The sequence below is a fragment of the Artemia sp. Qi Xiang Cuo genome, chromosome 10 (genome assembly GCF_049724085.1).
Source record: "Artemia sp. Qi Xiang Cuo chromosome 10, ASM4972408v1, whole genome shotgun sequence".
Lineage (NCBI taxonomy): Eukaryota > Metazoa > Arthropoda > Branchiopoda > Anostraca > Artemiidae > Artemia > Artemia sp. Qi Xiang Cuo.
In genome coordinates this window covers 11059283-11121157 of record NC_142803.1, presented here as the reverse complement: position 1 = coordinate 11121157, position 61875 = coordinate 11059283, and the positions used below count along the sequence as shown (strand labels likewise).

General features: G+C 34.3%; 2 protein-coding genes across 2 annotated transcripts; both read right to left on the bottom strand.

Moving 5' to 3' along the window:
• Positions 1-4318: 4318 nt before the first annotated feature.
• L (zinc finger protein Lobe) lies at positions 4319-24092 on the bottom strand. Its single transcript, XM_089095894.1, has 8 exons — positions 24034-24092; positions 22897-23116; positions 15481-15623; positions 12682-12798; positions 9227-9379; positions 8825-8828; positions 8574-8763; positions 4319-6664 (listed from the first exon to the last, which is right to left on the bottom strand). The coding sequence occupies exons 1-8, from the start codon at positions 24090-24092 to the stop codon at positions 4392-4394; spliced, it is 3159 nt and encodes a 1052-aa protein (XP_088952020.1). The 3' UTR covers positions 4319-4391.
• An 11387-nt stretch (positions 24093-35479) lies between these two features.
• Positions 35480-36507, bottom strand: LOC148947462 (uncharacterized). Its single transcript, XM_089095893.1, has 2 exons — positions 36491-36507; positions 35480-36440 (listed from the first exon to the last, which is right to left on the bottom strand). The coding sequence occupies exons 1-2, from the start codon at positions 36505-36507 to the stop codon at positions 35480-35482; spliced, it is 978 nt and encodes a 325-aa protein (XP_088952019.1).
• Positions 36508-61875: the final 25368 nt, after the last annotated feature.

Below are 61875 nucleotides of genomic sequence, written 5' to 3'. Positions count from 1 at the left end.
TTTAATCATTAAAACCTGAACTTTACAGCTATGTAATAGTAAAAGCATTTAGAATTCGGCAAAACTAAAAAAAGCTGATTTCTACACCCTTTTGTATTTGCTGGAATTAATAGCTTGGCGGTGATTATTGAAAAGCCTTGTTTTGACATTTTTCAGGAGAGTAGAAAGCAAAAAGATACATTTTCTCTTTTTGATTGGTAGTAACGAATAATTCTCTGCACAAAAAATTTGTTTTGTGTAGCGGTATTAAATTAGGCGAAAGGGAGTTTTATATTGGAACGTTCCAAATTTAAATAGCTGCATTTTACAAGAAGAAATACAGCGCACTTTCGTGATAGTTTCAGAAATAGCTTAAACTTATTAGTAGTAAAAATATGGAGACAGAGGTTACTTGATCCGTCTTCCAGGTTTTCTGCCTATTCTCTAGATTTCATAAACACAATCTTTAGTATTTTCATTGAAAAATACCCTTTTTTGTATTTTCACTGAAAAAAAAAAATTCTCTTCCTAGGTTTTGGGATGAATGTGGATTGGTTAATGTGAATTGTTGCTACTAGAACGTTTACTAAAGAACGAACGATGATCTACAGAAACAAGCAGTTGAAAAACGCATTTTAGAAGGGAAAACTGTCTATTGACAAAAAATTGCATCTAGAGCTGATTCAGGAATGGTAACTATTGCCGCAACAATAAACCTTATCATAACAGTTAGGGGTTATTATGGAAAAAATTTTATACGAAATTCATAAATGAGCTTGAGGCCCATCAAAATGATCAAAATTAAAAGTACGCCATTGGAATTACTATGATTATAAAATACTGAATTGTAGGTTTTCAGCCCTCATTTTGAAACCCAAGAGAATCAGTTTATATCCTGCGTATTGCTAATTTGTTTCATTTTTTGTTTTTCTTTTTTCCGTCACCCAATATTGTGAAAACCTGTTTAATGGTTCCTTTGAAGGCAAATGCTCACATCTATAGGGGTCGGCACACGTAGCTGATTTTGGGAACCGATTTCAGCATCAGTGGACAAACGATAGCGGTAAGACAACATTTTTGAAAGAAAAATTAATTGCACGAGATTTTCAAAACAAAAAATCATGGACACAAATAGGCAACTGGAGTTTTTTAATAGTTGCATGATTGATCTCAGCTTAGGTCTCAGTTTAGTTCTCAGCTCAGTTGCGGGTCTTTCACCACAGACATCTCTGGCTCACTATTTATTTGTAACCCTATTTTTTGTGATGATCATGATGAAAATCGGCGCTGATTTTGTAAATCGGCACCGAAAACTACAAAATTTTTCCAGTTCTAATCGACGCAGATTTCTTTTAAAATCGGCGCTGATTTGGAAATTAGTTCCCGAAATCAGCTACGCTTGCCCAGCCCTTATGTGCATTTTATAAATTCTTCTTGATAACGCCAAGGTGAAGTGCCGTATTGCACAAAAACGATCGGTACCATTTCTGGAGTGAAGATGTTTGGGAGCATTACAAGTTTATTGTTAAAATTTCATGGTTGAAAACCCTTAGGCAATGGCTTACAGTCCACACTCTTGAAAACTCATTTTCCCAGTCCCTGCAGTAAGTGAAATATTAAAATTGTGTTTAAAATAATTTTTATTAAAATTTAATTGAGAAATAATTGATTTTTAGGTTTATCTTAATATTAACGCTAATTACAGAAACCAATTTTGGGGAATTTTGAAATTCAGGTTGAGATCTCTTGAAAATGGTAACGGATCGAAATGAAAAACGCAGAATTGGAATTCCCAGGGTGAAAAATCCTCAACTACAGGTTCAGTCCCCATATTGAAAACACTTGTGGATAACAAGTCAGATATGAGCCCTTTAGATAGTTGCAGCAGCAGCTGCAGGCTAGTGAAGAGCAAGCCACGGTTCTTTGTAAATAAAATATTCAGCGAAACTGTCTCATGAGAAAAATGTCACAAATTCTTTTGGAAACTTTTTAAGCATAAATTTCTCCAGGTCCGTAAAACTTTGGTTTCTGTCCCATATATATAGAAAAATTCAAAATTAGTGTTTACTATTGCCTATTTTAAGATAAAAATTACATCGGACTAAAATCTTCCCCAGAGAGGAGATCCAAAAAAATTTTCAGCCCAATATTTTCCTCTGGTTGGGCGAAGATTTTAAGTGACTTTAGACTCTAATAAGGGTATATAGGTACCCCAGTCTGAAAAAGAAATAGTTTTAGATATTTCAGGTCTGCCCATTATCCCCCCTCAATATTTTAGTTTTACTTATTTGTAGGCTACAGGCGAAATCAAACTGAAATTTCAGCAGCTATCGTCAATCTTCTCCATTTATCCCTGTCAAACTTATCTCTTTTGTTCCTCTATATTTTGAAAATTCAAATTGCTTGAATTCGACCTACGCAAAGATACATTATCCAACTTGCCGTTCAACGGTGTTAACAAATACCATTGCGATCACAAGTTGCATTTACATCCCCTAAATAGACAACGAGTCTAAATTTCTTTTGCAAACTCTAGAGTAGAATTTTTTCTCTTATGGAGCTGAAACCTAGATAGGGTATAAATTCTAGTCTAAGGATCCACAAAATAAAAAAAGGAGGGAAATTCCATATTACACATATAGAAATAAATAAAGGTACGACAAGGCCAGCAATTCCTGAGCCCTCGTCGTTTTGCAACAAAAAGGTTTTTAAAAGAATTTGCAATGGTAACAGTTGTTACATCTGAAAAGAGCCGTGAATGAACTATTTATCTTTCAGCTAGCGAATTTATCCATTGTTAGAAAATTTTACCATCTTGAAAAGTTGTCGAGGAAGACCTAACAAAATTATCAAGAATCAATCAAGACCCTGCTGTAAGAATTTGGTTTTTTCCACTTGAATATTTAGACGACTCTTTCAGTTTTTGATGTTATGACAAATCAATACCCACTGTTTAAAATACATATCCTTTAGAATAAAGCGTGAATGTTAATTCAGATTTTATAGGGGTAATAGCCCCGTTTTTGTTTTCAGTAATATTCACTCCTTCAAACTTTCAGGAATTGATAATTCAGCTAATTCCAGAAAGTGTCGTTCACCTGTTTCTATTACTTACATTAAAATATAGAAGCAGGTTTCAATGGAAAGACATTGCTCCAATACGGGACACATACCCTACATACGGGGAGTGAAACACATTTTTTCTTTTTGCTGTTTCACATGTTATGCCTGTTTTTGCTATTAAATAAAAAAAACAAGTTTTTTTTAACTGAAAGTAAGGAGTGAAATTAAAACTTAAAACGAACAGAAATTATTCCATACATGAAAAGGGCTGTCCCCTCCACAATGCCTCACTCTTAACGCTAACGTGTTTTATTTTTTTAAAAAATATATTTGTGAGTAAGTCTAACTTTAGCGTAAAGAGCGAGGCGTTGAGGAGGGGACAGCCCCTTTCATATACGGAATAATTTCTGTTTTCTTAAGTTTAAATGTCACTCCTTACTTTCAGTTAAAAAAACTTGTTTTTTTTATGCAATTTTTGAACGTTTTTGAATTAATGTGTGTTTTGATTTTGGCTCTAACGGAATAATATAACCCTTGGAATTCTTATTTATATGACAAATTTGGGATAATTTTGTGGAAACTTTTTAGGGAGGTAGGATGTAAAACCTAACTTAGCGCCTTATTCGGACTAAACTGAAGTTGACCTTTTTTCTATAATCATCTAAGTTTCATAGAGTTCTACTTGTCAAGCTTTTTTGATATTTAAGAAAATCTAGCAAAAGTTAATTAAAAAAGTTTTCCAGGGGAAGATAAGAGCAGAGTTGAAAGTTAAAACGATCAAAAATTACTGATTTGTACCATATGGAACATACTATTATATACATAAAACTAGCTCAAAATAACTTACTTATAATATTTGCCCATATTTGTAAAATCTGAAAATGTAACGCTTTACTGGTAGGATAGAAAATTTACCTCCCTGCTAGGGAATTGATCGAACTACCAAAGAGCTTACCAAATATTCAGCGTTCGATTGAAGAAAAAAATGTGTCATTTTATTTTAATCCGCACATTACTGAATATCCTTGTGACTGAATAAGTTTATGAGTTAATCAATTCTCTGAAACTAAAGTTCAAAAAACTGAAAGCGTGTTTGACCAGAAGAGCTTATGAAAGACTCAGTTTCCACTTTTTGTTTAGAATAATACAACTAATTACTACTTTCATTGAGTGAACAAATCTCATAAATCTGAATTATTTTAATTTGACAGTCGATTCCACAATCCGATTTTCAACAAAAAAATTCTATTGTATGAATGGGAAAATATTTAAAATTAACAGTTTTAATTTAGAAATTTCGAGGTCAAAGTAATAATAAATAATTGCGAGTCACTGGTAAAATCATAAATTTAAACATCATCTACGTTTACTTCCTCATCACTGTCATCAGTTGATATATTCATTTCTTCAGTGGATTGACTAGTTCGTTCATGAAGTTTTTTGTGCTCCCTTAAGTGGCATTTGCGAGTAAAAGCACGCGAGCAAACCAAACAGGTGAAAGGTTTGATCCCTGTGTGTGATTTTTCATGTGCCTTCCGATTTTCCTTACGAGCAAAACGCTTATCACACATTCTGCAGCCATAAGGTCGCTCACCATTGTGAATTCTCATATGTGTCTGAAGGTTTCTCTGCTCACCGAAAAGTTTTGAGCAGACATCACAACGAAAGGAGATATCAGACTTATGGAGTTTGACATGACCCTGCAGATTTGAAAGACACGGAAAATCCATTCCACAGTGCTCACATTTGAACTCCTTCGATTCTGGCTCTTTCACCAGGGCCTCATGAACATTTTTAAAGTGCATTATCATTGATGAACCTTCAGAAAATGTTGCAGAGCATTCTGGACATTTTACAGGACTTGACACATTATCATGAATTAATCTATGATGACTCAGCATAGACAATGATGGAAAACACTGATAGCATTCTTCACATTTGAATTCTCTTGGGCTTTTTTGTTTATGAGATGTTGCGTGGTGCTCTAGCTCAGAAGAAAAAAAGAACTTAAGGCCACAGTCATTACAAGTATAAGGACGGCTAGATAAGTCATGTTCAATGGTATGTCTCTGCAAAGACATCCCTTGGGTGAAAACCGCACTACAGACACTGCAAGGATAGCTCGCTGAGCCGACATGTGAATGTTCTATTAAATGCAGCTGTAGCTGGACAACGTTTTCGAAACTCTGTTTACAAAGCTTACATTCTGGAGTTTTCCCCACAAGAAGATGAGAAAAATCATGCTCTCTTAGCTCTTGTTCGGTTGAAAATTTTGAGCTACAATGCGTGCAGCTTACAGGCTTGCTTTCACTTTGTGTATGAAACTGCATGTGGAGCTCAAGCTCCGGAACAGATCCAATATTTTGTCGGCAAATAATGCACAAAAATGGCATTTCCCCAGCATGCAAATTTGTGTGTCTTTTAAAATCATCCCTGTTTATAATCACAGCCTTACAGCTTGAACATTGCGGTTGGCCCTGATTCTTGTAGTGTTTCAGCTTATGTTCAGCCAACTCAAATGGAGACCCAAAATAGTCATCACATATATTGCACTTAATACGAGTCGTAGAATTATTCATTGCATGGTGCAATTTTATGTGGCTCTCCAATTCATTGTAACTTCTGAAAACTTCACCACAGACAGAGCAAGGTCTAATTTCTGAATGTGTTGATTGAATGTGGAGTAAAAGCATAGCCGTGGATGAAAATTGCTCATGGCAGGTTTCACACTTGAATTGAGCTTGGTATCCATAGCCAGGGTGGATACCATGTTCTGTTTGAATATGTCTTTCAAGTAGAAACTCTACTGAAAAGGTTTCAGCACAAATTTTGCATCGAAAACTCGGCATTGGGGAGTGAGATGTTTTGACATGAAGAGTAAATTCAGTTTCAGATTTGCATATTACTGGACAAACTGTGCATCTATAGACTTTACATTCGTCACTGTGTTTTACAGCGAAGTGCACTTGAATTACAACCTTCGAATCAAAAACCTCTTCGCAAAGAGAGCATTTGAATAAATGATGGGCATGTATATCTAGCAAGTGCTTTTGCAGTTCATCTGGCTTAGTAAATGTTTTTACACAAGCTTGGCAGCCGTATTCAACAGAAGTTGTTAAAATATGGGAAGCAGCATGAGCGTCAGCTTGACTGGAACTGAACCCTGTCATGTCTAATCCACACTCAGTACATGCTATCCTCTGCGGATACAAGCCTTGCGTCATCCTCAAAGCAGTTTCCCAATGACTTTTCAAATGGATGCTGTAGCTCTCAACGTCACAAAAAGACAGAGGACATTGTGGGCAAGTCAGTTGGGGCTCACCAAGTGAATCTTTGGTGATTTCGGATGGGATTCCGTTTAAAGCTGGGTATCTCACAAATGAGGGGTAGTAAAGCCGCAATGCATCAACAGCGTTGTGTGAAGAAAAAATATGTTGCTGTAGTGCAATAGGAGATGTGAATCTTGCGCTACAAAGGCTGCAGAATAAAAGGCGTTGGGCATATGAGAGCGTCATGTCCATTTGTCTCGGTGATGATGCTTGTTCTCCTCTGTCTTCTGCTTTTGACTGAGCACTATTACTACCAGGGGATGAAATTTGGCTTACGGTGCTGCAGGATGGACCTGAAAAAATAACAAAACATAAGATAAAGCAACAAAAACACCAAAAAGGCAAAAACAGTCTACAATAAATTGGATAAATAAAGCATATAATTGATAAGAGCCATCAAAGATAAAACACAATTATGGTAGGTAATGAGAGCAGAAAGAGAAATGATGAAAAGAATTTTTCCATTCTAGTTTTTATCTGTTATATTCTTTTTGAGCCTCGTCAGTATATGATGCCTCTGTATTGGGTAAATTGGTGATATAGTAGTTATAAGAAGTAACGTAATCAGGGTTAACTTCTGAGACAGGGGGGTAGTCTTTTGAACCAATGTGAGGGAGTCTTGTTAAAATTGCAAAACATGCACATTTTTAGCGCTGTATAATGAAGCAAAAAACACTAAACATGACTTTATATGGTTGAGAACCACCACCCTCTAAATAAAAAGTCATGAGTCTTTGAGTCATGAGTCTCAAAGTCATGAGTCTGAGTCTCAAAACGTCATGTAAGAGGGGGCATAAAGTTAAGCAGCCAGATGGATCATACAAAAAGTGCTGAATTAAAAGAGTCCAAAGAATTTTATGAATTTTAAACTATTATGTGCATATACAACTCTAAAAAATGCAAATATACCAAACACGAAAGATAATAGTAAAATAAACTTTTTGAACTATTGAATTTTCTAAAAACCAGAAACCTATCCACCATTTGAAGGCGGTGTTCATGAAATAAAAAAATAGGCATATTATTAGAGAATTAGTTATCAATAAAATAGGTAACTCATTTTTGAAGTCAATTTAATCAAATCTGGTTGGTTTTAGGCTTTTCTCATATTTTTTCATGTGGAGTTTTTCAAAGATTTGTATATAGTCTAGTACTATACCCAGGTATTAGGGATGGGAGTCTGGGAGTGGAAAGTTGAGAAATAGTCAAAATTATTATATAATCCAATTATATCATCATAAAAATTCGCATGATTCATATCTATTCTTATACTATGACTAATTTGGTTACATCAATAAAAGGGAGTCATCCCCCTTCAATCAAAAAAAAAAAAAAAAAAAAAAAAAAAAAAAAAAAGATTATCTAGTCCTACGTAGACAAAGGTATTTCATATTTATTTAGATTTGGGCTAAATATTTCAAAAGTATTCGTGGAAGACCACCTCAAACTGCAGCTTTTTTAATCTGTCATAATTTATTTTTATCATTGCTATTCAAAAAGTTATGATTTATTGCTTCATTTTAAGAAATTAACAGCAATTTAGTTTTTCAAATAGCATGTAGAAAAGACTAATGAACTATAGAAGGATGAAGTGAGTGCCCTTAAAGTGTAAATGAACATGTTCCAAGAGTATTTCTCAGTGCTTAGTTATATTACTTTTATTATTTTTGTCATGAAGAGCATCTTCTTCTTATTTGTAGCCATGACCTTTGTGGATTTAAAGCATTTAGTACCTATCTATCATGTGTAAAGCATTTTGTGTAACTATATGAGTTAGTGTTACGATATAATGTGCGTGATCATATTTGTTTTTGTTTTGCAATTGTTGTGTTTTTTCATTGTTATTGTTATCTACCATGTTTTGTTATGTGTGCTATTATCATGTGCTATTATTTTTCGTCATTTTTTTGTTATGTGTGCTATTGCACCATGTTTGCACCATGTTTTGTTGTGTGTGCTATTATCATGTGCTATTATTTTTCGTCATTTTTTTGCCATATCCCAAAGCGGATTTTGTTGCAATAAATATTTATTTATCTATACAGGAAAAGATTAAATTAATCGATCAAGCCTATTGGGCTTTATGGCCCAATAGGCTTATGGCCCAATAAAATCTCAGTTTGAAAAAAATGTTTCATGGTGCCTTTTGTACTGCTTCAGCTAAAAGTGACTCTCCCAAGCGAACAAACCCAAAAATATTACCATGTAAAGATTGTACATGACTGCCAAGTGCTTCTAAACTGCCGAAGCCATTTAGGCCACAATATTGGCATCTTAAAGAATGGGGGCTAGCTGGTAAGGAGGCCTGGTCTGCGCATTCATTTGTTGAATTTGCAGGACTTGCTGTTCTCTCTACTTTGATAAGTACTTCGACTTTCTCATTTATTGTCTCCTGAAAAGAAATAAAATTTAAGTGAAACAAAATAAATAAAAGAGAATATAAAAGGGATAACAAAACTATAACAAAAGACAATTAAAATATACATATAAAATATATATAGTTTTATGAAAAAGATATAGGTTTATAACTCTGATGTAATTATATTTCTTCAGGCGAATTTATGGATTTTCGCAAACTGCTATTTTTCAACTGCCAATTATTTAAGGCAGATAGTAAAGGTCTTGTGTTTTATTTTATTTTGCTCCAAAGAAAATTTTCACTGTTACATGGATTTGTTTTAATAGATAAAAGCTAAGGTAAAAAAAAAAAATTATTTTTCAAATTAATTTTAGGAAAAAAAAGAAAAGTCATTTAAAGTTGCTCCAATTGGATGGAAGTTTCTTCATATTGCAAGGAAATTTTAGAGATAATATATGGTATCTCTCTTCCTACCTGATTGTCATTGCTGGATTGCTAACGGCTTCCGATCTCCTTTTTATTGTCGTCTTCTAATGGACTTTCAGGAGGTGTTGCAGGAGAGCTTTCTGTTGCTGGCGAGTGAGAAATTCGAGAAGAAACCTGAGACATAGCAACAGAAGAAGTAGAAGATACAGAGCTGGATTCCCTCCTACAATGATAAGGTGTAAGCATTATTACTAAATTCAAGAAAGATAAGCCACAAGTAAAGGTCTTTTGTCGACGACAGAAAGAGAATAGTCCGTTGTTTTCGTTGTCGACATATAAATTATTAAGTCTGGCAGCAAATACAAAATGGAAAGTGAATTGATGACATTTGTTAGAAAAACGATGGTTTGTTTCTGTTCGAGAATGTTAAGGAGCATTAAAATTCAACTAATTAACTTATTAAAAGCTGACAATTGGTTAATTTAGTATTATATTTAAAGATGCCACAAAAAATATGCTCGAAGTGCTATTGCAAGTTTATACAAAAGGCGCAAATTAAGTGTTAAAGATCAAAACGTCGACAAGATGTTGCCTGTCTGTCAACTTTGTAAAACTACCCAAAAATTGCAAATTAAGTTGAATTAAAATAACTAAATGGTTATTGCCGGGCTATAATAACTAGCGAATTCTGAAATCTAGCTGTAGAGAATAAATTGAAAGACAACTTTTGGATACGGATTTGAAATGCTAGGTGGTGCTGATTGAGTTTTTTTTAGAAGCCATCTCGAGCATTCAGCAATATAGAGGGATATTAAATAAAATACTGAGGGTTAGGGGGAGGGGAGTGGGGGTACCGATTCACGAAAATTTAGGGAGAGGTTTATGTCTCAAAATCTACCCGAGGAGGAAATTTTGTCGCTCTTTTGATTTTTTTTAAGGACAATTCCATAAACAGTTACTTTTTCAATGAAAAAAATGCATCTTCCAAACCCTAGGAAGGGGACAAATACCCCTGTGCCCTTGCTGAGGTTCAGAGGTTGAAGGGTCATCCACATTTCACCACCTTGTGTACATTTCTTATCAAAACGTGTGCCAGTTTCACCACACATGGCACATTGCCCGTAATGCTTGGCAGAATTTCGCCACATTTGGTATACTTTTACCACGATTGTTACGTACCACTTGATGCACGTGATTTCTGAAAATCGAAGTCTCCTATTATAGGTAGCCTAGGGGCTCAATTTCAACTTTTGAGACACTTAATGACAAAAAATAACAGGTTCAACTGCAAAAATCCGTTGGTGTTAGAAAAACAAAATCAAGAGCTTTAAATCTTTGCCTATTTATCGTCTACAAATATATAATATATGTATAACCTGATCTGATTCCATCAGTCCTGGTTTATTTATCAAGAAACAGGAATAAAAATTGGATTCAATTTACTCAAAAATGGAGCGATATCAGGCAATATATTTCTTACCTTTTCTTTGAGCAGGGTTGCCACTTGGACATTATTCCTGGCAAAATGAAATTGCTAGATACGCTTAAGACATAGTTAAGTTTAGATCCATTTTTTTAAAATTACTTTTAAACTGGACTGTATAAGGTTGCACATAAACTAAGCATTGAAACAATGAAAAAATAAATGCAATAAGACGGGTTAGGGAAAAGTCGTAGTTCATTTTCAATATTAAAAAACTAAATAGAAACTTTGTTTTTTCTTTGCTTTAAGACAGTTTTTAGAAAAAACAAATTTTCGTTAACTCTAACATCAGGCTTTCGTAAAACAATTGGCTTAACACTTTCGCTGAATAAATAATCGTTCAGGGTAATTTAGTTTCAGATGACATTAAATTGATCAGTTGGAAACAGATACCCAGTCTTCAAGTTTTCTAGTTGGAAGCTGTGGAAGGTTTAAATCCCGTTCCATCACTTAAATGGTTTGCATTTTTTTTTCTTTTTTTCTTAATTTTAATCCAGCCCTTACATATTTCCCATTTTTAGGGATCAGGGATAACCGTTTACGCGCATGATGTTTGGACTGATTGACAGTATTCTATTGGTATGAGGTGTTTCGGTACTTTCCCATTATATGGGCCTTTCTAAAAAGTCAAGTTTGGTTAATGCTAATGAAATAAAATAAAATAGGATGAATATATAGTAGTTTATAAACAAATTTGGGCTATATATTTTCACATTAGGGGTGGGGGTGGGGGTGGGGGTGAAGCATAGCATATATTAAATACATAACCTAACCTCACCTAACCTAACCTAGGTTCCTTCCCCCCCTAAACCCCTCAAAAACACAGTTTATTATCGAGTACGTAATGGAAACCACACTATCATTGCCTACTCTATAGCAGTTAACACGTCAAAAACGGGTTTTATCATTGCCTACTCTACAGCGGTTAACCCTAGAGGCCCATATAATGGGAAAGTACCGGTGTTTTTAAATGACATAAACAGTCTTTTCCATTTCAAATCCAAAAGTAAAGCCCACTTTTACTGTTTGAATTTGTCCTATATCCAAACAAAGAAGATGTAAATAGTAGCTATTTAGAATGTATTAATCTCCAAATTGTGTTTTTGTTCTTTAACTCGAATCGGTTTTTATGTTACAATTTCTTTAATGTATTATAACAATCCAAAAATGAAAATTCGTTTTTAACTTAAGAGTACTTTGAAAATGTCAAAGAGTAATGTTTTTTGGAAACTGTATTGTTCGCGAAACTAGTACATCACTTTTTTCGAAGTTTTGATTAAAAATGGAAAAACCAAAAAAATGCCCCCCCCCCCTCTGCCTAAACTTTTAAAAACACATTCAGCGTTCTGCCCTCCACCCCTAGTTTTCCTGAATTGACGTCACTGTGCAGTTAGTAACACTGCAAGTAAATATGGCTAAAAACATGCCTACAATTACTGAATGATTAGAAAGCTATGTACAATTTATGCCGCGCCAGAAAGGATAAAGTTCATAATGAAAATTTCTGTTGATAAAGAAAAGATTTACAGCTGATATTTTGTTTTCACTAGTTGATTTGCAAGATTCTCACAAACATTTTGGCCAGGTTTATCATATTGATGGAAAAACTGCCCTTCTTAGTTTCCATTCTAAATTCAAAAAATACACATGAAAGTTGAACATTGCTCAACTCACAAGTTACATACGCGGTACGCTATTAGCCCTTTGAATGCGCAAAATTCTGTGTGACTATAATGTGGCTCAAGTATTATTGTTGAATTTTATGAAAAAATAATTTATAATATATTCATTCACTAAATAAGCGATCAAAATATTAAGATCTTCAAATAAAAAGCTTAAAGATTATATGAAGTAGTTATAATCAAACCTTCGCCCAAGAATCTACTCAAGGTTAATAGGAATCTAGATGAAATTGCCAACACAGAATCATAAAACAAGTCAAATATTTCCGAGATAATTGAAACCTAAACAGAGAAGCTGTTAATAAAACCATTATTATGAAAAAGACATAAAAGTTTTGAAATAAAATAGATTTTAATTACCTGTGGTTAAGCATGTGAGATGTGAGGGCTGCTCCTGTGTTATATCCTCGCTGACATAAGGAACACTGAAATGGTTTCCTTGAATCATGGGTTTTTATATGAATTTTAAGATGGTCACTGAAAGAAAAGATGATCGTAAATTTTTTATAGTTACAGAAAGCTATGATTAGAAGTAAAGAATTGTCAATCTAAAAATTTAAATTACTTTCCTACTGAAGATTAGCAGGGAGGTAAAATGGCGTCCACACTGTAGACCCATCTAGACTTGGTAACTGAATTTAGTTATGTTAACAGGCCTCTAGTTTCTATTTGCGAAGAAATTATATTAACACTGTATTATTCTAAATTATATTTGTTAAACTTTTTCTTCCGAGACTTATCTTTCAAAGCAACTTCCTCCATTAGTAAATAATCGTAAAAGTAGTCAGACAGATAATAAAAAGGAAGGAGAAAACAAAAAAGACATAATGGAAAAACTGATATTTAGATTACCTCTACCAATGAAAATCAACATGGAGATCAAGTGGCGTTAACACTGCAGGCTTATCTAGGCTTCGGAAACAAATCTGGCTTAAATTGACAATTATCTCACTTTTTTAATCCTAGTTATATTAATATCAAGGTTTTTATGCTAAATTTATTTAATATTAAAGGAGTTTTTAATATTGAAGTTATTTTCGCCCTATTTTAGAGGAGTAAGAGTAGTATTCCCTGCAGACTGAACTAGTGTGCCATATAACATAGCAACTATTGAATTATTATAGCCAAACTGTGCACTGCAATATCATTGTGCTCAAAAGAAATGAATTGCCTCCAGAGTTATTTGTTCCTACTGGCCCCTCCTTGATTGACCGTGATCAGGGAGTTTTGATATTCAGATACACTGCCACGTAAGCTATAAATGTGTGCTCAATTATCATCGCACCCTGAAATGGAAGGGCGCACAAAAACATTTAAAACATTATAGGAGATGAAAATAGGGGTTTTCAGCTCTTTGCTGTATCAATCTTCCTATCAAAAACCCAAACATTACCAAATATTTAAAGATTAACAATGTATAATTGAACCATGTGGCTTCATTAGGTGTTCACAATGCAAAAATATATCAGGTGGTTTTCAAGCGAAATGTACTTAAACCGTTTTTCGAACCATTTGATATGCGACCAGGGGTATAAAGGCTATTTCAATGCCATAAGGCTATCATTTAAACCTGGCCATAAAAACAGCTATCCTGAGCCACTTTCCAATTTGGGCCAGGCCTCACTTTCCAAATGCTCACCAGTTTGGCACCCTTCGGCTAGTCACAAACTGAAAGCCATTAGTCAGCAGAATATCACCCTTGTCTCCCTTCTGACCAGCTGATAAGGAGCCCCTAGAGGAATATTAGGTGCAAATTAAGTGAGTTTTTGAAAAACTAATAAATATTCTCTCTTGTTTTAGGCACAAAAATACTCTTCCTATCAGGGATTTCCAAAATTTTCCCGAATTTCTAGGCACTTCTTATTGAAATTATCAAATAAGATGTCTTCTATTTCCTCTCCAAAAGAAATTCCTGCATACGTTACTTGTTCCTAAATTTTTGTTTTGTTTATTTTATTTTATAGCTATTTTCTAAATATTCCTTTAGTTATTGAAGTTGAAAATATTGGCTGTCCTCAAAGACTGTCTCAAAGATTTTTTTGAGAGGTAGTGATTGCCTCAAAAATAGGTACCGTTGCATCTTTTTCTCTCAACGATGTTGGCGATCATCGAACTTAGTAAACTGGTCTATTGTAAATGTGAATGTGGTGCCTGAAGCAGAACACTTTCTTCAACTTTGTGATTATACTGTTGGGTTGCATAATTAATTTAAATTGATCAGCGAGCTGACCAATACAGTATTCAATTTTCGTGAAATTCATTATAATCAATGCTGATTAGATAGAACGAATCTTTTTTCTTTTTTGTTTAGTTAAATACCACACTTGTGATCTATTTGACGAGGTCTTTGGTGATTTATCTACGACGCCTGAGCAGGACTTGCCATACTAATATAAACAAACAAATCACAAAAATGTGCAGAATAAAAATATCTTAAAATTAAAGCATTTTTAAACTTAAAACTCCTACTATTCCCTGCTTGCAATATTTAATGAAAATAGCTAAAAAAAGAAAACATTATGACACATTTCAGCTCAAATCCGGGGATACACTTTTTACTTTACGGATCTTAATTTGGGCCACATTCTTCATCATTTCTTTTGCCTGACATGACGACTTCCTTAGTTAGGAAAAGCTGCTTTGATTCTCTTAACCGCTTATGCCCTTCAAGATCGTAAGTAATTTTTCTTCCAACTACCTGTAATTATAGGAATTGTCGAAAATTTTTGTAAAAACCAACAATTTTTGAAGCAAAACAAGTGCCGGTGCCGCACCCAAGATGTAAGAAATAAAATGAAGATATTGCGCAATGTATTACTTTTATTTGAAGCGATGCAAAAATTTCTCCTTTTTTAGATCTAAATTTTGATTATATTGTTTATCGATACTAGCATTACGAACAATAAAGAAATTGATATTGTCAAAAGGAAAGAACATCTAAAAAAAAAACAAAAAGTCTTAAAATGCATATTTTCTTATGGTTTTGTTCGATAAAACTTGTGTAACAAGTTTTTGAAGGTAAATTTGGTTTTACCAATTAATTGATTCATTTATTTTTACTCTAATATAAATAATAATTCAAGTAAAATTCTTCAGGGAAGTCCAGTTTTTTTTTCTTCACAAATTAAATAGCAAAGTGAACAGTTTTTATCTCTTTACCTTCTGCTAAATGCGGCTTCACACTGTTCACATTTGTATTTTCGATCGCCAGTATGCAGCTTAACATGTCGGTCACGGCTACGCTTGTGTTTGAACAACCGCTGACAGTACTCACATTTAAAAGGAAGCTGGTCACTATGCGTCTGAAAAATGTGTAATTAAGTTTTTGTATTCCAGTGTTTGTCACCTTGAATTGATGAATTAAGGCTAATACTTTGAATTCAGTGGCACAGATTAACGAGAATGAATGATGCAGTGGACAAAATATATTTTTCAGAATCTACGAGGGGCATTTTTATTTCAATGGAAATACCAAAAAAAGGTATTTTTTAATCTATTGAGGAGCAAAAAGGAGGAGGAGCAAATGCCCCTCCCCCCCCCATTGGAAAAATTGCTTTAATTATACATCATGATAACTTAAAAGTCTCATTTCACTTTAACTACCAAACACTCTGAGAGGTTCAATTCAAGGTCCAATTTTCAAGGTCCAATTCAGGCCAATTTCATTGAAGGCTTTTGACATGATAGGCATATGATTTCTGATGGGTCAGTTAATTCAAGAGATGATCATCTGCAGGGATATATTGAGTCTATAACGTCAAAACGCTGTATCTGACATTTCTACGGTTTTGAAAAAATGCCAAAATCCGTTGGCTAAGCTGTTCTCAAAGGAATGAACAATAGAGCAAGGTAGACCAGACTATTTAAGTGTGAATAAACATACATCGCCCCGGTGATTTTCTCTTTAAGAGAAATTTATTAAACGATTTGAGCAATTATTTCGAAAGTAACAAAATGTAAAATGTTCCGACCTGCGTCGGAACCACGTCGGAACAGTCGGATCTGTTCCAGATCCGACCTCACTGCGTTAAAGTGACGATATGGAAAAGTTGGGCCTTGTGTGACTTTTTGTTTCAATTATTTAAGTTGATTTTTTGTTCCAATTATTTGAGAATGACTCCTGAAACACAAGGGCCGTTTAATTACAATACTACGCGTTTTTAAAAGTCCTACAAAAAAAACTCTAGCGTAAAGTGTGAGGCATTGAGGATTGGGCAACCCCCCCCCCCTCATAGACGTCATAATTTCTTTTCGTTTTAACTTTTAATGTTGCTCCTTAATTTCGGTTGAAAAAATTATTTAATTTCTGATTGTTTTTTAAATAATACCGGGAAATCCAGTTCCCCCTACATGGAAAATTTCCTTCCCCCACAAAAATTCCTCCATGGAAAGATCCTCCCTATGATTATGTAATTTCTTTCTTTTTTGTCACTCATGGACGCCATTCTACAGGCTGTGACTGGTGAATTGCCGCTCGGCCACCATGATATTAGCTAATGCACAAGGGCTAAGTAATCTTATTTAACAAGCAAACATCAAAATTTGTCACCCAGTGTAATGTATGTTTTTCAGATTTGTACACTAATTCTGTAAATACTTTCTATTTAGTCAAGACTAAAGAATAACAAGTTTTGTAATAGGCACTGTCTATATTGGTCCTGAAGAGCCTTTAAAATGTTTGTTTTTGATAACAAAGCGTGCTTAAAAAGGGTATTTGCGTGATCAAACAAGTTAGAAACCACTGCAGCACTGCATTTCCAAGTTTAGCTTGAAATAAGGCCTTTTCCGCTTCTATAATGGAAAATTGTTATTAACAACCGTGTTTCCGTGAGCTAAGAGAAAATTGCCACTAAAAATTGTTGATGGAATTTTCTAAATATTCAGAATGTTGTTGGAGAATATTATTGATGAATTTTGAGCGCAAAATAATGAAATTGAAAAAGGAAAAAAATGTGGCGGTGGTCCAAACACCTCGCTACATTAAAGAAGAAATAGAAAGCGGAAATGTCTTCATTTAACAAATAACTGCTGGTGATATTTTTTTGTTAAACGATTTGACTTAAATTTTTATGCCTTTTTTGAAGCTTAATATACTGTTTTTAAGGTTTATCTACATGAAGTTGCTATTTTCAATTCCACACTCTTGATACGTTTGCATGAACTGCTACCAGCAACTTGTGTTGTCAACAATATCATTTCCGCGAGATAGCATAATCTGGCTAATAACAATATTGTTAGTAGCTATTGAGGCAACGGAGATACACCAACAATGTGTTTGGAGACGGTGCTTTATACTTTCAAGGGAGTTGGAGTCGGTAATAATTTTTTTTATGCTATTTTGAAGCGTTCCAATTCTAAATAACCCCGTGTTCAACACCCTTGGAGCATGTAGATTTAAAAGCTTTAAACTTTTCGTGGGTTGAACGCGGAGAGTCTGAGAAATGATTTTTGCTGAACCAGCTTAAAATACTCTTTAAACCCGGGGCCTGAAAACGGGTAGTAACCTTGGTGCCAGGGTAACTGAGAAAAACTAATTGAGCATCCATTTTGCTTGCTCACGTGAAAATACAAAAGTTTAAAATCTACTATATTGCGAAACCAATAACCAGTTCTATTTTAAACTTCAGCTGAAAATAATCTTAAAATAAACATAAAATGTTACTGGGACAGATAAATTATCAAAATGGCAAAGCTGGCTGCAAATATATTGGAACAAAACTACTTTGCAGCTACTACTTGCTGTATTAAGCCTCTTGTCCGTTTTATTATAAACTTTAGCCAACTTTGTGTATTGAAATTAACAGAAAAATTCACCTAAAAATGCTATTGTACAGGCAATGTATCCAACTGACAACCTTGGATGAATGTTATCGAGAGGCAAAACTACTTGACCGCCCAGAATAGATTTGCATGTTGATAAGCGCACAAATTTTTAAGATTTGTAGCTTTATTAAACCTATTATCCATTTTATTACAAACTTTCCAAATTCTTTGGCACTGAAAATGACGAAAAATACACTTGAAAAGTAATTTTAACAGGCATAGGCCCAGGTCAGGATTTACGCATAGGTCCTGTAGGCTTGAGCCTAGGGGCGCACAATGCAGAGGGGTGCAAAAAAAACAAACAATGAGCGATTTTTTTCTTAACAAAACTGGACTGATGTGATAATTGTCAGGTGTGTCCCAAGAATGACAGCTGAGAGCTCGGTATCACCTCTCTGTTCCATTCCTTTTCCTCATCACTCATCAGTTGCCTTTTGTTCAGGGCTTCCACTATCCTCGAAAATTCAGGAATTTCTCCTTAAATCGCTTGGGCCTAAGGGTGCAAAAAACACTTGGACCCAGGGGTGCCAAAGAGCAACCCTGGATGCAAACCTATCGAGAAAAAATTTCTTGCCTTCCCGAACACTAAAATTTATGATCTATTACTTGATAAAACATGTTCTCAACAATCTTATGAACTTTACAGCTTTTTAGCACTGAAAATGAACTAAAAATAGTCTAACACCTAGAATGATACTGCGACAGGAATTGTATCTAGTTTGCTACGACGGATGCTAACTAGCGTTGCCAACACGGTAAAATTGTATTTTTGGTATAATTTAGAGGTCCTGGCACAGTGCAGTACATTTGGAAATTTTTTGGTACAGTCAGATTTCGAGCTACATTAAGGTTTTGCTTGCTCTTTTTTGAATCAAACATATGTCCTAACTTTTAGTTTATTGAAAATGTTCATATTATTATGGCAAATTTTTAACCTGCTGTTCCGATGATACAAATTTCTTTTTTGCGGTACAATTTTAATCGGAAAACTGGTAGGGTTTATTTCAAAGCGTTGGCAACACTGATGCTAACCCATCGAGACAAAAACTACTTGGCCGCCCATAATGGATTCGCTTGCTCAGAGGCGCACAAAAATTTAAGATTTATTGCTTTATCAAAACCTATTGTCTGCTTTTCTTATAAACCCTTGCAAGTTTTTAGACAAAATGAAACTGTCCATCAAACCCATTTTATCTCTTCTCCTCGGTGTAGTTAAAATGCGAGAGATTTATACACCATTATAATCTTGATTATGTAATGTTATAATTTGCATATTTTAGATACATATGTCATGGATGGACAACTATCCAACTTTTTAAAGAAGAAAAACATTTAAGAATTTAAAAGTTTTTACGTGTATTTATTTTATTGCACTATTTTGATACCAGATATGATGCAGCTTTGTCAATTAAATTCAATGCAACATCACATTTGTATTTTTAACTGTTGATTTGACTTTGATAAACTAAAACGAAGAATATAAAATTCATTTGTTTGTTTCTTATAACTTGTATTAAATTAAAAAAAAAAATCTTCATGGCCATCCAATTTTTAATGTTACTTGAAAATCAACATATTTAACTAGAAATCAACATATGATAAGTATATAAAAATTTATGTCAGCAAACCTCTCAGTTTCTGTTGGGAAATTTAATTACTTTATTTCTGAGCACTTACAAATTTACAATTTATTATGCAATAAAGAAACCTTTATGGTAAATTGAAGAAGTTTTTGCATTTTCATAAGAAACTAGAAGAAAATCATTAGAAATTTCAAGGTAGTAAAGCAGTTTTTAGTTGAATTGCTTAAAAAATGTTCTTTAGAAACGTTTTGGCTGAGAAATCTCAGTATTTTCATTTTTAGCCATTTCAAAAATAATTTGATCTAAATAGCTTTATCTATGACTAGCAAATGCGTCTGTTAACTATAAAAAAAAATCAACTATACAAAATACGACTGTCGAAAAATTATATTTAAATAATGAATCTTTTTTTTCAGAAACACGCAGAATCACGCATTAAAGTTACAAAAAAGTATCGTACAGAAAGGCCTACTGCGAGTATTAGAACAAAATAACAAGACTAGAAGAAATCAAAAGAAATATAAAGCTGCTAACAATTGATTTTCAGTTTTTCTTGTTACAAAACATTTTTAAGAGAGGTTTCTGATGAGAAAATTTCATCATTTTGTTTTCGAGCACTTTAAAAATAACATATTATCTTAAAAATCTAATTCACAATAAACAATGTTTGTGGTAAATTAAAAGAAGTTTTTTATTTTTATGTCAGACTAAAAGAGAATCACTAGAAATATAAAACTGCTAAAGCAGTTTCCAGTTGAATTGTTAAAAAAAACATTCATTTTTTAGAGAGATTTTTGCTGAGAAGATCTAAAAACCAAAAATTTGAACAATTTCAAAAGTAACAGTTGATTTTTCTTACACAACCATTCTTCCGAAAGGTTCCTGCTGAGCAATCTTCTTGCTAAATTAAGAAGTTTTTATGTTTCTACGTTAGACTAGAAGAAAATTACTAGAAATATAAAGCTCCTGATCCGGTTTTAAGTCGAACTTTTCCACAAAAACCATTATTTAGAGAGGCATTTGCTAAGCAAATTTAAAAATTTTCTTTTTGAGTACTTTGAAATTTAATTTGATTTTAAAATTTTATTCATAGTAAACAAATGTTTAAGCTATGATTAAAAAGTATTCAATTTTTTTTTAGTTGGAAACACTAAAAATTCACGGGTAAAGCAAAAAAAAAATCACAAATTCTACAAGGGGTAGAACAGACCCACAAAAGTATGGGTGACAACAGGGACTTAGTAATTAATCTTTAAATTGTGTATCAGGTACAGTCCAAATGAAATCTGATCATTTTAACTGGTTAAGTGGAAATTTAAACACTCAAATATATATTGACAAATTTAGAAAAATCTTTAATTAAATATTAATGAAAAAGAACCACTCGCAGCTATGCTGTTTTGGTAGTGCCAAATTTAAACGTGGTTGAAATGTTAACAAAACAAAAACGTAAAAACATATGAAATCCAACAACTCAAGAAGGTATGAAAGGTATAAATGCTCTAGGTTTTTGGTTGTTTAGACTTTTTGTAAAACCCTTCAATGTTCCGCAAGCTTTCCACTGAGAAACTTACATCCTTTCTTTTCGAGTGCTCTCAAATTTATTTTTAGTGTTTTTTTTTAAGCTAAAAAATCAGGCATGTCCGCAGAAGAAGGGATCCCTGCTGCCCTTGAAATTAGAAGTTCCTATACAGTTCACTTGTTCATGTTTTCTTTATATATGCCCCCCCCCAAAAAAAAAAAAAAAATCCCCGTGTGCACCTGCTAAAACATATGAAAAGACTAGCATTTTAGATTTCTAATTAAGAGCTTAAGAAACAGATTCAGTATATATTACTCGTTACTGATTGGTCAACTATTCTTATTTGGCAAATCATAAAGGACTTTACATACTTAAGCACTACTTAAGCATACTTAAGTACCGTAGCGTAAATCCATAAGTAGCAATATTAAGAACCGTAAGATATCCAGAAAACATTTAACCAGAGAGTAAAAAAAGAAATAAATCTGTTAGTAAATATAAAAGAAAAATATCACTAGGAAGAGAAAAGAATATATCGAACATTAACGTAAGTCAATTGAAGCAGGCAAAGAGGGGAAAAAGAGAAAAGAAGAAAAAGAAATAAAAAACATGACAGTAAATTTGACCAAACTTTTTTTTTTAGCTATAAAAGAATTCAGATTTAGAAGGCAGCACTTTCCTTTATGTTTTTCTTTTATTACACTCGTCACTTCCATTGCAAACATGCAATCGAATGAAGGTAAACCCTTCCACGATTGCTCAGCAAACACACACACACATAAAAAAAAAAAAAAAAAAAAAAAAAAAAAAAAAAACAAGGTCCACAGAATAGACGAAGGTGGGCAAGATCGCAAGTAATAAGCACAAATTTCAAAAAAAAGAATGTGAATTAGATATTGGATTAATAACTGTTAGTTGAATTATTGAATTTTTCTTGTATTAATTCAAAATCTAGGTACTCCTGTATTAAACGTACTCTTTTATATTCTGCTAGTTTGGTTAATGCTAATGAAATAAAATAAAATAGGATGAATATATAATAGTTTAGAAATATGTGTATGCACATTAGGGGTGGAGGGGGGGGGGGGGGTTGTTCAGCATACCATACATTATTACGTAACCTAACCTAACCTAGGTGCCCCCCCTCAACCCCAAAAAACAACAGTTTAAATATCGTTTACGCAATGAAAACCACGCTATGGATTGCATTACTGTATATCGGTGTCGAGAATAAACCTGTCAAAAATGGATTTCTCGTGACTGGTTTCCATTGCAATATATAAAAGAGTACGTTTAATACAGGAGTACCGAAATCTAATTAAATCAAGACTTCTATGTGCATAATTTATTCTGATTTCAGATACCGGATTTTGATTACTGCTAACAACTCACTTTGGCATCAAGCCGATAGAGGCCAACGTAGTTTCGCACGTTCCTCCCGCAGCCCTATCTATTCAAAGCTTCACTCTTAATCCCCGTCCCAAGAACTTCCCATTTCCCTTAAATCCTTCTTAATGACCCCCTCCCCCATTCGGAGACAAGATTTGGAGTGTTTTAAATAATATTCAGATTTTGGCTTATTTCGGCCTATTGTAAACGGTTGAACGGTTGAAACGGCCTATTTAAATAATAAAAAAGAAGTCACACCTGTTCATGCTTTTTTAACAAAGACTGCCGGGCAAAATTCTTATCACAGAATGGACACGAATATGGAGCCACCTGGATATCCTCTCCATTGTTCAATTCTATCCCAATACTGGAAGGGGGTGGCAAAGAAGTGGCAATTTGAAGGTTTGGTCCTGATGCTGGAATCGAAGTATTCCACCCCGAGGAGATGTCAGTTAGCAGCATACCTGAAACATGATAACTAACGATAGGAAGGTAAAATGTTGGTAACTCTGGACTCATAGGATTTAAAGCAATGGAGTACCAATCATTACAAAACAATGCTTAATTCCAACCTCCTTAATATTTTTCTGTAAGATTAGCCCATAAAATGAGAATTACAAAACGCAAGAAAAAAAAAATGCCAAAATGAAGTGAAGGAAGTCAAAGAAGCGGGGAGTCCAACTTCAAGGACAACACACTTAACACCATACCCTGAAAAATAATAACTATTGATAGGAAGCTAAAGTATTGGCAATCCAAAGTGCCTGGGTTTTGCTGTAGAGACCATATTTTCTAAACCATGTTTCCGAAAAGTCTTATCGCCAACCCCTCATTGGTAGGGCTAGTAGCAAGATAAGAAAACTTATATGGATAGTGCATATAAATATTAATTATAATGAAAGTTTTGTATTTTGCTAATGACTGTTACATATTTCGAGAGGTGTCAATTGAGGAGGGGGTATTTTCCCCTCAAGATTCCCACCTTAAATAAAAAAAATGGGGGGGGGGGGTATAAACCATTGAAAAAGCATTTTGTGTTATTTTTGCTGAAATAATTAAATAACAGAAGTTTACCCCCCCTCCCAACACTTCTGTGAATTGACGGTATTGCGCTAGGTAAAACTGTACCCGGACAGTCATTAATAGATAGAGTTAATAAAATTTCGGTACAAAGCACCAATATTACAAGTTCTCAATTTTTTTTTTGGGGGGGGGGGATATCAACAATTGAAAAGGCCTTTTGTGGTATTTTTGCTGAAGTAATTAAATAACAGAAACTTACCCCTCCCCCAACACTTTTGTGAATTGACGGCACTGCACTAAGTAAAAGTGTACTCGGACAGTTATTAAGAGATGGAGTTAATAAAATTTTGGCACAAAACACCAAGTTCTCACCATACTCGGTTGGTCAATTTTGCATCAACTCTACCTATTTTCTTCATGATGTTACCCATTTCATAACAATTTCTATTGCGACCTTGATCTCAGTCAGTAAAGTGAGCCAGAGGAAGAATACGTCGGACCTCCCCCAATGGTTATGGCTAGAAATGGCTACGAAAACTGCTGTTTACTACATTGTGCATGCAGGATTTATGTCAGCCGACCACGAATGACAAATGGTCAGCAATCTGATGAGGTTCCCACACATGTTAAGTGGCATAAAATCCAAAAATAATTATAAACAAAAAATACCGAAACTAACGTCAAAGTCATTTTTCAAACAAATTAGTTGGTAGACATTCTAATTTAACTGATAGTTAGTTTCAACCTGAGAATCGTAATGTAAACGATGGAACAGTTAACAGACGTACTATAAATCATTGTCTTTAAAAGCGATTTAGAAATGGTATTAATTTCATAGATATTTCATGGTGTTACTTTCTGATGACTAATTGTACCCGGTAGCTAAAGGTGCTTTAAAGTTTCGTCATTAAAAAGGGAAAAATGAAAGGGGAAAGACAGAAAAAAAAGCAACGGTATTAAAGCGACAGAACTAAGTTGGATGAATCAAGAAACAGCAGGGTGAATGATCTTAGCTAAGGGTGCTCGTAGAGACTTTTTTTTACAAGGGATGGGGTATATCTCGGGGTGTTTTTAGAGGGAGGGGCTAAGGGTTGAATTTTTGTTTCTTTTTTTGGCCAAAAAGACTACATTGTGTTTTCACAATAATACGCGATTTTGACATTTTTGTAAAACTTTCTTCTTCTAAGAGGGAAGAAGAAGGGGTTAAAGCCTCTTTACCCTTCCATTCGTGCCCTTGATCTAGGCAAACTCTTTTAAACAGTTTTTTTTGTCCATATAACACCCATTCATTTCTAAACACTCATTGTGTAATATTCTTAATTTTGAAATCCTTTCTACCTAGAGGAACGTAAACGACCACACTGTAAACCAGTGTTGTCAGATGTCTGGTTTAAAATCGCGCCGCCATAAAATGAAAATGTGCCAAAAGTGACAATTTTGTAGTGAAAATGCGCTGAATGTAAGATCCACCCCCACACCCCAAGAAATGCACCAGTTCGAAAAATTCAATTCGCAACCACCTCAAAAAAGCGCCCAAATAGTGCAAATGCGCTTCATCTGGCAATTCTGCTGTCAACCGTCTTGAATCACCCTTCCCTCTCAAAAAGAAATTCACACCACTATAAAACTGACAATAAGTGAATTAGGCAGCGGTGTAGGGTGTGAAAATTGTCTAAGCTGTGAAAAATTTGACACAAGTGCATACTTTTCGGTCAAAATGACCATTTAGAGACCTTCCGCATTTTTAACCAAGACCTATTAAATAATGATAAAAAGTTATTTATAACCACATCATAGAATAATATGTAACACACATGGGGAAATTAAAAGGAATAAACCACTAACAAACACTACCAGATACCCCCCCCCCAAGAACAACAATTGTAGCTTGTGTAAAAGAAACTGTGTGAAAGAAACTTATGAAGCTCAAGTCGCTTCGCCATAGAAAACATCAAGCACGCACGCAAACCTGAGACCCTGTCTCCCCCCTTAATCTCATGATTTTGCGAAACTCTCCCAAATTTACTGTAACATGTGCGTAATTCCAAGGAGCTATCCACTTCAAAAATCCGTTGAAGCCACGTGACACACGTTCTGTGTGGCGAACATTTACCATACTTAGTGCAGAGGTGTGATGTGGGCGAAGTGTGCCACATGTGGCGTAACAAATGGTAGTTGGAAGTGTACACAAGGAGACAAGGTAGACAATTCCTCGCATAATTCACCAGTAGGTGTATTTGCTGTTCTGAAAAGAAATAAAAAACCGTGCTGTTTGAAAGGATCAGTGCTTAGTTGAATGAGCGCAATCCCTTTGGCTTATTTTTTACCTCTCCTTAAATTTTAAGGGATTTTAACGCTGAATCCATTTGTGTGATATAGTCCATATTTTTACTAATTAGTTGTTTTGGAAGCATTTGCAATACGGGGGAAAATGGCCCCAAATAAAGATCTTGCCACTCTAGAATGTATATCCGACCGAGACTTCCTGCTTTTTCATATCGAAGTCCTGATTACTGCGTAATTGACACGCACAACGAGTGTTTCAATTTTTCCTGAGTTTTTGGGAGATTTTCGATTTTTCCAAAAAAATTGGGTCTCTCCGAGATCTCCCAGAATATTGAAGTTTATAAATACGTGAAGGTTAACACGAAAAACAACCGTCAATTTCCAAACAACCAGAGATTTCGAATAATTTGATTTTCAAAATTTTTGGATAGCGAAGCGATTTTTACCCAAAAAATCGTTATGCCCAATAAATGCTTATTTCGCAAACCGCTGTGTCCATATCCAGGTAAATCTTTAGGATTATGTAGATCCTCATTTTCAACCCATGCGGGGTCCCAACCAACAACAGTATCTTGGTCCCATAAACAAGAGGTCACAGCCGGTCAGGAAAATTAAAAACTTATGTACGATAGATTCTATTATTTATTGATTAACAGATTTCGATCAATAGTGCTTATAACGATAAATACAAAACCGTAATTTTTTTCAAAAAAAGTCAAATCTTTACTATTTGTGCATACAAGAGGGAGTGAGCAAATTCATTTTATGCCTACCTTTTAGGGGAGGGGCTAGCACTAAAAGATGGAGAAATAATGTCATAGATTCCGCAACTTATTCTGGAATTCGACAAGCAATTCGACAGTTATTTCTAATACGGTTCAGGGGCGTAATTTGCTAGAGGGCAGGGAGGGTGCCCCCCCCAGCATTTTGCGTGTTCAAAAATCTTGTCAAAACTAAGATAGGCCTACATATTTCAAGCATCCATGGAAACAGATCAGTTTTCTTTAGTATATTTTTGTCTTTACGGTACTATATGGTTTATTTTTCATTTTTCACTGTCATTTTTCTTGTCTTAGGAAAATCGGCCCCATCTCCCCCCCCCCTCCCAGGCTTTTGACAACATTACACCACTGATACAGTTCGTAACATAATGCAAACAATTAACAATATGAGCTAACACTATGATATAACAGTATATTATAAGAGTGGCGTATTTATCTTATTTTACATAGTTATTTTAAATATGCCGCCTTTACTTTTTACAGTCCATTCATGGTGATTCTTTTACGAGTTCGTGTACTGTGTCCTGTGTTTATGCGAAAAATTAATTTTAGATGTAAAGTCATCGAAAAAGGAAAACACCCAAGTCTTTCAGAGATCACACTGACCAAGTCCACTTGTAAAATAATTTATGGTTTTAATGTCAACTAATGTAAAACCATAATAATTTATGGTTTTAACCTTTTATACTCACAAATATGCTCCCTGAAAACAAGAATTAATGCAACAAATAGGAAACTTTATTGTAGATTAATCTATTAATAAATTAAATAATTTACAAAATACCAGAAATTCCCAGCATTTAGTCAAAAAGATGATGATCTAGTAATCTTCTCAGTGGTGGATCCAGGGAGGCAAGGGGGCAACCCCGCCCCCCAGTGTAGTCTAAAGCAGTGTAAATTCCTTAATTAACTCAAGTTTGCGTTAATTAAACTTGCTCCTAGCGCAAGTTTCTCGGATCAACCTCTTTTGCCCCCCTCCCAAAAAATTTTTTTTATCGGATAAACCGATTTTGCACCCCCCTAAAAAAAAAATCCTGGATCCGTCCCTGAATCTTCCCTACTCTTCGTTTATGGAGTTGGCCAAGATTGTCTCTGGAAGCTTCATTTGACAAAGAGTTAGAATTTTGAAATAGAGTCAAACATAAGGATCAAGTGCTACATTGAACTGTTAGTTTTGACAAGTAGAGGGAACGCAATATTATGAGCAGCAGGGAAGGAGCCAAATCTGGACTCTACGCTGAAATTTGTTTTAAGCATGGGGGAGGATTCACCAGAATTTTTTAGAAGAGACGAATTGAAAGGAGAAAGAGGAAGATACGGGGAACATCGTAAGAGATCTCAACAGTTTGGAAGAGGGAGAAGGCCGGAAACCCCTCTGCGTTCGTGCCTGAGCTAGATCAAATTATTTCGTATCCATTAATTAATTGACGTGTTAAGGTCTCCCACCTAGGCCGTATGCAGGAGGGGGGTGACGGGGTCTAAACCCCTGGCCGAAATACTTTTCCGACTCGTAAAAACGGAACGAGTAAAAAAAATTTGTTACGTTTTTTAAAGCTTCTTGTAGTGCACCCCCTACCCTTGAACAAAAATCCTGAATGCACCCTTGCCTCCCATACTTCATATCTTCTGATTAAGTTATAGAATTTTGTATATGCATCGGCTATATAGGTCATACCTCCATCCAATTTTGATAGAAAATGATACACACTTAGGTTTATTGCTTTTTCGAAAATCAAGGGCTGGCCCCGGGCCCTGAAATCCAAATTTTTCTTCAGCTTCTGGGCTCTTTTATTCAAGCATTATATCAAATTTGTGTTTTATTATTCTCCCCCCTGAAAACTTTTCTGTTATTGGCACCTTTCAAAAGATTTCCTTATGCGTGTCTGCCAACAAGTGGAAACAACATGCTTTTTTACGTGTTTTTTCTCTTAATCAAAATAAAGCATGCGCAGAGAAAAAGACACTTCACCCCACACACTGGGGGTCGTGTAAGGGTGTTACCTGAAATGGAAGCCTTGAATTTTCAAAAATGAAATATTAATTATGACAGTGGAGTTCAATACTGCCTCTCCCACAAGAAGTGGAGGGAAGTATACCGGCTAAATATTTGTCACTGGAGAAATTGTTACTAAAGGGGAGCGTCTTTCACAACTAGGTATTCATGTATATCCGTAGAAATTTTGCAAACTAAGAAGACAAACATGCAAATATGGGATGTTTCCACACAAGGCTTTATCCAGGGGGTGGGATTTAGACCCCCCCCCCCGTTGTGCTTGTTTGACTCGTAAAAACGTAACAAAATGAATTTTCGATGTATTTTTAAGGTTTTTTTTGGTAAAACACCCCCCCCCCCTCCAAAAAAAACAAAAATCCTGGATACGAATCTGTTTCCACAAAATTTTTGTATTGTTCACACAGTTCGCATTTTTTTGCTATTTCCTCCCTTGAATTATTTTCTTGATACAAAATTGGGACTAGATGCCTCTGCAACCTGCAGAACTGCAGGATAAAAATTTTCTTACGAGGCTGTGATGTGAACATAAAATATTTACCTTTGTTAGGTCCCCCTCCCCTACCTAAAAATAAATGTTTCCAGTTTCTCTGAAACAGAAGTTCGGCCCCGCCTCTGTCACTATTTACTGATCAAAGGTTCTTCCCTACAAAACAACATACCTCAGTCAGGTTAAATCATTCAAAAATAAAACTCCAATCTTATAACTTTTACAATCAATCCTTAGAGAGGGCACTAGAACTTTTAATAAAAAACCCCTAACTCCTTAAAAAGAGTCAGATCAAAACAAAAAGTACACCATTAGAACTGCCTGGTCCAAAACCCCTGTACAGGAAACTTTCTGTCATTTGGCTTGAAAAGCAAGGGAAATATATTGGCTTGAAAATCAACTAAATTGACTTTAACCACGTTATTCTCCACAAACGGCATATTTTTTTTCTTCTTTTCCACAGATAGCTTGGCACTGGAACATCGTAGAGAGTTGTTCAATAGCTCATTTTAAAGGAAATTAATTGGATTAGAAATCTTTAGTAACTAAAGTAAATTATTTCTAAAAGAGAATAAATTTTTCCACCAAAAACTGCATTTTTGATGTCTTTTCATGCTGCAGTCGTTTCAAAGATATTTGATTTTTGTACATAAATCATAATTGTATACCAGCGGTAATATTTGGACCCACACCTCCGAAGAGACTGGTGGCTATCCGGGATGCAGCAGTAGCTAGCAACCTATTAAGAGACGATCACGTCCAATGTTAAGAAATATAAAAACCCATAGCTCCTAAAAAAGGAGTCAGATCAAAAAAAAAAAAAAATACACCATTAGAACCGCCTTATCCGAAACCCCTGTACAGTAAACTTTTTGTCCCTTGGCTTGAACAGCAAGGGAAATATATTGGCTTGAAAATCAAGAAAAGTGGCAGCTACTACAAAATTCTGCCTAAACGGGATATTTTTTTTTTCTTTCTTTTCCAGAGACAGCTTGGCACTGGAACATCGTAGAGAGTTGTTCAATAGCTCATTTTAAAGGAAATTAATTGGGTTACAAATCTATAGTAACTAAAATAAATTATTTCTAAAAGAGAATACAATTGTCCACGAAAAACTGCATTTTTGATGTCTTTTCACACTGTAATTAACTAGACCCTTCCTTCATATTAGTCTAATAGTGTGCTTTTTGTTCAATTGCTCTCTCAATTTGCTCTCTCAATTTTCTCAATTTTCTCAATTTGTGTGCTTTTTGTTCAATTGCTCTCTCAATTTGCTCTCTCAATTTTCGCATCTCGATACGCCTTGTCGGCTAAATACCTTTGATTTTCTCTTTTCAAGATGTTGTCTCTGTTTTTTTGTATAGTACTGTTTTTTTAAATTATTTACATTAAAAGACGATCCCTGAAATAACAAACCATTCCATACATTCGACTTAGTTAGCTACTTGATTGTTTGAGTTTCGTCTCTTACTATTTAAAAGAAGAAAAAAGCCGTAGGCTTTTTCCTTTTTGTATTTATAGTTAAAAAACGAACTCAAGCCCAAAGAAACTGAACCCTGTGGTTCATTCATCTGGGTTGCAGCGATAGCTAGCAACCTAGTAAGAGACGATGACGTCCAATGTTAAGAATTATAAAAACCCATAACTCCCAAAAATAAGACTTAGATCAAAACAAAAAGTAAACCATTAGAACCACCTTGTCCAAAACCCCTGCATATGAAACTTTCTGTTCCTTGGCTTGAACAGCAAGGAAAATATATTTGCTTGAAAATCAAGAAACGTGGCAGCTACTACAGCATTCTGCTTAAACAGGATATTTTTTTTCTTTTTTCTTTCTTTTCCACAGATAGCTTGGCACTGGAACATCGTAGAGGGTTGTTCAATAGCTCATTTCAAAGGAAATCAATTAAGTTATAAGCATTTTGTAACTAAAACAAATTATTTTTAAAACAGAATAAATTTTTCCACCAAAAAGCACGTTTTTTATGTCTTTTCATACTGTAGTCTGTTCAAAGATATTTGATTTTAAAGCAATCAAACAGTATTTGGTAAAGTTATATTACTCCTTGTAAGAAACCATAGCTAAACAACCTAGTAAGAGACGATCAATCTCGTCCAATGTTAAGAAATATAAAAACCCATAACTCCTGAAATTCTTGTATAGTAAGAGCAACTCGTCTCAATAGTAACCGAAACTTTTTACATTAAAAAACAATCATTGGATATTACATAAAGCATCGGCGAGTTTCAATATAAATTATATCCGGGTTGCAGCGGTAGCTAGCAACCTAGTAAGAGACGATCACGCCCCATAGTAAATACTAAAGTAACCCATAACTCCTGAAAACAGAGTCAGATCAAAACAAAAAGTACTCCATTAGAACCGCCTTGTCCAAAACCCTTATAAAGGAAACTTACCACCCTTTGGCTTGAATAACAAAGAAAATATATTAGCTTGAAAATCAAGAAAATTTACTTTAACCACGTTATTCTCCACAAACGGGATATTTTTTTCTTTATTCTTCTTCTTCTTTTCCACAGATAGCTTGGCACTGGAACATCGTAGAGAGTTGTTCAATTGCTCATTTTAAAGGAAATCTCTAGATCTAGTGCCATTTGTACTTATTTTTTTTATTAATTATTTTTTACGAAAATATATATTTATTTATGAGAGGCAGCCTGGCCGAGTGGTCCAAGGCACTGGTGTTAGCCACCAGTCTCTTTGGAGGCGTGGGTTCAAATCTTACCGCTGGTACACGATTATGTTTGAAAGACTGCAGTGTGAAAAGACATCAAAAATGCAGTTTTTGCTGGAAAAATTTAATCTCTTTTAGAAATAATTTATTTTAGTTAGTATAGATTTTTAACCCAATTAATTTCCTTTAAAATGTGCCATTGAACAACTATCTACGATGTTCCAGTGCCAAGCTATCTCTGGATACAAAAAAAAATATCCCGTTTAGGCAGAATGTTGCAGTAGCTGCCACTTTTCTTGATTTTCAAGCCAATATATTTCCCTTGCTGTTCAAGCCAAGGGACAAAAAGTTTACTATACATGGGTTTCGGGGTAGGCGGTTCTAATGGTGTACTTTTTGTTTTGATCTGACTCCTTTTTTAGGGACTATGGGTTTTTATATTTCTTAACATTGGACGTGATCGTCTATTACTAGGTTGCTAGCTACCGCTGCAACCCAGATAACAAATGTTACCGCTGGTATAAGATTATGATTTATGTACAAAAATCAAATATCTTTGAAAAGACTGCAGTATGAAAAGACATCAAAAATGCAGTTTTAGTGGAAAAATTTATTCTCTTTTAGAAACAATTTATTTTAGTTACAAAAGATTTTTAATCCAATTAATTTGCAGAAGGAAAGGTTTGGAAGAAAGCTTATTTCATTAAAGATTGACTTAATGATTGTTCTTAATTTTTTAATATTTGAATGTTTTTGTTAGTTTCTACTTAACCAGCTCAAACAATCATATTTTAATTTCACTGTCCTTGGTACTTTGAATCATTCTTCATAGGAATAGTTTGAAGATAGACAGAAGGAAAGCTTCAGGGGACAGCTACTTTCACTAAAAATTGACATCCTAATTCTTTATAATTTTTTAATGTTTGAATTGTGTTGTTAGTTTCTACTTAACTGGTTAGAACAATCATATCTTAATTTCAATGTCTTTGGTACTTTGAATCATTCAGCATAGGAATAGTTTGAAGGCAGAAAGAAGGAATGGTTTGGAAGAAAGCTTCTTTCATTAAAGATTGGCTTCCTGATTTTTCCTAAGTATTTAATATTTTAATATTATTGTTAGTTTCTACTTAACCGACTCATTCAATCATATTTTATTTTCACTGTCATTGATACTTTGAATCATTCTGAATAGGAATGGTTTGAAGGCAGAAAGAAGGAAAGCTTCTCAGGAAAGCTACTTTCACTAAAGATTGACATCCTGATTCTATCTATTGTTTTAATATTTGAGTTGTATTTTTAGTTTCTACTTAACTGGTTCAAACAATCATATTTTAATTTCACTGTCCTTGGTACTTCAAATTATTCTGTATATATAAAGTTTGAAGGCAGAAAGAAGAAAAGCTTAATTTAGCAATATTGTCAAGGATAAACGAGAAGTTCTAATATCATTTTCTGTATGCCACTAGGACTCTTTATTGTACATATTAGCACTATTCTTTTTTTCTTTTTCTGACTTGGATTCTCTTGGACTTGGAAAACTATTTTTTATTAGTACGGATGTATCAATGGTACTCTATGCTTGCACTTAGACACTACGCATATGTCCCAATGGTACTCTTTGGCTAGTTATCGACACTACCTAGTTTATTGTATTAATTAAATCAGTGATTTTCACACATTGGAAGGATAAGCACCTGAGTCACATTTAAAAAAGTAAAAATGAATTATTCGAGGAAAGTGTATGCACGTGATAAAATTATCGTGGCGTTGAATGCTGACAAGGAGAAGTATTTGAACTAAGAAACAAGTACAAGTGGAAACACTATCGGAAATGTATACACATGTTGTCATGACAGTGAGAGTTTAGATTTCTTTGGAGCACCCAAATCATTCTACAATGGTTATGGTGGATATGTGAGAGTGAGATATCCGGAGATGATACTCTTCAAAGAGAATGTCAACATGAAACAATAGTTTACGATGAGAGGCAACTTCTTGCTTATGGTTCTGGTAATACGTTACCTATTGATAGATCCTATCATCTTTCTGGTATTAGTATTCAACAGAAGGTAAAAAGAAGACAGGCATACTCTTCTAGCAACATTATAAGCCATATCATGTCTACGTCCCAGAATTGTTATCTATGTGCAAATAATGTGACAATAGACAGTGATTTAACCTTTCTAATTTTTTAATTAGAAAAATTATAAAAAAAATTAGAAAAATTCAAAAAAAAATTAGAAAAATTAGAACAAAAAATTAGAATACAAATATTTTTGCCATTACCAGTTTTTTCTCTTTATGCCATTTAACGTTTTTTTCTTGCTGTGTCTTTTCAAAGATATTTGATTATCCTGATTTGTATGTATCCTGAGAACCAAAGAATAAGGGAGTAATCGCAGAGAAATGCAAATATAATAACAGCTAAAGCTTTCATGGAAAAGTTGACAAAAACAACCTTTTTTATGCAAACTAATAAAAGTCTGACGAAAATGTATTTCAAACTTTTGAATTATACTGCCGCTTGCAACGCTGTATTTTTTTTTATATTCTGAGCTGAATGGATCAAGCACTAAAAATATGGAAGAGCTGACACAAGGACGAGTTCAGCATATTTGCTGTAAATTATTTGTGAGCCTTTATCGAGCTTTCCATGTGCTACAGTATTAAAAAATCTGTTAAATTTCTGATGGGCGGTCAAGGTAACGTGTTAACTTTGATAGGGTCAATTGTCAAAAACTAAATATATTAATATTCAAGATTAATATCTTCTGTTAGTTGATGGTTAGTTGGAATTGGTTTCGTCTTTATTTCTTCTTTTTTTGCTTTGATATTCACCCCTAACACTCTCACACTAAAAATAGCAGAAACTTTATCAAGTTTACTGTGAACCCAAATTTTGCATAGAAAGAGCCATATAGATTTTTTTCTCTAGTTTGAGATTACCTTTTATTATATTTCATCTCAACCTAATTATCAAGTCTTATACAAACTGTCATAAATTGTAGATGAATAAATATTTATAGCAGTATCTTTTTTAATATACACATAGCAGCTTTAACACAAAAAGAAACTTTTTTTAATTTATCTAAAAATATCAATGAATTATTGTTCTATCTGCAACGTATTATATTTCATCCATCTTTCTGAATAACAACGTACCATCCGGTAAATCTTATATCAAACTAATTCTAGGGAAAAAAACTATTAGATTTATTTATAAGAAAAATTTATATTTCAAGACATTTAGATTTCCTACAAATTCCATTATGATAAGACAAAGGTGATTTTTATTATTTTAGGAAAATTTTTCAATTACGCTAATTAATAGTATATGTTGCTTCTACAATTTTACATTTCCTTCTTTCTCTTTTAATGAATGACCTCCCATTTCTAGTCCCAAATTTGCTGCCCTTAACTAGATTTGTGCTTGCCCTTAATCCCTTAACTTGACACAGATACTTTTCCAAAATTTCTACTAAAATTCATAATATTCGTTAATTTGCTAAATCGATAAGTTTATGCCAGAAGCCCTCAATTTCACCATTACTCCTTAACTCACGCAATTACGATCAAAAATATTTATCACATTTCTCAAGTCTTCATTGCTTAGATACCTCAATATTTTTTCAGCACATATATATGGTAACTTGGCATAGCCGTTGAAGCTTCTATTGGCCGACTCAAGTAACTCATTCCTTTTCATATCCTTTCTGAAGTTACGTTTTAGCATGCTAGCATATAATGGAAACTCCATTTCGTAGTTTAATGTGTTTGATACTTCCATTACATTTTCATTCCTCATGTATGCTGCTAAAGACCTTTCTCCTTTTGAAAGAATGTCATAAAAAGATATAGTGGAATTAACAATTTTCTTTCTTTTCAATTTGGCTAGTTCTACCTCACATCGATCCCGAAAATCCCCTTCATCCTCATAAAAATCAATAAAGCCTTCAAGATCCAAAAAGCTCTTTATAAAACTCATTTCTTCATGATAAATTTCATTTCTTTGACATAAATATAAATTTGCTGCTTTCATTTTTATTATGTGGTCTATAATATGCATATTAGTATTCATCTTCGCGAAATGGTCAAAATTATATAGATCATGTATATAATCATTTGTCATATTAAGAACTAACATACCACTGTCACTCATGATATTTATGTCAGATCCATATTCCAGAAGAATTATAGCAGATTGCACACTCGGGACTAAACAAGCAATGTTATGAAGAGCTGTTCTCCCATATTTGTCTCTAAAGTTAACTCTAGCACCGTGTTCTAGCAAAATTTTCAGAGTATGGAAGTGTCCTTTAGTAGCAGCTTTATGAAGTGGAGTTTCATCCTCATCTGTTCTTGCATTGACATCAGATCCATTTTTCAAAAGGTAATCAACAATTCGTGATTCACTCCGGAATAAACAAGCAATATGAAGAGCTGTTGTCCTATGTTCATCTCTCGAGTTAACTCCAGCACCGTGTTTGAGCAATAATTTCAGAGTATGGAAGTTTCTATGAGTAGCAGCTTTATGAAGTGGAGTTTCCTCCTCATCTATTCTTACATTAACATCAGATCCATATTTCAAAAAATAATCAATAATTCGTGAGCATCAAGAACCATGAAGAGCTTTTGGCATATGTTCATCTTTTGAGTTAACTCCAGCACCGTGTTTGAGCAATAATTTCAGAGTATGGAACTTTCCATGAGTAGCAGCTTTATGAAGTGGAGTTTCATCCTCATTTGTTCTTGCATTAACATCAGCTCCATTTTTCAAAAGATAATCAACAATTAGTGATTCACTCGGGAATAAACAAGCAACATGAAGAGCTGTTCTCCCATATTTGTCTCTAGAGTTAACTCTAGCACCGTGTTCTAGCAATAATTTCAGAGTATGGAAGTTTCCTTGAGTAGCAGCCTTATGAAGTGGAGTTTCATCCTCATCTGTTCTTGCATTAACATCAGCTCCATTTTTCAAAAGATAATCAACAATTTGTGAGTTTCTAGAAATATGAAGAGCTGTTCGCCCATGTTTATCTCTAGAGTTAACTCTAGCACCGTGTTCGAGCAATAATTTCAGAGTTTGGAAGTGTCCTCCAGCAGCAGCTTTATGAAGTGGAGTTTCATCCTCATTTGTTCTTGCATTAACATCAGCTTCATTTAAACAGCAACATGAAGCTGCTGTAGCTGCTGTATAAACAGCAATATGAAGAGCTGTCAGCCCTCTGTCACACATGATATTTATGCAAGATCCATATTCCAGAAGAATTTTAGCAAATTGCTCACTCGGGAATAAACAAGCACCGTGCGTAGCAACTCTAGCATTTGTTCTTGCATTGACATCAGCTCCATTTTTCAAAAGATAATCAACAATTCGTGATTCACTCGGGAATAAACAAGCAATATGAAGAGCTGTTCCCCCATATTTGTCTCTAGAGTTAACTCTAGCACCGTGTTCTAGCAATAATTTCAGAGTATGGAAGTGTCCTTTAGTAGCAGCTTTATGAAGTGGAGTATCATCCTTATCTGTTCTTGCATTGACATCAGCTCCATTTTTCAAAAGATAATCAACAATTCGTGATTCAATCGGGAATAAACAAGCAATATGAAGAGCTGTTCCCCCAGATTTGTCTCTAGAGTTAACTCTAGCACCGTGTTCTATCAATTCTTTAGCTCTTTCTAGGTCTCCATCACAAACTGCATCACTTAAACTAGTGCTTACTACCTGCTTGGCTAATTTTTTCCTTTTCCAACTTAATTTCCTATTTAAAACTCCATCAACTGACATTTTATATTCTTTTCTTTCTGTAAGTTAAAGGCACATAAAAAACTTGTTGAAATTTGTGCAATATATCGGTAAGATGATGTCATGACATTTGTCCTCCTATGATGTGTATGCCCTCTGAAATGATTTTAAATTAAAATTACGTCATTTTATTTGCAAGTAATGGATCACACCACAGTATTAAATCATACTACTTGTATTGATTGTCGAATGTGTCACCTGGATTTGTTTGACCTTTTACACCTATTCACAGAGAGTGAGTAGCCTCTTATTAGCGTCTGGAAAAAACGTGTTACGCAACTCTGTTAGCTACTTGGCTGCTAAGTTAGTAAGGTGCTTGGAAAAACCCTTTTACATAACTTTGCTATTAACTCGACTGTCAAATTAGTAAGATGGGAAAAAACCCTATTACATAGCTTGGCTAGTAACTTGGCTGTCAAAAAAGTGAAATAGTTAGAAAACCCTGTAACATAACTTGGCTAATACCTTGGCTGTTAGACTAGTAAGATGTTTGGAAAAACCCTATTACTCAACTTGGCTAGTAACTTTTAACCACGTTATTCTCCCCAAACGGGATATTTTTTTTTTCTTTCTTTTCCACAGATAGCTTGGCACTGGAACATCGTAGATAGTTATTCAATGGCTCATTTTAAAGGAAATTAATTGGGTTAAAAATCTATAGTAACTAAAATAAATTATTTCTAAAAGAGAATAAATTTTCCCCCCAAAAACCGCATTTTTGATGTCTTTTCACACTGCAGTCTTTCAAAGATATTTGATTTTTGTATATAAATCATAATCGTATACCAGCGGTAAGATTTGAACCCACGCGTCCGAAGAGACTGGTGGCTAACACCAGCCCCTTGGACCACTCGGCCAATCTGCCTTTTAAAACTAAATATATATGATTACAGTAAAGAACAAACTTCCAGCCCATAGTAACTAAAATAAGATTATAATTTAAGACATTAGAAGATTATAATATAATTATAATTTAAGACTCAAACAAGTAATTTGTTTGCTTTGGTATTATCTACCTAGTTTATTTAATCATAAACCGGGTTGTAGCGGTAGCTAGCAACCTCGGAAGAGACGATCACGTCCAATGTTAAGAAATATAAAAACCCGTAACTCCTAAAAAAGATTCTGAGAAAAACAAAAAGTACACCATTAGAACCACCTTGTCCAAAACTCCTGTATAGGAAACTTTTTATCCCTTGGCTTGAACAGCAAGGGAAATATATTGGCTTGAAAATCAAGAAAAGTGGCAATTACCGCAACATTCTGCCTAAACGGCATATTTTTTTTTCTTTCTTTTGCAAAGATAGCTTGGCACTGGAACATCGTAGAGAGTTGTTAAATGGTTCAATTTAAACTACACTAAAAGACGATCCAGGGAATAACATACCACTGCATACATTGGACTTAGTTAGCTACTTAATTGCTTGAGATTTGTCTCTTAGTATTTCAAAGAAGAAAAAGCCGTAAGCTTTTTCCTGTTTGTAATGATATAGCATATCCGGGTTGCAGCGGTATCTAGCAACCTAGTAGGAGACAATCACGTCCAATGTTAAGAAATATAAAAACCCAAAGCTCGTAAAAAAAAGGGTCAGATCAAAAGAAACAAAAGAAACAAAAAGTATACCATTAGAACCGGCTTGTCCGAAACCCCTAAGTAGGATATTTTCTGTCCCTTGGATTGAACAGCAAGGGAAATAAATTGGCTTGAAAATCAAGAAAAGTGGCAGCTACTACAACCTTCTGCCTAAACGGGATATTTTTATTTTCTTTTCCACAGATAGCTTGGCACTGGAACATCGTAGAGATTTGTTCAATGGCTCATTTTAGAGGAAATTAATTGGGTTAAAAATCTTTTGCAACTAAAATAAATTATTTCTAAAAGAAAATAAATTTTTCCACTAAAAACTGCATTTTTGATGTCTTTTCTTACTGCAGTCTTACCAAAGAAGTTTGATTTTTGTACATAAATCATAATCGTATACCAGCGGTAAGATTTGACCTCACGCCTCCTAACAGAAAGGTGGCTAACACCAGTGCCTTGGACCAATCGGCCACGATGTCTCTCATAACGAATATATGTGAATCCGGGTTGCAGCAGTACTTAACAACCTATTAAGAGACGATCAGTTCTATGCTAAGAAATATTATTAAATTAAACGACGATCATTGGAAAAATTAACCGTGACATACGTTGGAATTAGTTAGCTACTTGATTGTATGAGGCCCATTATTTACTATTTCAAGAAAGTTTGTAATCTGGTAATTTTTAATGGTTAATGGTTTTCCGGGTTGTTATAATAAAGAAAGACCTCTTGCCTATACTATATTTTATGCGCGACTTAATTATAGTATAGGTTAGTAATCCGGGTTGAAGCGCTAGCTAGAAACCTAGTAAGAGACGATCACGTCCAATGTTAATAAATATTAGACCGTCATCAGTAGTAAAACTAAACTAAATTATCTAAGCACATTTCAAGATTACAAATTACCTAATTCCTCCCCCCCCCCCAGGAGTTATTGTATCGGTTTTACATCTATGGCGCATAGAACATTGAAAAATCAACATAACAAAGTATAAAACATCCATTGTAATGAGTATATCTAATAGGTTTAATATAACTATAAAACCAATTTACCGAAATCCACATTTATATTGAATAATAGAGATCCTTTATATAATACAAACAGAAAAAACTTATTTTCCAAGTTGTTCTAGGTGGAAAACTTTAATCCTTATATGTAGGTCTTCGACCATGTTGATTCTAATGGTATACTTTTCATTTTAATCTAACGCCATTTTCGAGGGTCTTAGGCTTTTTTTGAAATCATCATAAATTTTTTTCGCAATGAATTTTTACTTTTTAAGTTACGAGAATAAAAAAGATAATTTTATACTTGCTTTTTTTATATTACGAGATTACTCTAAACAATAGATACCATTCCTGGATCAGTGTCAGAAGGCAATTTTTCTCATTAGGGAGTTTGTTTAAAAAACGTATTTTTTCAATTTTCAGTTATCTTGGGGTTAGTTTGCCTTTTACTAGGTTTTCTTAACAAATTTTTTAACTTTTTGGTACTATTGGCTGCGGCTCGCCATTTACAAGGTTGCAGGCAAAGCTGTAACCGTGATTTAGAATTTGCTCTTTACTAAAATGGTTCAAAATGTATTTTTGTTCAAACGAATTGTGCTTTTTAATTATTGTAAATTGTCATTTTTTTTGTCATCCTATAGGCTGTTTTACGTACTATATATAATTGACGATTGCAGATCATTGCTATGAAACTGGTATTATTTTATATTAGCTAAATTTAATCAGGTTTAATTTTCAAAAATTAATATTCTAATCAAAGGAAATGTTCGAAAACTGAAAAAGTTGTGGTGAAAAAATGAGTACTTCAACTTGTACAATTAGTTTAGGAGGGACATTACGCAAAGAACTTGTTCTGAGAATATATAATAAAGCCTTTTGAAAAGTATTGCTTGATGTTGGGGTATGCAAAAGGCCGTAAAGTAAAGTTGTGGGTGAAAAGGATGAGTACTTCAACTTGTAGAATTTGTTTAGGAAGGACATTACGTAAAGAACTTGTTCTGAAAAGATATAATAAAGCCTTTTGAAAAGTATTGTTTGGTGTTGGGCTGTGCAAAAAAGTCGTAAAGTAAAGGTGTGGGTGAAAAGGATGAGTATTTCAACTTGTAAAATTGGTTTAGGAGGGACATTACGTAAAGAACTTGTTCTGAAAAAATATAATAAAGCCTTTTGAAAAGTATTGTATGATGTTAGTGTGTGCAAAAAGCTGTAAGGTTATGTTGTGGTGAAAAAGATGAGTACTTCAAGTTGTAAAATTGGTTTAGGAAGGACATTATGTAAAGAATGTGTTTTGAAAGATATAATAAAGCCTTTTGAAAAGTATTGCTTGGTGTTGGGGTGTGCAAAAAGTCATAAAGTAAAGTTGTGGTGAAAAAGATGAGTACTTCAACTTGTAAAATTGGCTTAGGAGGGATATTAAGAAAAGAACTTGTTCTGAAAAGATATAATAAAGCCTTTTGAAAAGTATTGCTTGGTGTTGGGGTTTGCAAAAAGTCGTAAAGTTGTGGGTGAAAAGGATGAGTACTTCAACTTGTAAAATTGGTTCAGGAAGGCCATTACGTAAAGAACTTGTTCTGAAAAGGTATAATAAAGCCTTTTGAGACGTATTGCTTGATGTTGTGGTATGCAAAAAGTCGTAAAGTAAAGTTGTGGTGTAAAAGATGAGTACTTCAACTTGTAAAATTGGTGTAGAAAGGACATTATGTAAAGAACTTGTGCTGAAAGATATAATAAAGTCTTTTAAAGAGTATTGCTTGGTGTTGGGGTGTGCAAAAAGTTGTAAAGTAAAGTTGTGGGTGAAAAGGATGATTACTTCAACTTGTAAAATAGGTTTTAGTAGGGATATTAAGAAAAGAACTTGTTCTGAAAAGATATAATAAAGCCTTTTTAAAAGTATTGCTTGGTGTTGGGGTGGGCAAAAAAGTCATAAAGTAAAGGTTTGGGTGAAAAAGATGAGTACTTCAAGTTGTAATATTTGTTTATGAAGGACATTACGTAAATAAATTGTTCTGAAAAGATATAATAAAATCTTTTGAAAAGTATTGTTTGATGTTGGAGTATGCAAAAAGTCGTAAAGCAAAGTTTTGGAGTAACATATGAGTACTTCAACTAATAAAATTGGTTGAGTAGGGACATTACGTAAATAAATTGTTCTGAAAAGATATAATAAAGCCTTTTGAAAAGTATTGCTTTATGTTGGGGTTTTCAAAAAGTGTTAAAGTAAGGTTTTGGGTGAAAAATATGAATATTTCAACTTTTAAAATTTTTTTAGGAATGACATTAAGTAAATAACTTGTTCTGAAAAGATATAATTAATCCTTTTGAAAAGTATTGCTTGATGTTGGTGTTTGCAAAAAGTCGTAAAGTAAGGTTGTGGGTGAAAATAATTCGTAATTAAAATTTTAAAATTGGTTTAGGAAGGAAATTACGTAAATAACTTGTTCTGAAAAGATATAATAAAGCCTTTTAAAAAGTATTGCTTGATGTGGGGGTGTGCAAAAAGCTGTAAGGTAAAGTTGTGATGAAAAAGATGAGAACTTCAAGTTGTAAAATTGGTTTAGGAACGATATTATGTAAAGAACTTGTTCTGAAAGATATAATAAAGCCTTTTGAAAAGTATTGCTTGATGTTGGGGTATGCAATAAGTCGTAATGTAAAGTTGTGGTGAAAAAGATGAGTACTTCAACTTCTAAAATTGGTTTAGGAGGGACATTATGCAAAGACCTTGTTCTCAGAATATATAATAAAGCCTTTTGAAAAGTATTGCTTGGTGTTGGGGTGTGCAAAAAGTCGTAAAGTAAAGTTGTGGTGAAAAGTATGAGTACTTCAACTTGTAAAATTGGTTTAGGAAGGACACTACATAAAGAACTCGTTCTGAAAAGATATAATAAAGCCTTTTGAAAAGTATTGCTTGATGCTGGGGTATGCAAAAATTATAGTAAAGAACGAACTCTTGCCCTTAGTTACCTACTATGTCTTGTCAAATTAGCTAATTAATTTCATCGAATTTTGTTTAAAAATAATTCCCACACCGGGATTCGAACTCAAGACAATTAATTGAAAGTCAACTACCCTAAACCACTAAACCATATGAGATATATATAGAAAGCTATTTAATTGTTTTATGATCTCTTATAGCATAAATTTCATCGGTTATAGCTGAAACCTAGTAAATAACAAACCACGGCACATAGTAACTATTTCCGGGTTTCAGCGGTAGCTAGCAACCTAGTAAGAGACGATCACGTCCAATGTTAAGAAATATAAAAACCCCTAACTCCTAAAAAAAGAGTCAGATTAAAACAAAAATTACACTATTAGAACCGCCTTGTCCAAAACCCCTATAAAGGAAACTTACCGCTCTTTGGCTTGAATAAAAAAGAAAATATATTGGCTTGAAAATCAAGAAAATTGACTTTAACCACGTTATTCTCCACAAACGGGATATTTTTTTCTTTCCTTATTATAATAAAGAACGACCTCTTGCCTATACTAAATTTTATACGCCACTTAATTATAGTATAGGTTAGTGATTCAACAGATAGCATGGCACCGGGACATCGTAGAGAGTTGTTCAACGGCTAATTTTAAAGAAAATTATTGGGTTTAAAAACATTTTAGTAATTAAAACAAATTATTTTTATTACATTAAGGAATTTTTACAATAAAGAACGACACCTTACCCATGTTAAGTGAAACATTAATAGGGATTATGTAATTTCCATCAGTATCATGGATGTAGATCCGGCTGAAACCTAGTAAAGAACAAACCATTACAGTAAAGAACATTTCATGTTAAAGATTGATCAATGATGCCATAATTATAGTTTGTAGCCAGGTCGTGTCTTACTATTCCAATAAAAAAAAAGCCAAAGGCTTTTTTCTGTTTGTTACATTAAAAGATGATCATTGGAATAACAAACAATTGCATACATTGGAATTAGTTAGCTATTACATTAAAGGGTGAACTATAGCCCATAGTAACTGGAATCCAGGCTGCATCAGTAGCTAGCAACCTATCGGGGTTGCGGCGGTAGCTAGCAACCTAGTAAGAGATGATCACGCCCCATAGTAAAAATTAAATAGTCAAACAGTTCGTCTCAACAAACTGTTGTAGTAGGAGCGAGTAGTCTCAAGAGTAATACTCATTAAAAGTTACGAGCCCGGTAAAATTTGTCCTATTTTCAAAATTTTATAATAAAAACGACCTCCAGCCCATAGTAACTTATCAGGGTTGCAGCGGAAGCTAGCAATCTAGTAAGAAACGATCACGTCCAAGTATAAGAAATATAATAACCCATAACTCCTAAAATCGGAGTCAGATCAAAACAAGCAATACACTATTATAACCATTTTGTCCAAAACCCCTATATTGGAAACTTACTGATCCTTGGCTTGAATAACAATGGAAATATCCTGGGTAGAAAATCAAAACTGCATTTTTCTATAGCCCTGTAGTAGATTATGTTATTATAATATCAAGAATGTGTCACCTCTACGTCCTTCTGTAATAAAAGAACATTGAAAACAAAATCAACGTCTTCCAAGGAACTGCATTTTCATATACTAGATAATGAATGTCGTCATAGTTTTATAAGAACTATGACGTAAATTATCATAAAAACAAACGCTAGCATAACTGAAATCCGAGTTGCAGCGGTAGCTAGTAAACTAGTAAGAGACGATCACGTTCAATTTTAAGAAATATAATAACCAATAGATCATAACAAACAGACTAAGATCATGCAATAAGGAACAAACTGTAACCCATAGTGATTGAAGTATTAAATCAAACAGTTCGTGGTCATAATAAAGATCCGGGTTGCAGCGGTAGCTACCAATCTAGTAAGAGACGATCAAGTCCAATGTTAAGTAAGTAAGTAATTATGTAGTCCAATGTTAAGAAATATAAAAACCCATAACTCCTAAAAACAATGTCAGATCAAGACAAAAAGTATACCATTAAAACTGCCTTCTCCAAAACCCCTATACAGGAAACTTTCTGTCATTTGACTTTAACAGCAAGGGAAATATATTGGCTTGATCCGGGTCGCAGCGGTAGCTAGCCACTTAGTAAGAGACAATCACGTCCAATGTTAAGAAATATAAAAACCCATAACTCCTAAAAAAAAAGTCAAATCAAAACAAAAAGTATACCATTAGAACCGCCATATCTGAAACCCCTGTATAGGAAACTTTCTGTAGTTTGACGTGAACAGCAAGGGAAATATATTTTTAATACAAAACCAGCTGCTAACCTCATTTCCTACCTTAATCGCAGCAGTGTTATTCTCATACATAGTACTAACCACTTTAATGTATTTGTCTGGTATACCATACAAGGATAAAACCTTTACTAAAGCTCTTCTATCAACAGAATCGAATAATCTATAAAACTGAGAACCAAAGGTGTTTGAAAACTCAGGCACTTCTCAATTATTAGCCTAAGAGTGAAAGTTTGGTCGACACATCCTCCACCTTTTCTGAAACAAAACTGTTCTTCTCTTAAAACTTTGTCTACGGCATCTCTCAGTCTAAAAACTATCATATTACTAAGTAATTTACTATCTACAAAGACCAGACTAATGCCTCGATAATTACCACACTGACTTTTATCACCTTTCTTATAAAGTGGCATAATTATGGTTTTCCTAAAATCGTTAGGTACTTCCCCTTTTTCAAAAATCATATTCATAATCTTCAGTAAATTATTTCTAACCTCAGAGCCATCATATTTAAGAAACTCATTTACCACTCTATCAGCGCATGGAGCCTTATTATTTTTTAATCCTTTTAGTACTGTTGCTAATTCTTCCTCACAAAACAAATCTTCCTTCACATCCAAGGTATCACAAACTTTTTCATTTTCCGCTATATTTTTTCCTGCAAATCTATCTCAGTTAAGCAAATTCTCAAAATGTTCGGCCCATCTCCCTTTAGTTTTTTCCTTATCGCTAATTGCGACCCCATTCCTATCTTTAAATTGGCCAAGTCCGGATTGACTACTCCCTCTCAATTTTTTAACGTGCCAGTACAATATTTTACTAGTATGCCATCTAGCTGCATCTTCCTGATCCTCGGCAATTTTATCCATGGCCTCCACTTCACACCTCATTAGTTCATATTTTAATTCTTTCTCCACTTTCTTTATATTTCTTTTGTTTTCATACGATCTATCACCCAGATAATTCTTGTACAATTCCTTTCTCCTTTCTATTAAATATAAAGCTTTTTCACTAATATTCTTAGCTGCAGTTCTAGCTTTCTTCCCTAATACACCTTCAGCAACTTCACAAATTATTTTTCCAAAATTATTCCAACCATCTTCTACATTGTCAACTTTTGAACTCTCCAGTTTATCATTCAACTGTTCCTGGAAAGTTTCTCTCAAATTTTCATCCTGGAGCCTACCAACATCATAGCGTTCGGGAAGGTCGCTAACCCATCTAAGTTTCGGCTGTAGATTAACCCTAGACACTACCAAATAGTGATCTTTACTTTTAACATTAATAACAGCACTCCGATAAACCCTATTATTGATCCTACCAATCTTCGGTTTATTATAACATAATCAATAAGGTTTGCTGTATTACCATCACGTGAATACCATGTTAACTTATGAGCCATTTTATGACCAAACACCGTATTGGTTATAACTAGATTGTTATATCTACAAAATTGCACAAGTCTGTATCCATTACTGTTTTCTTTTCTTACACCAAATTTACCTAGGCTGGGATACCATCTATCCCTATTTCTACCGACCTGGACGTTAAAATCTCCAAGTAATAACACAATATTTATACCTAGGGCCCAGTCTATTTACTCGTGTAACAGTGAATAAAATTAAGATGAGTCACTAATATCTCTACAAGTCAGTTCCACAGGAGCATATAATACTATAACTGATACCATGAACTTTTTAGTCATAAAATGAGCAATTAGCATTCTATTATTAATACCTTCCCAGCCTAAACAAGACTTAGCAGCTTTCTTATTCATCATGAGCCCTACTCCCTGTCTATGTACCCCATCCTTCCTGCCTGAGTAATCAAATTCTATATCACCTAATTTCACGCTTCCTACCCCTGGGATATGAGTTTCTGAAATTCCTAATAAATCTAGTTCGAATCGTCTGAATTGGTCAGTCAAAATGTCGATACGATAGTCATTTTTTAATGTCGTAACATTCCAAGTTCTAATTTTCATGTTTTTTAAATCATTGAAATTATTTTCGCCTCAGGAAATGCAATGATCCCGGATACCAGTGCGGGACGGGGATCACATATCTTCTCAAGTCTACACCGAAGTGCTTAAGCCGGCTTAGAACCGGACAGCAAAAAGTCCCTGGGACCTCCAGTTGAATGGAGGCTTTGTGCAATCCTGGGCCTATCTTGTTCACAACATGGTTTTCAGCACTTGGTGATGGTCTTCTATCAACAAGAGTTAAAATCCTGCGAAGACAATCTCAAGCCTATTACCTCCCACTCATTATGTATTCATGCCTACAAATATTATGCTTCTACGGGGAGGCAACCTATAATAGATAAATTATCTAGGAAGAGGTTTTTCAGCCCAAAGACACCCATTAAAACATACCAAGTCCAGAAAAATTGCCCATTAGTCAGAATCCCGTGCGAATGCTGTGTCGTTTACTAGGCTATAATTTCCTCGAGGGGCGCCACTCCTCAAGTGGGAATAGAGTTGGCCGCAAGGTCCCCAGTCTTACAGGTACCCCGAAAATGTCGAGGCAGCCCTTTGCAGAGGCCGTTGTCCAAATATCTGGATCTGACGCCCTGCCGCATTTGTCCTCCTAAAGAAGATCCTCCCGCGATGGTGTTCTGCATCACCATGCAATTTAACCCATTAAAGGGAGAAGGTTTGCAACTCATGGGACTTGTGGACAAAACATTCCAAGATTGTCTTAAATGTTTCAAATACGAAATTCTTTCTCCTATTAACAAATTACATAATGAACTGCATAATTAACAAAAATTAATTACCTAATTAGCAAACTAGTCGATATTTTGTATATTTATATATTTGCGTATTAATAACAGACATATAATAAAAAACGACCTCTTGCCTATACTAAATTTTATACGCTACTTAATTATAGTATAGATTAGTAATTCAACAGATAGCTTGGCACTGGAACATCGTAGAGAGTTGTTCAATGGCTCATTTTAAAGGAAATTAATGGGATTTTCCGGGTTGCAGCGGTAGCTAGCAACCTAGTAAGAGACGATCACGTCCAATGTTAAGAAATAAAAAAAACTCATAGCTCCTAAAAAAGCAGTCAGATCAAAACAAAAAGTACACCATTAGAACCGCCTTTTACAGTAAAGAACGATCTCTCTCCCATACGAACTGATATATGGTGGTTCCAGGAGTAGTTACATCCGGGTTGCAGCGGTAGCTAGCAACCTAGTAAGAGACGATCACGTTCAATGTTAAGAAATAAAAAAACCCATAGTTCCTAAAAAAGGAGTCAGATCAAAACAAAAAGTACACAGTTAGAACCGTTTTGTCCGAAACCCCTGTATAGGAAACTTTCTGTCCCTTGGCTTGAACAGCAAGGGAAATATATTGGCTCTAAAATCAAGAAAATTGACTTTAACCACGTTATTCTCCCCAAACGGGATTTTTTTTTCTTTCTTTCTTTTCCGGGTTGCAGCGGTAGCTAGCAACCTAGTAAGATTATAATAAAGAACGACCTCTTTCCTATACTAAATTTTATAGGCCACTTAACTATAGTATAGGCTAGTACAGTTATTGTCAAAGAACAAAGGTAACACTTTTTGGGAATGAAATTAGGTTACATTTTTCAGGTAAACTTGATGAGACATAAACTTAAATTAAACAATACTATTTGTGACAGGATTAAAAATTGTTGAAAAAGTTTCCCCAACAAAAGGTCAACTGTATAAAATATTTTTATTCGCGTAATTTTCCTTAGCATTTCAGTTAAGAAGTTACAGGATAAGTATTTGTTATTATCTTTTACAGATCACATCCGGGGGAGTTAGAGTTAACCATAAAAGTCAGTCAAGTGATGCTCGAACTATGTTCGAAAGGTGCAACTATGTTCATAAGAACATTGCATTAAGGCTTGCATGATCTGACTTATCAACTTAGCACTGGTTTCCTCAAATGTCATCTGTAAAAGATAACAACAATGCTTATACGGCAACTTTTTTTTGTTAACTGAAACACTATGAACAATCACACGCAAAAATAGCAGATTTTGTAACATGTTCTCCCTTTTTGACCTTACGCATTTAAACATTTTTTTAGGTGTAAAAAATTTTTACAAATGCTCTCCCTTTTTGGTCTCTGTACTGTTTGTGCTCTGTTTTGACCTCATTGAATTTGTTGTTATCAGTTAACATCATTTTTTCTCGCTCATTCTGTTTTTTTTTGGGGGGTGAGGGGGGATTAGCAGGTATAGCTTACCCTACAATTAACCCAGACCGTTTGAAAGAGCAATCGTCCTACCTCTGACGTCATTAATGCTTCGCAAAACTCCAAGGGTAAGTAATCGAGCTGGTCAAATAATGAATCTTCGAATGCTGGAACTCAGTGGCAAATGCAATATTCTCGAAAAGGCTAGACACACATAGCTTCTTGACGCCGATTTACCAAATCTGCGTCGATCTTCAGAGAAAACAGCGCCTATTTGAGCTTGAAAATTTTTCTAGTTTTCAGTGCCGGTTTAAAAAAAGCGGTACTGAGTTTCATCGTGATCATCAAAAAAAGAAATCTTAATCGTGCCATTCTCTTCTATAGGAAAATCAAAGAAATAAATGATAATAATAGTACTTAAATATTAAATGATAAGAAAAACCCATAATTAGATAATAAAAGAACTTTAATTTTAACAAAAAATTTGTAATGAAACGAAAATTTAGTAAATACTAGTAAATTTTAGGAAATTCTAGTAAAACAACTTAACGATAATAATAGTAAAAGAACTAAATGATAAGCTGAGATCAATCATGTAACGATTTATAACCCGTATTTGACTATTGGGGTCCATAATATTTTGAATATATTGCAAAAAGGGCGATATTATTGTTCCACTATCGTTCGCCCACAGAACTGCAGGTGCCCGAAAAAAGATACAAGTGTCGGGTTTTTAAAATATATCTTCTTCGCCATCTATTATCAAAAAGACAATTACAACCGCGAAATTTAAGAAAGTTAAAGGCGTGACATCCGGAACATTCTAGATTATTCTAATCTAATTCCAATCTAAGCATAGCGAAATTAGACAGAGCTAATCTAGTCCTCATAGCCTAATATTTGGAAAATACTAAATTGTTTTGTCTCTAAGGTGAGTTTTGAGTCCTTTGTTTTCTTTCTGCTTCTTGTTGAAAGAAATTATAGCCTAAACATTATGCAGATCCTGACTGACAATAAACTAATTGAGCTATTGCTAAACCTAATGTCAGGTGAAAACATTGTTTTGACTTTCAGCCTACTAGGCCTAGCTTTTAATTGAAGTTGTATACCATTGCTAAGTAGAGCTGCTGGTTATCTTGAAAATACTCATTTTTAGTAATAAGGAAGGCGCCCAATGGATATTCTTAAAAAAATTACATTCTATAGAATGTAAGAATAATATCCAACTACATTTAGTATCAAGTTAAATATCATGCTAGACAGATAGGCCTAATAACATTTTTAAGACTCTTACACATTTACCTACCTAGCTGAATAGGCCCTATTTGACTATCTATGCAATATACAGAATATCTACCTAGTTGGATAATAACATAGCTTAGTGTTTCAGATATATATCCAACTAGGAGGATAAGTAAATTCCATTATACAGTTTTGGGATAATATCCAACTAGCCAGATAAATTGTTTCTCTTAGGCACAGCAAGAATATCTAACTAGGTGGATAATGATGCAGCTTAGTCTTTCTGATATATATCCAACTAGGCAGATAAGAAGATTCTCTAAGCAGTTTGGGGTTAATATCCAACTAGCCAGATAATTCATTTCTCTTTAGCACAGCATGAACATCTAACTAGGTGCATAATACTAAGTCTTAACACTCCTGATATATATCCAACTAGGAGGATAAGTAAATTCCATTATACAATTTTGGGATAATATCCAACTAGCCAGATAAATTGCTTCTCTTAGTCAGAGAGAATATCTACCTAGTTGGATAATAGTGTCACTTAGTGTTTGTGATATATATCCAACTAGGCAGATAAGAAGATTCTCTAAGCAGTTTGGGGTTAATATCCAACTAGCCAGATAATTCATTTCTCTTAGACACAGCATGAACATCTAACTAGGTGGATAATACCAAGTCTTAACACTCCTGATATATATCCAACTAGGAGGATAAGTAAATTCCACTAGGGTAAAGGCACCAATGATTTGACAGTGCAATTTTGGAACCACTGTCAAAATTTTCCTTCAAAACGGGATAGCTCTGCTTAGCCGTGACTTAGAGCACCATCTCTTGGAGCCGTCGTTATATTTCAATGGTGTGAAATGTGGACACTATATCTGGAACACCCAGATAAGAATAGAACATTCAATTTAGTCAGTTTCCTCTTTTTGACACAAAAGGAGCTCCCAACAATTTTTCAGGTATGTAATGTTCAAACTGTCATTACTTGTTTTTTTATTGCAAGAAAAAGTTGGGATAAGCGCCAATGTGTCAAGATACATCTGATCTTCTCTGAAATGTAGCCACATTAGCTTTTTCTTGATAAAATTAAATGAAAATGGCAATGGAAATTGTCAAAACTAGGTTCCAAGTGTCGAAAATTCTTGTTCAATGTAGTGGAATACCAGGCAGACTAAAAATGTTCCTTCAGCCACATTCAAGCGTAAATATTGGCTTCTATCAAGGGATTTATTTCTTTGGCCAATATCTCATAGTAACCTTGTCGAAATTTTGGACAGACAGCAACAGGCCCTGTTGACTTTGTTGTATAGGTGACTTTGTTGAAACTTCACTGAACATGTAAAACAGATGAGAAACAATAGGTGTTGAAATTCCAGGATCCACTGACAAAACCATAGGCACCATAGCTGTCAAATTTATGGGTGCTTTCTATGCAACAAGAGATTTTGATGATTATTATTTCTAATAATAGCCTATTTCAGATGAAAAAACATTTAAACAAAAGGTTTTTTTTAAACTTTTAAGTTTTACTTACAGACACTGTATGTTTCCATCATCTGAGGAACTGCCGCTTGGCCTCATACCATGCAGGGGCGGAAATTGCTATGGGGCAGGGGGGGAAGTTGCCCCCCTTCCCCAGATTTTTATATATTATACCCTTATTTATCCTTCATCCAAATAAAAAATACAAAATTTATCAAATACACAATCTTATACAAAATGACGCATAGGCCTATGTTTTGGATGAAACTAAGAATCTGCATATGAAAATAAAATCCACTAAATCAAATAAACTTCTTAAATTTCTTGAAATCCAGACCCTATCCCTTCTGAAATGCTAGTGAAACAATTTGTTATGCTAAATTTGCTTTACTAAATACTATTTGTATTTATTAATGTATATTAAAATTTGTTGTACCAATTTTGTTATACCAAATACTACATACTTTAAACAAATTTTGTTAGTTTTATTACTTCTACTTTTTGCATAGTCTTTTACACTTTTATACATTAAACGTAGTTGAAGAAAAACAAAGAAACAAAAATATACATGTCAAGTACACCAGGTTCTGCCCACAAGTATTCCCCAAGTATTTAGATGGGTGTCAAATTGGGTTCTGACTTGTGTTGAAAACAGGTAACTTTCTTGTTGTGTCGAATTTGTAGATGAAAATGCTATAATTTCAGAAAATCGGAGTCTTGTATCTTTTCAAGACAAAACTTCTCATCAAACAGTTAGTTTCTTAGATGTTTTTCCTACATAATAAAACCCTTTTCAAACAGAAAGTCTTTAAATCAAGACTTCTAGAGTAGAAAAACTGGTTTTTTACAAAAACTGTCAACTCATCGGTTTGACGCCCAATACGGGTGTCGAATTGGGTTCCAACTTGCATCAAAAACAGGTAACTTTTTTGTTGTGTCGAATTTGTAGTTGAAAATGCTCTAATTTCGGAAAATTGGAGTTTTGTACCCTTTCCAGACAAAACTTCAAACTTCTCATCAAACAGTTAGATTCCTAGATGTTTTTCCTACATACTGAAACCCTTTTCAAACCAAAAGTCTTTAAATTAAGACTTCTAGAGTAGAAAAACTGGTTTTTTACAAAAACTGTAAAATCATCGGTACCTTTACCCTAGGCTATGCAGTTTTGGGATAATATCCAACTAGCCAGATAAATTATTTCTCTTGGGCACAACAAGAATATCTAACTAGGTGGATAATGCTGAGTCTTAGATCTTCTGATATATATTTAACTAGACAGGAAGTTACTTAACTACTTAGTTGGATTAATATCAAAAGGGCTAGGACAAAGTGTTATCCACCAAGTTAGATGTTTGTGCTATGTCTAAGAGGAAAAATTGTCTGACTAGTTGGATATTATCACTAGTTTGCATGAAGAATTTACTTATCTGTCTAGTTAGAAATATATCAGAATGATTAAGTTAAGTATTATCCACCTAGTTAGAGATACTAAGTTGGCTATTATGCTTTATATTTGGCTAGCAAGATAAAAGTATTTTTCTTTTAAATTTTAATTATTTTCCTAGTTGGATAAATTCTTATTTGCTTAAAAGGATTTTTCAGATAGCTAACTATTTGGATAATTTTGGCAATAATTAAGTATGGTTGAATATTATTTTTACATTCCATAGAATAGAAATTTTTAGATATTATCCATTGGGTATGCTCCCCAAAAATGAAATACCTTTAGGGCTTCTTTAAGGGCTCAAGATGCAATTTGCAGCAAAAGTAATTATTGAATTATGAAAGAGCATAAAAAATACATCAAATGATATTTCCATTTTCATCCTAGCTACATTATATAGCTCACTGCAAAATTACCATGAAATTATAAATAAGTGTTTTTGGAATATATTACTCTTGAACAACTTATTTATAAATCACTGATATGTTTTTAAAAAACCTTTAATAACTTGCCTAGTGTTGATAACTTCTTTGTGTGGTTACAAAAGTGAAATACCTTTGGGGCCCCTTTAAGGGCTAAAGATGCAATTTGCAACAAGCAATTATTGAATTTTGAAAGAGCATAAAAAAGGCATCAAATTATGTTTTTGCTTTCATCCTAGCTAAATTATATTGTCACCTGCAAAGTTACTGTCTATATTAACAAATCTCAGGGTTCCCATGCATGCAGAAAAACCTAGGAAGTGAAAAATCAGTTTTCTAATTGTGGAACACTTGGAAAATGGAGGGGGGGGGATAAACATTATGGAAATGTTTTATCTATCCTGGAAAATGATCTTCCCTCCTTGTGGGTGAATGCAAATTGGTTAAACAGTTGATGCCCAAATGTCTGATCTTTTAATATAGGCCTAATAACTTTCAACATTCTGATTTTATTTTCTAACATGTTTCTGTCTGTTTACATGAATCAGCTGTCTTAAAAGCAATTAAATAAATAAATTTCAGCTGACATCTAAAGTACTATTTCATTACAAAATAATATTTCACTCTGTTTCTTAACTGAGTTTTGAATATTGTGAGATGGTATCAAGGCCATACCCAAGATTTTTTTTGGAGGGGGTTTTACTCAAAGATTTTTTTTGGGGAGGGGGGTACACTAAAAAACGCATACAAAATTTGTTTTTGTCATTTTTTTTTTTTTTTTCAAGTCAAAAAACTAGAGGGGTTCAAACCCCCCTAGTCCCCCCTCTGGGTACAGCCTTGGATGGTATTTAACTTTAGTACTTATTCATTATATAAAACACGCTTGAGAAGTGAATGCTAATGAAATAAGACAAAAAATTATGGTGAAAAGTTTAGAAACAGATTTGGTAAACTTCTAGGTGGCCCTTTAATCTAGCTAGGATGAAAGTGAAAACAACATTTGATGCCTTTTTTATGCTCGTTCATAATTCAATACTCAATTCTTGGGCTAATTGCATCTCAAGCCCTTAAAGGGGCCCCAAAGGTATTTTATATGAATTAAGAAAGAGCATAAAAAAGCATCAAATTATGTTTTCACTTTCATCCTAGCCAAATTCTATGGCCCACTGCAAATTTACCATGAATTTTACCCCCCCCCCCCCTTCACTCTCCTAATGTGCAAATTCATACCCTGAATTGTCAACAGCAAAGCTTTAAATCACAAAATTCAGTGCTATTTTTGTTCATGCCATTTGAAAAACTTGAAACAGTAGGAAAATGGTTTGAATTGAAAATCAAGTATTTTGCAGGTTAGGTTATAACTTCTTTGTGTGGTTACAAAAATGAAATATATGGGCCCCTTTAAGGGCTCAAGATGCATCTAGCCCCAGAAGCAATTATTGAATTATGGAATAGCATAAAAAAGGCATCAAATGATGTTTTCACTTTCATCCTAGCTAAATTATAGGGCCACCTAGAAATTCACCACAAATTTGGGCTATAATTTTGCACATTAGGGATGGGGGTAAAGCATAGCACATATTAAATACATAACCTAAATAAGCCTATTTAACCCAATGAGAAAAGAAATATGATGAAAACAGAATACTTTATAAGCAAAATTATGAAAACTACGACTTAGAAATATGCTCCCAGAATGCTGAAATGTCTAAGAATTGTATTAAAATGACCTTGGGCTTCTGCCTTTACTGCTGCCTGCCACATGTTCTCCACTAAGTATAAATGTAAATGATGGAGGATGAACCTTGGTGCTGTTTGTTCCTCCAATTTACAAATCTCCAGATTCTCTCTACTTTTTGGGTAGAGGCACCAGTTTCTGGGTCGATAAAATTATTTTTGTGGTTCACTTTTAAATGAGTGAAACCTGCTTGTTCCAGTTCAGTTGTGTTGTAGCCCTTCCAACAATCTGAAATGATTCTTGAACATCCATGGTGAGACACTATATTTTATCATTGCTCAAAGCAAATTAATGAGTGTCATTAAAAATTGTGTTAGTAATGAACAAAAATGAACTAGGTCAAGAATTGCGTTTATAATGAACTTTTCTTTGTCTTTGAGATGGTTAGCCAATGTCAAAGCTCCCAATTTAATAATTCACAAACGACCTTCAAAATTTTGCTAATAAAGTATTCTGTTTTCATCATATTTCATTGTCACCAAACTTTGCTTCTCAAGTTTGTTTTAAATAATAGAAAAGCACCTTAACTTCTTTTTTTCTATTTAAAGTATAGTGCCTGAAGTAATCTCAAATGATAGTTGATGATGAACATATAATACTTTAGTTTATATAATAATATAATTAGGCTATATATTTGTACATTAGGGGGGGGGTAAAGACGCCTAACCCTACCCCCACTACAATATGCAAATATATAACCCAAATTATAAGTCTAATACATTCTGTCACCTGTCATTTGTCTTTGTGGCTTTGAAACCAGTATTTTCGTATCTTATGTTCAGCAAACTTCTTTACTGTGTTTGGTATAATATATAAGTACCATTTTATTCAAGAATTGAATTTTAGGAGGCTTTAAATATACTTAAGTTATAAGAGATGTCTGAGTAAACTTTGAGTAAAATTTACATGTCTACAGGTAGAGCCAAGTATCTCCCTTTTTATATGTAAATGTTGTATAGTTTTTTAAACCCAAAAATGCAGGATTTGACATTTAACATTACAAATGGTATATCATTTTCAGTAAAATAACTGTTACAAAGATATGATAAAACAAAATAATTTAGAATGGCAATTTGTGCCAACAATATCAACATATCCCCCTGTCCTATTTGTAATAGCTTGACTCTTATTGTGGCTGACTAGCAGTGGAAAATGTCCTGGAAAGTCATGTCAAGAAAAGAGTAGGAACCCTGCAATCTTCTGGAACTTTAAGACTATATCACTAAGTTAGCCTAGGCTCTACTTGATGGAGAAGTGCCTGTTGACATGATTCTGATTGACGTTTCTGAAGCCTTTGACAATGTTTGTCACAAGCAATGTTCAGTTGAGCTTAAAGAGAAATCTCTGCTCTGGATCCTTGATTTTGGGTGAATTTGTTGATTATCTCACTAATGAGATAGCCAAGGAATACACGTGATTTTAGAATTAGAATTTCATCCTGAATCCAAATATAACATTTATTTGTATAAGAATTGAACTTTATCAGAATTGCAATTTTGCCCTATTATGGTGGTGGCATAGGATGGGATACCAACAGTAATTATAGTTTGTTGAAACAGCATTTAATATTATATTTTTCTTCCTGCTTGATTTATATCCTATAAGTAAGCTTAGCCTTATATTGCACAATAAGTGCTAATATGACTTTAAAGCCTACTCAAATCATTAGAATTGTGCTTTCAAAACCAAAAGTCAAAGAAAATTAGACTCAAACCGAGATTAAATAACTTTTTTGGCAAAGTTAAAGCTGTTTTAATAATGAAGAAAGAGTGAAGTATAAGATAGGAGCTTGAAAATCTGTTGTTGGGGCAGTTATGTCAGTTCACAAAAATTTAAGGGAGTACAGAATGTATTTTTTTGGAATTTAGGGGTACAATTTTGTTGTCTTTTCAATTTATGTCAATGGAAACACCAAAAAGCCATTTTTCAAAATCTCTGGGGGAGGGGGGGGGCAAATGTATCCCTTCTGATTGACACACCTGACTTAGGTAAATTCAGGCTCAGGATCCATTTCCTAAAGTTCCAATTGGCTTACTCAACTTTCCAGCATAGTAAAACACTCATCATCTAGATTTGTATTTAATTCTAAAACCACAAAAAAGTCGACTGGAAAATTAGTTGAAAGGAGGTAGCTTTGCTTGCAAGTAGTAGCATGGAACACAGATAAGGGCATGTAGGAGCCTTTTGGTAAAAGATCCATTTCCTTAAACATCAGCCTTTATTATTTTATATTTTGTTTGAAATGGTAACTACTACTACTGCCAACAATTCACCACAACACTCAGCTGCCTAAGGCCAACACAGTTATGCAAGCTCCTCCTCCTTCAAAATCTATTCAAAGCCTTCCTCTTTGCACCCTCCCCGGAAGTTCCAGTTTCCCTTAAATATTTCCTTATGACGTCCTCCCAATCCAATCATGGACAACCTGCTTTCCATTTAGCCCTTGAGAGTTGGTTAAAAAGGACAATCTTTGGCAATCTTTCATCTGCAGAATGTGCCCAAGCTATCTCAACCTTTCTCTCATTAAAGCCCTAGAAAGTGATATTGAACCGCACTTTATGTACAGCCTACTGTTTTAAATACAGTCAGTCAGCTGGGTACCCAAAGCAATCTTTAGGCAATTTCTCTGGAAAACATTTAGCTAATCTTCATCTGTTTTTTGGAGCACCCCTGCTTCAGAAACATATTTGACCACTGTCATCACTGTAGCTTCCAATTTTCTAATCTTGGTTTGCAGACTTATTTTCCTTTTCTTCCAAACTTTGTTTAATTGTGAAAAAATACCCTAAGCTGTGGCTATTCTACTTTTAACATCTTCACTGCTTCCATCGTCTTTACTAATAACACTACCAAGGTTGCTCTTTTCATTATGCAATGTCACCTTTTCATCTTCACTTATTCATAGGAATGGTGCAAGGAATATTAGTAAAAAAGCTTTATGTTTAATAGAGAGAAGAATGGGCTTGTACAAGAACTATCTGAGTAATAGATCATATGAAAATAAGAGGAAAGTAGAAGGGCCTTATTGACTCGTGTCACGCACCCCTGCTGCCATCTACAATTTAGTTTAATGCTGACGGGACATAATTTATTCAAGGATTATCGATCGAGTCTAATGTGGGTGTGTCAAGGTCAATCGATCTGTTGTTGTTTGGCCACGTGCGAATGACATGAGGGATGATTTACATAATCGATGGGGGAATTATTGATTCACGAGCGTGGGGATGACGGGACATAATTTATTCAAGGATTATCGATCGATTTCAAAAGATAATCAACAATTCGTGAGTATCCATATGAAGCTGCTATATGAATTACACTGAGCCCGTTACGGTTTCTTAAACTAACATCAGCTCCATGCTTACAGAGTAATTCTGTGATTTTAAAAGCTTCGTTTTTTACTGCTTCATAAACAGCAATATGAATAGCTGTTAGCCCATCTTTGTCTCTAGAGTTAACTCTAGCACCGTGTTCTAGCAATAATTTCAGAGTATGGAAGTGTCCTCCTGTAGCAGCTTTATGAAGTGGAGTTTCATCCTCATCTGTTCTTACATTAACATCAGCTCCATTTTTCAAAAGATAATCAACAATTCGTGAGTATCCATATGAAGCTGCTATATGAATTGCACTGATCCCGTTACGGTTTCTTAAACAAACATCAGCTCCATGCTTACAGAGTAATTTTGTGATTTTAAAAGCTTCGTTTTTTACTCTTTCATAAACAGCAATATGAAGAGCTGTTCTCCCATCTTTGTCTCTAGAGTTAACTCTAGCACCGTGTTCTAGCAATAATTTCAGAGCATGGAAGTGTCCTCCAGTAGCAGCTTTATGAAGTGGAGTTTCATCCTTATGTGTTCTTACATTAACATCAGCTCCATTTTTCAAAAGATAATCAACAATTCGTGAGCATCCATATGAAGCTGCTATATGAATTACACTGAGCCCGTTACGGTTTCTTAAACTAACATCAGCTCCATGCTTACAGAGTAATTCTGTGATTTTAAAAGCTTCGTTTTTTACTGCTTCATAAACAGCAATATGAAGAGCTGTTAGCCCATCTTTGTCTCTAGAGTTGACTCTAGCACCGTGTTCTAGCAATAATTTCAGAGTATGGAAGTGTCCTCCAGTAGCAGCTTTATGAAGTGGAGTTTCATCCTCATCTGTTCTTACATTAACATCAGCTCCATTTTTCAAAAGATAATCAACAATTCGTGAGTATCCATATGAAGCTGCTATATGAATTACACTGAGCCCGTTACGGTTTCTTAAACTAACATCAGCTCCATGCTTACAGAGTAATTCTGTGATTTTAAAAGCTTCGTTTTTTACTGCTTCATAAACAGCAATATGAAGAGCTGTTAGCCCATCTTTGTCTCTAGAGTTAACTCTAGCACCGTGTTCTAGCAATATTTTCAGACTATGGAAGTGTCCTCCAGTAGCAGCTTTATGAAGTGGAGTTTCATCCTTATCTGTTCTTGCATTGACATCAGCTCCATTTTTCAAAAGATAATCAACAATTCGTGGGCATCCATATGAAGCTGCTATATGAATTACACTGAGCCCGTTACGGTTTCTTAAACTAACATCAGCTCCATGCTTACAGAGTAATTCTGTGATTTTAAAAGCTTCATTTTTTACTGCTTCATAAACAGCAATATGAAGAGCTGTTAGCCCATATTTGTCTCTAGAGTTAACTCTAGCACCGTGTTCTAGCAATAATTTCAGAGTATGGAAGTGTTCTCCAGTAGCAGCTTTATGAAGTGGAGTTTCATCCTCATCTGTTCTTACATTAACATCAGCTCCATTTTTCAAAAGATAATCAACAATTCGTGGGCATCCATATGAAGCTGCTATATGAATTACACTGAACCCGTTACGGTTTCTTAAACTAACATCAGCTCCATGCTTACAGAGTAATTCTGTGATTTTAAAAGCTTCGTTTTTTACTGCTTCATAAACAGCAATATGAAGAGCTGTTAGCCCATCTTTGTCTCTAGAGTTAACTCTAGCACCGTGTTCTAGCAATAATTTCAGAGTATGGAAGTGTCCTCCAGTAGCAGCTTTATGAAGTGGAGTTTCAACCTCATATGTTCTTACATTAACATCAGCTCCATTTTTCAAAAGATAATCAACAATTCGTGAGTATCCATATGAAGCTGCTATATGAATTACACTGAGCCCGTTACGGTTTCTTAAACTAACATCAGCTCCATGCTTACAGAGTAATTCTGTGATTTTAAAAGCTTCGTTTTTTACTGCTTCATAAACAGCAATATGAAGAGCTGTTAGCCCATATTTGTCTCTAGAGTTGACTCTAGCACCGTGTTCTAGCAATAATTTCAGAGTATGGAAGTGTTCTCCAGTAGCAGCTTTATGAAGTGGAGTTTCATCCTCATCTGTTCTTACATTAACATCAGCTCCATTTTTCAAAAGATAATCAACAATTCGTGGGCATCCATATGAAGCTGCATTATGAATTATACTGAACCCGTAAGGGTTTCTTAAACAAACATCAGCTCCATGCTTACAGAGTAATTCTGTGATTTTAAAATCGCCATTTCTTACTGCTGCATGAAGTGGAGTTTCACCATCAATGTCTTTTGCATCGATTCTAGCACCTTTATCTAAAACGATCTTAACAACTTCTATGTCACCCATTTCAACTGCCATATGAAGTGGAGTGGCATCAAACTCGTTTTTTGCATCAATCCTAGCACTTTTGTCTAAAACCATCTTAATAACTTCTATATCACCCATATTAATTGCCAAATGAAGTGGCGTACGAGAGGTGTAAATTGTAGAAGGCATTCCGT

What these genes read in the sequence shown, in the direction of transcription:
- L (XM_089095894.1), bottom strand. Translation starts at nt 24,092, where the DNA reads ATGGGTAACATCATGAAGAAAATAGGTAGAGTTGATGCAAAATTGACC. An exon ending in AAATTGACCAACCGAGTATG is followed by an intron (nt 23,117 to 24,033) that starts GTGAGAACTTGG and finishes TCCTATCGTTAG; the next exon opens with TTATCATGTTTCAGGTATGC. An exon ending in TCTCACATGCTTAACCACAG is followed by an intron (nt 9,380 to 12,681) that starts GTAATTAAAATC and finishes TTATCATTGTAG; the next exon opens with GAGGGAATCCAGCTCTGTAT.